We start from the raw sequence: 65,298 nt of genomic DNA, 5'->3' as shown, positions 1-65,298 counted from the left end.
AAGAACATTAAGCATTAAAAATATTATTTTCTATTAATAACATATATATATATATATATATATATATATATATATATATATATATATCTTATTTACATCAATAACATATATATTTGTGAATTTATGATTTTTTTAATTAGTATAAAGATCTCCATAGTTGGGTATTCTAAGTCCTTTAAACCACTTAATACTTCAAAGTAACTCCAAAAATCAGGGTCATGCTGACAAACAAACTCTAACCCGTTGTAACCTAATTTCATTAAGTCATTAACTTCACACCCATACAAGCAGAGCCGACCATCTTCAAGTGCAGTATGTGCTGCAGCACCTGGCCACAAATTTTGTGAGCCCATTTTTATTAATTACAAAATCAAAGATTTTACACATTTTTTTTCAAAAACAGGTGTAAAATCATAATTTTTCCTTCGAAATATTAGGATTTACTCATCTGTCTCTTTTGTTGTTTTTCCAACAATAATAACTTAAAAATAAACTTAAATAGGTTATGCAAGATCATATTATACTCTCTCTAGTCCTCATTATAAGAGAAAGTTCTTTTTTTTTAGATTTATTCAATAATTAATGTATTTAGTCCATATATAGACCAAATACATTAATCATTCTATAAATTTGAAATGTAAACTTCCTCTTATAATAAAGACCAAAGGGAGTACCATGTAAAATGTCACTATTGCACAACTAACATTTTTTCTCATAATTTAACAAAAAGTACCTAGTTAATTAGTTATTTTTTAGTAACTAAATCGTAACACTTATTAGTTAAGGAAGAAAAAAAAAACCTTTTTTTTTAATCTTTATACATACTTTATGATATTTACGCGCTTTAGAAATTCTATCTTTTTAAACTAAAAAAATCTAAAAAAACATGTCAATCTATATCATAATTAAATTAGGTCAAAAATAAAAAGTTTTTTCACCTAATTGAAAAAATATCATTCCATTAAAAATCATGACATTAGAAAACTAAATTTTCATATCTTAAACTATAATAGTACTTCTTTTATTGTTTTATGTGTGTTAACAACTAATTGACCATTTACAAGTCTCTCCGCAGTCAAATGAAATATTTGCAATTATTTTCAATGAACTAAATAAAATTAGTGAGATACTAGTGCGTTGCACTACTATTGGTGTAGTACACACATTTTATTTTTAAAATGTAATAAAAATTTAAATAAGAGACAAATTGTTTTATTGAAGTAATATATTATTTATGAAAGAAAGACATGTATTTTTAAAATAAATTAAAAATTATTTTTCCAAAATTGTTTAATATTTGTGGGTTCGCACGCATATTAGTGTGGTAGCACAATTATTTTTAAAATTTAATAAGAGAATGTAAAAAATAATATTTGATTTACTAAAAGAGTTTATTATTTTTTAGAAAATACATATTTTAATTTAAGTATAGATCATAAATATAATTTTTCCGCATATAAAAATATTTCGATGAACTGTATATTTCTAATATTATATTTATTTTAACATTATTTAGAAAAATGTTTGACTAAAAAAACTTGTTCTCGTTTAAAAAAGAACATTAAGATTCACCCATTAAAAATATTATTTTCCATTAACAACACATAGGAGTGAAATGATTATATCAATAATATATAGATCATGTTTCCATGTATTATCTTAAAAAATATTGTATCTTACATTAAATCTAATTTTATATAAAAATTAGCAACATATTTTTTTCGTGTTTGGATTCATACATTATATTAAATATTTTTTTAATTGTTCAAAAAATATAATAAGTTGTCCGTACGCATAGATTTTGATCTGGATACTCGTACATTCACACGGGTACGGGTGTGTTACCTGTGTGTTCACATGGATCTTAATTTGAATACACGTGCGTTCACACGAGTACCGATGTGTTATACGTGTATTCGCATGAGTAATGGTGTGTTACGCACATTTATTTCTCAAATGTAATAAGAATGAAAAGAAATAAAAGCAAAACTGCGTAATCAAAAGAATTTATTATTTTTAAAAATATTTAAATCATAAACATATATTTATTATCTTTAATTTAAAAATGTTTTAAATTAATTAATAAAAACATGTTTTTTTCTTGTATTTGAATATTGAAATTAATTTATAGGAAATATATTTTTCTTATATTTGGGTAAGTCGCAAAACGGGCGGTAGTCCGCTGGGCCGACCCGCGCACCCGCCACAAAATGGCGGGTTGAATTAGGATTTTGGATCCGTCGTCCACCAAAGTTCGCCCCGGTCAAAACCTGTTGTCCGCCTAAGTTCGCCCCGCCAAAGTCCGTCTCCCGCTAAAGTCTGCATCACCTATTTGTTAAGTTCATCTCGCCTTTAACCCGCCCTATTTTAGTTAATTCTAGTAATTCAAATTCTTGATAGTTTTATTTTATACATTTATTTGTAAGTATTTGCAGTATTTTTTTTAAGTAAAATTTATTTAAAAGATGATTTATAAAAATTTAAGTGAAAATTTGATTGAACGATAAAAAAAGACTATTATTCTATTAAAAAATAAATAAAAAATAAATAAAAAATAGACGGGCAAGCACGCCATCTTAGCCGGCCAATTGTATATATATATATATATATATATATATATATATATATATATCTTACTTTTAATTAGTACATTTTTTAGTGGATATTAATTGAGAATTTATGATTTTTTAACTAAAAAATATTAATATTTTATTAAAAATATTGTGTCCTAAATTAAAAATTATTTCAAGCTATTTTTCTTTTTTATAAAATTCAATTAGTCATATAAGTACACTGAAGTTAATTTTTAAAAAATAATTTCTATCATAAATTTACATATTATAATGAGAAGTTATGTTATTTTTGTTTAATATCATTAATAATTTTATGATATATTATAGGGTTAAATAGTGTTCACCCCCCTGCCAAATAAGCGAGATTCGGTTTTCCCCCTTATTAAAAAAAAATTTAGCCTTGGCCCCTTAGAAAAGCGAGATTCGATTTTCCCCCTTATTAAAAAAAAATTTAGCCTTGGCCCCTTAGAAAACAAGATTCTGTTTTCAGGAACCCCTATCACCTGTTTGGCTGACTGGGCTTTAGGAATCTTGCTGACGGAGCGCTATTATCCTTGTTTGGCTGCTGTATTTGGAAAGGCGCCATTATCCTTGTTTGGCTGCTGTATTTGGAAAGCTTGAAAAATAGCATATTAATAGTTGCAAAACCTAGGATTCGATCCCAGGTCACTTATGATACAATCCTCCAATCTTACCACTAGGCCATGCTTGTTAAGTTGATTTTAATTGCCAAATAGTTGTATATAATTGCTGCAAGCTTAACATTTAAAAAATACATTTATATACATTCAGTTTTTTTTAACTATTTTGTAATTAAAAACATTTATTAAAATTATTAAATAATACATTTATATAATTATAAAAAAACTGAATAAAACATATAAATAATAATTATTAAAAACGTTTATATAAATTAAATAAACTTTAATAATATAAATATAAAAAAAAGCTATACATATAATAATTTTTTAATAATTATATAAATGTATTATTTAGTAATTAATATAAACATTTTCTTAAATAATTTTAATAAACGATTTTAATTTTTTTTAAAATATATATTAACGTAAATAAAAACGTAAATTTATATATTAACATTTTAATGTTATATATATTTTATAAATTTTTTATAAATATATATATATATATATATATATATATATATATTAACGTAAATAAAAAATTTTAAAATAAAAATATATTAACGTAAATAAAAACGTAAATTTAACATATCTATATATGTTTTAAATTTATTAAAAATTTTAAATATTTTTAATAAAAACTTTAATAAATATATATAGATTTAATAAAAAAAATTATAAATTTTTAACATTTTATAAATATTAACTTTTTAACATTTTACAAATATTTATATTATTTTATAATAACTTAAAAAATCTGTACATAAAAAATATTTAAATAATTATATAAATGTATTATTTAATTATTATAAAATATTTAAATGTATTTTAATTAATATATGCATGTTTTGTTGTTAATTAAAATTATTAAATTTTTATATAAATGTAAATTAAAACGTTTTTTTTAAATATAATTATTAAATAATACATTTATATAATTATTTAAATATAATTATATAAAAAAACGTTAATTAAAAATTTAATTAAATTAAAAAACGTTTTAATTACAGTTTTTTTAATTTATATATTATTGAAAAATTTAATTAAATTAAAAAACATTTTAATTAACATTTTATTTTATATATTATTAAAAACGTTAAAATATTTAAAATACAATATAATTATATAAAAAAACGTTAAAGTATTTTAAATACATTTAAACATAATTATAAAAAAAGTTAATTAAAAACGTTAATTACCTATTTTATAAAAAAAAACGTAAATTAAAATACTTTTAAACATTTTATCATTATATAATTATTAAATAATACAGCTTTTTTAATTTATATATTATTGAAAAAGTTAATTAAAAAACTAATTAATATGTACAGCTTTTTTAATTTACATATTATTGAAAAAGAATGGTGTATTATTAAATAGAACTGGTTTGCCATTATATACAACAAAGTATCCATGGTTTGGTGGTAAGGTTGCAAGTTTGTAACCATAGAGACCTGGGTTCCTGGAAACAGAATCTTGTTTTCTAAGGGGCCAAGGCTAAATTTTTTTGGGGGAAAACCGAATCTCGCTTATTTGGCAGGGGGTGAACACTATTTAACCCTATATTATAATATTTTTATTTATAAGTAATATATTATAATTTTAAAATAAAAAATGAAAAAGTATTAAATAACGTTTTATTACTTTTATTTGAAATATTAGTATAGTGTATAGGTGTCTTCATTTTCTATTCATACATATTTGTCAAATCACATTTAATATTTGTATAATCACTCTATTTATTATCACATTTAATATTTATACAATCACTCTAGTATCATTTAATTTTTAATTTATACTATTTATAATACGTTTCTAGTCCAATGTCTATCACAGTAAAATTGTAGTTTTATAAATTTTTACTGAGGAAAATTAAAGAAAAAATATTAGACTAGTAGTTGTCCTTAAAAAAATAAAATTTTAGTGAAGTAGATATTTTTGAATTCCCATGCATTCGCATAGGTATGGGTGTGCTTCACACATTTCTTTAAATGAAACAAATATTTTTGATTACTCGTGCACATGTACTGGTTACACGCATTTTTTTTTTTAAAATAAAATAAGAATGAAAAACAGAAAGACAAAATTATTTAATCAAGAAAATTTATTATTTTTAAAAGAAAATATTTTTTTTATATTTAGAGCATAAATATAGTTTTTTTCATATATACAAATATTTGGATCAACAATATATTTTTCCCCTATTTAAATATTAAGTTTATTTTGACATTATTTATAAAAATATTTATGCAATTATTTATTTTTTGATAAAATTATTTGTAACTTATTTTCATTTTTAAAAATTTGTTGTATCTACAATAAAAAAAATTGTAACTTATCTTCATTTTTAAAAATAATTGTATCAACGATAAACATAAAATTTTTAGTAACTTATTCCTCCTGTATATAAATATAATTGTAACAATAAACTTGTAACTTATTCTTGTTTATAAAATATTCTTTAAAAATATTTGTAACTTATTCTTGTTTATAAAATATAGTGTATCAATAGTAGACTTTTCTCATTCAGAAAAGTATTTGTAACTTATTCTCGTTCATAAAATCAATTGTACCCAGGGCCGGTCCTTTGAATTTGGGTGCCTTGGGCGAATTAAAAAGTGGTGCCCCTATAATTTTTTAACAATAAATACATAAGGATAAAAGAAATAATTGGATAAAAAACACATTTTCATTTGACATTGTGCAAAAAGAATAGAAATATAGATCTTTCAATCAATGTTTATACTACATCAAAACATAAACCACTATAAAGAGACTTATTATTCCTCTTCTTCTTGATCCCGTCTTTTTTCCTATAAAAAAATGACCAAACCTTTAAAATTATTTGAATATCATCCTCTTAGAGTTTTTTGTTGCAAAATCGTTAATAATTTGTTCATAATCAAGGTTCTTCAAAAATTATTTTCAATTGAAATCAACGCAAGACTATTTAATCTATCTTGTGACATAGTAGACCTCAAATAAGACTTTAATAATTTTAATTTAGAAAAACTTCTTTCAGCAGATGCAAAAGTGATAGATATTGTCAATATTACTCTATAATATATGCGTGCATTAGGAAAACAATTAAAAGTCTTTAAAGAACTCAATATCATATAGCTTGATTTTGATTCAATTGTTAAAACTTCTCTAATAACTTTCAATTCTTCAAACAAAATTTCACCAACAAGATCAAGAGAATCGTCATGTTTTAAACAAGTTTCAAGGTGTTTACAACATGCTTTCAAGTTCCTATCAAATAATGATCTAAGCCTTTCAATACTAAACAAGAATCCAAAAATATTTTCATATGTGCTATACTGCTCAAATCTTCTATCAAGTGAGCCAGTTTTTTGATCTACAATATATAAGAAATAATGATTTCGAAAAGACTCTTCAGTAGACTCAAGATTCAGATGTGTGGGTTGAAATAGATATTCATCATGGTGTTGTTTTCTATTGATTTGACGTTTTTGAATAAACACACATTCAATCTATATTTCATTCTGAATATTTTCAGCACTAGCCTTAGCATTTACAAATCCAGATTTTATATATATTTTCAAATATTTGATCAAACCTTTTACTAGTTATATAGCCACATCAATACACATGTCTTTTTTTTGCAAACTTTTGCTAATTTTATTAACAACAGTTAATAATTCAAGCCAAATAATCATAGCTACTAAAAATTCAAAGTTTCCAATTTCATGAGTTGCTAAATATTTGACTTCACTCTTATTTTAGGGATCATTATCTTGTTCAGCTAGTTGAAGTAGTGTTTCACTCTTAATTTTGCGATCAATAATATAAAATATTTTCTATATCATTGTTTTAATTTTAGTGTCTCAGTTAAACTTTTTAGTTGCTAAAATTATGGATATATTAATTGATTTTATTTTAGAGAAATTAATTGATTTTATTCTACTCTATATTTTATTTATGAGAAATTACATTCTTTTATAAAGTAGTGCCTCTATAATTTTGTTAACTAGTATTTTTTTAAAAAAATATTTTTAGCTAGTATTTTTGTAATAAAAATCTTTTTTTAATATATATAGGGGTAAGAAATTTTTTTTGGTGCCCCTAAAATTATGGGGCCCTGGGCTCCCGCCCCGCGAGCCCGTGCTCAGGGCCAGCTCAGGGCCACCCGTGATTGTACCAACAGTAGACTTTATTTCATTTATAAACATATTTGTAACTTATTCCCGTTTATAAAATTAATTGTATCAATAGTAGACTTTTCTTGTTTATGAAAATATTTGTTACTTATTCTTGTTTATAAAATCAATTGTATCAGCAGTAGATTTTTTCATGTTTATAAAAATATTTGCAACTTATTCTCGTTTATAAAATGAATTGTATAAAAAGTAGACATTTTCCCATTTATAAAAATATTTATAATTTATTTTCGTTTATAAAAATATTTGTAATTTAGTATTTTTCTTGTTAATTAGTATTTTTAGTGATAATAAATAAATAAAATTGATTAAATATGTTGTTAAAATTATAAAGAATAATTTGAATTTTTTAAATATTAGTGAAAATATATTTATCAATTTTTATTTTACCTACGAAAATTTAAATCATTATGAAGTATCTTTTAAATCATTATGAAAATATATTTATCTGAATATTAACTCTATGTTTAAAACAAATATATTTTGGTCATGCCTCAAAATAGAGTTATTTGACATCATAATGAAGTATCTTTAAAAAAAAACAGTTTTCTAAAACTAAATTCTATTATAGATATGATTTGATAAAAATAAAATAAATAAAATATATATTTTTTAATTAAAGCTAAATTGCAAAGAAAAATAGAATGCATAAGCATTGATTATACTTTAGTGCTAATAGTTTAGTTCCACGTAGATGATAAAGAATATAAACAAAATTAAATATTTAAAATGGTTGTGACATTTTAGTTATCATATTCTCAATTAACTAATAAACACGGTAAATCTGTGTATTTATTTTTAGAATACAAAATATATAAATTTATTACGTATAATGCATTTATAAATTCAAAAATAAATGATGAATAAAAGTAAGTGACAAATATTGATTAAAAGGAATATATAGACTACAAAAATTAAAAATTAAAAAAATCATCTTATGGCATAAATTTATTCTATAATTTTATCTTGTAATTATAAAGGAGACAGATTATGTAATACTTTGTTTTCACCTAAACTTGCTTATTGTCTTTTAAACAAAAATTCTAAAAGGATATTTTGGGTTAAAGGATAATGGAGCAAGATTAAGTCTTTGAGTGGATTTAAATTCTACTAATTGGAATTAAGTATAACAAATTGCAAGTTAGTAATTCCTTCTAGGTGGAAGGGGCAAAATGGACATTTCATCTAACTTTTACTTAAGTGGAGTTCTCTAACTTTATCTCACAAAAATTTAGAATTTGGGGAAGCAATAAGGAGCATAGAGAGAACATGTATTGAAGAGGTGGAAAGGAGTTCATCAAACTTATCAAATTTAAGTCCATGTGGTGGATTCTTGAAGAATCAAGGGTAGATCATGGGAGTAAGAGAAGCATTACAACTTGGTTATCTTCTTCTTCTTCTTATCATCATCCTCATCTACATCCAATTCAGATTTTGATATTGAGGTAAGAACTGGGCGAAAATTGGGTAAGAATTGGGAAAAAATGCATGAGATTGGGGTTAGAATTAGAATGATCTATTGCATGCTTGATTAATCCATGAATTGTGTTTTGTGATGTTAAATTACACGTTTCTACTGTTAAGAATGGTCATGCCTTGTTTCGGAAAATTTAGATAATGAATAGGATGTGTTAGAACTGATTTGATGCAGGAAATGTAGCATTTTTTACTCTGGTTCAGTGTGCAATCAATTGGAGGGGAGATGCAATCGATTGCTCAGTGTGGAAAAATGTGTTATTTTTCTTCTATTTAGTGGTGCAATCGATTGGAGGAATGGTGCAATCGATTTCTCTTTGTGAAAATGGCTTCTTCTTTTTTTTGCTTCAGGTGCAATCGATTGGAGGCCTGTGCAAATCGATTTACACCTAAATGTTCGTGAAAAATTAGTATGTGTAATGCTTTATTAGCCCTTTGGTCCATGTATAAATCCCCCTTTGTGTTAGGCAATATAAATTAAGTGGAAATATGGTTAAAGTTGGTGAAACTAACAATATGGACTAAGAGACGAGGAGGTTTTATAACTTGGAAAATCAATTTATTAATCATTCTAAGGGCCTTTGTGTCCAAGTGTTCCTTCAACTAGGTTGTAGCCATCATAGAATGAATGGTGATGGAAATAAAAGCTTGAGAAGCTAGCCACGTGCACTAAAAGACGTTGAGATCTTATATCTTGGAGTAATCTTATGTTGCTTCATTAATTAAATATGTACTAATAGGCGAGGAGGTCTCATAACTTGGTGTAATCTCGAGTATCTCGATTAATAAAATATGACCTTGGTAAGGTAAGCCTTAGGATGCCTAAGCAAGAGTAAAGACTGGAAGTTGGCCCGCTATTTCCCTTTCCCTAAAGTTGTTATTTCTGAAGTTCTATAATCTAATGGTATAGTAAGTGTGAGACGAGGGGTTAGAGAACAGGCAAGAGGATAGTAACTGCTCACTGATCCTTGTTGATTCGAGATAGTGAGGCAAGTTACGTATACGTTGGCTATTTCTTGCGGATTAATTTCCAAGAATTCCCCTTTGCACATATATTGTAGGTTATTTCTCGAGCATAAGTCTCGGGAATGGATAGTGCTCTGTAGTTCAGGAGTTATTCTTCAAGGATGAACTCCCGGAGATGTGTGTCACTACCTTTTACTTTGTTGTTTTCCTTACGGGTGAGAGTCTATGTGAGACTCGGTGTTGAAGATGTATAGCAGCAAGCAACAAAATATATGAAAGTATTACTCCGGGAATTATCGTGTCCACAGAGAATGGTTGGTTAGAATGTCATTCAACGGTTTCTATGTTTTCGAGCTTGGGTTTAAATGGTTTGAAAGTAAAAGTAGAAAATAAAACATATGAACAGAAAATAAATACATTCTTAGAAAATAAATAACTTATCATGCATGCAAATATACTCACTCGTCACAAACTTAAACTTATCAACCAGTTATAATAAACCTACAATACTCATCAATTTTATCACATATTAACCATAAAACCCATTGTATCATCTCGGAGGCGATCTCTCCACCAAGCTCAACAACACAGAAGACAGTCGTGTTACTCGTGTCGACGATCTCTCAGCACAACACAACCAACACATAGGCATTAAGCACAGATATCCAAGTGAATGTCAGCTCTAAATCTATCTCTAGAGTCTAGAAACTAATAGACAATCATCCTAGATAAGGATTCGAGTAGTACATATCTATAACAACCCCAAACCCAAGCACATAGCAAAAATCTAAAATAACAATCGACAAAGAATTGTAAAGCAGATTAAATATAACGCCATGGGCGACAAATATACATGAGTCAAAGTAAGTACATAAACAAAACCCAACTAATAGAGAATACACAAAGAAGAAGAGAAATGAACCGAATATCTCTCAGTTTGTCAGCTCCGGTCGACGATCAATCTACCTCCAATCATCCAAATGCAAACTCTAAGTTGTTTTCTAAGCTAATCTACCCTAAAAATGGAATTGATGGAGTTGGAACACAAAACTCCCAAAACCATAACCTAAGAAATGTCTCAAATGAGAAAGAAATAGGCAAAATTTATGCAGGCGCGTTAAGCGAGCTCGCCTTTATTGACAAAATATCTAGTACAGTAAAGAGACCTCGCTTAGCGAGCTAACCGTGCTAAGCGAGCTCATAAAGTCAATTCTGACTTTGTTATTGTAACTCCTAGCGCGCTACAACTTGACTTAGCGGGCTTCTGCAAAATTTTCTCCTTATTGCTCAAAAACCGCGCATTTGAAGTCGTGCCTTCGACACTTTATTACTCGAGGCTCCGATATGCATCAATACCTATAAAACGAATGAAAACCTATCAAATGTTACATAAAACGAATCAAAACTCAAGTATATGAATATTTACACAAAAGTTGGGATTTTATTATAAAAACGGAAAGAATAGAATTGATAAGTTCCACAAATATATACTCAAAATAACGATATTTTGGCACTTATCAAACTCTCCCCAACTTGAAACGTTTTTTGTCCTCAAATAATGTCAAACAACTCAAAGAATCAAAAGTAATAAACCAAAGAATCGAGAATCAACAAGTTTCAAAAAATAAAAACAAATGTATGGCTCAACACAAAAACGTATAAACAAAGTAATACTTACCACTATCCTACAACGGCAACATGTAAAAGAAAAAAATCCTAAGTACAAATATCACACTAAACATTCTAAAACAATACAAGCTCACATCATGAATCCCACCTAGCCAAAATTCATCGAGGGATGAAAAACACACAAAAGTGAGGGACTTTCACACTCATTCAACAATCTTGCAAACAAAAGACTAAATTATGCATTAATCCAAAAATCATATTGAAAATACAAAAGCAAGAATCACAAAGGCTTTCAAGGTTGTAATGTAGCTTGGTTATCAAACAAGTGATAATTCCTAAGGCTAATCGAAACAAAAACTTGCCTAAACCTAAGGGAGTGATCAATCCACAAAGTTTCAAGCAACACAATCTCAATCAAACTTCTTTTTTATCGCAAGTTGTCATACAAATCATAGTACTTATTTGCACAACTATTTGAACTCTTTTTATTTTTCTTTTTCAAAACTTTTTCAATTTTTTTCCTTTCTTTTTCTTTTCTTCCTTTTTCACATTTTTTTCTTTTCTTTTCAACCTCATAGCAACAACCAAATAAGTTGAAAACATTTTTTCTCCCCAACTTGAATTCAACCAACATCAAAGTGTGAATACTCCCTACTTTCTAAGGCAAGGTAAAAATTCAAACCAAAAATCATGGTTGAGGGTTCAAGAGAACAAAGATCAAAATCTATGCAAAAAAGAAAACTAAACACTCATAGACGAGCATCAAGTTCAAAAGCAAAATGGAGATTGACAAAAATCTTAAAGGGGTTAACAAATGATCACACACTCACAAGGTGAACTGGCTATTTGGTTATGGTGGTCGTGCTCAAAATGAAACAAAATGCATTGATCATTTTCATGCTTTCATATAATCAACACAAATAACAGATTAAACATAATAAAATTCAGTTAAAACAAAGATTGTGGCCTCCAGCATATATGAACAATGAAAAGTTTCCTCATACTTGAGATTTGGGAACTAAAGTGATTCAATCAAAAACAAGTAATGCAAAAGAATGAATGGCATGATAATTGTACAAATGAAAAGTTCTTAAACATGTTATGCTATAGAAAACGATAAATGAGTATCTTGAATGACACAACTTTAAAAATATCATTACCATACATCCGCAAGTTGAAACACTCAAACTTAAAAATTCACCCAAAAAATTTCTCAAGTTATCGGAACAAAATTTACGACAAACAACAACAAAAGAATTAAAAAATAAATACTAGTATCTACTACAAAATAACATTAGTGAAAGTGGGATAAGAACCTAGCCCGCCCCGCGAAGGTGGCGGGCGGCGGGCTTGCCCGCCTATTTTTTTCTTTTCTTTTTTTTTTTTATAATTTTTTTAATAGATTAATAGACTTTTTTTACATTTCAATTAGATTTTTCATATAGTTTTTAGAACCATTTTTTATAAAGCATCTTTTAAAAAAATTTATTTTAAGAAACTGCATATATTCACAAATAAATGTATAAACTAAAACCATTAAGAATTGAAATTACTAGAATTAACTAAAAAATAGTGGATTTTGGCGGAGCGGCAGGCTTTGGTGGAGCGGCAGGTTTTGGCGGAGCGGGCAGCAAGTTTTAGTGGGGCCAACTTTGGCGGGTGGCGGGCCTAAAATCCCAACTCAACCCGTCACTTTTTGGCGGGTGCGCGGGCCGGCCCGGCGGACCACGACCTGTTTTGCCACCCTTAATTTTAGACGCATATTGGTAGGATATTACAAATTATGGGCTCGTCTATTTTGCCTTTTTTTGAAAATGATTTTTATAGTGTTACATAATTTTGTGTAAAAAAATTATAGAAAGAAATTTTTTATAAAATTTGGTTTGAATAGTTATTCTTAAAATGAGATTTTAGGTATTTCATCTATTTTTGAAAAAAAAATTGGATATCAAAATTTCAAAAAATCACTTAATTTTGAAGCTATTTCAAATAAATTTTCATAAAAAATATTTTGAAATACAACTTTTTTAAAAAAAAAAAAATTGTGATTTTGACTAGGTTTTGGTCTTCAATAATATATATTTATGTTATAGGATGTCAAAATAAGTGTTTTATTTAAAAAAAACGAATATAAAAAAATTGTAATATTTTGAAAAACGGTTTTGTAAGATCTTTTTAAAAAATATAAAAAAGTAAATCTATTTTTTTTAAGCTGAAATAAACAGATCATAATAGGAGTAGTGTACAACTGAAACAAACAAATCCATAGGTCTAGTGTACAGCTAAATAAAATAAAAATAGATTCAAGATATGCATAGAATAAAAAATATAAAAGTATATAACTAAATGTTAATTGTTCAGTCTGATATAAGAAGAAATGATGATGAATAGTATATAGCTAAATGTTAATTGTTCAATCTGATATAACTATTCAGCTAAATGTTAATTGTTCAATCTAAAAACTAACTACATCAGTAACTACGCAAATCTAAAAAAATACACTAACAAATATGGAATATTATTAAGAAATTTTATTAGATATACAGGTAGTGTGTTAACTTTGAATATTATGAAAATACACATATTTTATTTAAATTTTTTGTATGTATCAATTAAAAATGTTTGTTTCAATTATTATTTAAATCATGAATATATGAGTTTTATTAATTATTTCAAATATTTAAGTTTGAAAATAGGATCAAACCATTACTAATAATTTTTTGTCCTAAAATTTATAGTTTGAGTTATTATAAAAAAAATCAAACTTTAATAAGACGGATGAATATTTTACAATAACAATAATTTAATAAATATAATAACTCCATTAATATTTTAAACGCACATAAAAAGTAAATCATTAGAAATAATGGTCATGTCATTTCACATTATATTTTGTAAAAAATTGAACAAAGATGTTAAATTTTTACTCATATTTTTGGTCCATAAATTTTTTTTTAAAACAATTAGTTTTAAATTTTATAAGAATTAATCACATTTATTTCTATAATGATATTTTTTCATAATGCAAAGCGCACAAATACCAAAATGTGATATTAGTTTGAATGATTGATTGGACAAATACTCTACTTAAAAGTTTAACCTTTATCTTGTTTTTAAAATTGAACATTTAAACTATATTTTTAATCTCTTTTATTTTTGTGAATGAACTTTAATTAAATATGTATAATTAATAGTATTACACCTATACTATTGTAAACTTTAACTTAAACCATCACTCTTTAGGTCAACTATCTAAGCATTGCTATTGGATCATCTCCATAAGCGTGTTTGTCTTGCGTTTTCCTGCATCAATTCAAAAACACCCAAAATTAATTATTATCTATTTTTTGAAACTAGCAACATTTGTTATTGATTTTTTTGAAACTTGCAACATTTGTTATTAATTTTTTGAAACTTGCAACTTCAATTGCAGACTAATTCAATAATAAAATACAAAAATTAAATGATTGGAGTTTGATACAACAATGTGGAATTCTCAAGAAAGTCACATTTGCAATATATGACATTTTTTAGAAACTACCTAGTTATATCTCTACTGAAACTAATTGAATTACCTCACCAACAACAGTAAAGAAAGTTCCAACTGGAAGTAGTTGTTCAATTCTCTTAACTCCAAGCATCTGAAAATATAGTTTAAATTATGTCAGTTTGTAACTTAAGTATATGAGTGCATAAAAATGAATGAAAAATATAAAATCTCATTAAAAAAGCCAATTACAATTCCTTCTACTCCACCTTATGTTAGTTTATAAAACATATGTTGTTCCTTTACCTCAAACAAATTCAACCAATTCACTAGTTCTGATCTTGAAATCAGCTATAACTTAACAAACATGAATTGTACAAAATTGGAACCATTAACACGAGTTATTTTCTAAATAGAAGAAAGCAAATATTAAATAACAGAAAAATATGGACAAAAACTAACTTTTACGTTCTTTCCCTTCACATTTGTGTTGAATCTAAAACCTCTAATTCTCCTGCTCTTGCGGTAGAATGTAAAGGTGAGGCTACACATAATACAATTCACCAAAACAAATAAATCCCTTTTGTTCTACCTAACTTCAATTAGTTTCTCAAAATCAAAATCTTCTTTTTCTTCATTCTATCCACAACACATACACAAAATCAACATCTTCCTTAACAAATAAATGTAATCAAAATTAATACCAAAAAAGAAATGATCAAAAGAAATGTTACCACATTAATTCAACTTTAGCTCTGATGAAAAAAAGGATCAAAGTTAAAAATAAAAATGAAACCACGTGAACAAAATAAATATTTTTTATTGCATTTTCTTTATCCTTGAGTTAAGAATGGATGATGTAAATAATAGGTTAAAGTTTCCATTTTTAGTTGGTTGAAGAAACAAAAGCTGAAACATAGACCATTTATTTAACATACACAAAAGAAAATGTGGAAAAGGTTGAATCTTTATGTCAAAAAACACTATAACTGACATTCAAAACGTCTTATTTGATACGGACATGAAAAGTGTAAAAGATTAGATTTTTATCTAAAAAAAGACCGTAAACGACATTGAAAACGATAAGCAAGAGATATGAAGTTAAAATGCTCACCCTTTGATGTCGTTGTTGACAAACAATGTGTTAAACCACTTGAATAATTTGTTAAACCACTTGAATAACCTAAAAAACAAATAAAAAAAACATCAATCCTTCAAATATTTCAGATCTTCTTTTATTTCACAAATCTGGAAAATATCATCGTTTTTCATAGATCTAAAAAACATCACTGATTTTGCAGATCTGAAACATTACTAATCTAAAATTTAAAGTAAGAATAAAATCTAAAATCTTATATGAACAAAAGATTGAGGTGTTCAAAATGATTCAGAAACAATAAATAAAGGAAACTAAAGTTTCACTTTTTAACAAGTTCATATTTTCATGCCTTTCATGTTCGTCTACTAGGAATCTAGGGTTGCATACTCTTCGATGTCTTTTCTTTGTTCATGTGTATGGTTCAGTGTCCGTCTTTGCTGCAAATGAAGGATACTAGTAGGGCCGACCATCTTCAAGTGTAGTATGTGCTGCAGCACCAAACCTCAAATTTTGGGAGCCAAACTTTTAAATTACAAAAGCAAAGATTTTCCAATAATAATAACTTAAAAATAAACATAATAGGTCATGCAAGATTACATTATACTCTCTATGGTCCTTATTATAAGATAAAGTTCACTTTTTAGATTCATTCAATAATTAATGTATCTAGTCCATATATAGATCAAATACATTAATCATTCTATAAATTTAAAAAGTGAACTTCTTCTTATAATAAAGACCAAAGGGAGTAGGAATGTCAATGGGCAGGGTACTATAGTACTCGTCCCCATATCCGCAGTTTAAAAAAATTCTCGTACCCGAGCCCAAACTCGCGTGGGTATCAATATTCATACTTGTACCCAATGCCCATACCCGTACCCATTTACCCGTATTTATAGTAAAATTAAATCATTTAATTATAAAATATCATATAATTTAAGTATTTTTAACAATATTAAAAAAATTATACATGTTATTATTGAGTTAAGAAACAAATAAACACTTTTATTAAAAAGTGTAATGATTTAATAGCGATATTTTTTTAAAAAAAATAGAAACATGCATTTTTTATATAATAATATAAATGACATTATAGAAATACGTAGTGTGGGTATAGGACATAGTGGGTAGTAAAGTACCCGTGCCCGCACTCATATCACATATTTTAATGGGTAATTACTCGTGTATGTGTCTGTACCCATTTTTGCGGGTTTTATCTTATCTGGTGCGTGTATTTTTGTGGATATCTATCGGGGAAGGGCCAAATTGCCGTCCCTAGGAAGTACCATCTAAATTGTCACTATTGCACAACATTTTTTCTCATAATTTAACAAAAATTGCCCACTTAATTAATTGTTTTTGAGGAACTAAATCGTAAGCTTTAGAAATTCTTTCTTTTAAAACAAAAAAAAAAAGTCTAAAAAAAACATGTCAATCTATATCACAAAAAATTATGTTAAAAATAAAAAGGTTTTTTAATCAATTAATAAAAAAATAAAAATCATGTCATTAGAAAACTAGTAGTACTTCTTTTATTGTTTTATGTGTGTTATAGTAACTAGTTGACCATTTAGAAGTCTCTCTCCAATCTGATGAAAGATTTACTACTACTATTATTTTCCACAAAAGGAAAAATAATTGCAAAGTTGAAGCCACACGCATGTACCAAACTTAGTGTAAACTCTACTCCACCAGATGGAACCTACGAGAAACAAACAAACAAACAGGTGCCAAATACATTCCGTCTCTTTCTCGTACGTCCAAATTTACAGACCACTTTTATTAAGGAAAAAAAAAATCACATGAAGCGGTTTGGTAGTGTAGTACAATATATATCTTTTTGAAACACGTGTGTAGTACAAAAAATAACAAACCTTATTATTTTTTTATTATTATTTTCCTTTTTACAATTTTGCAGTACGACAAACCCAACCACTTTTACTAAATGTACGACATTACAACGCAGAGTGCACCTCTGTGCTGTTTGTTTTTCCAATGTACTTGTCTTTTTCTTTTGCGATGTACTGCAAATATCTTCATTTCATCGTGTAATCGCACTTTTCAAATTGATTCATATATAGTGTCTGGTGGGTTTTTGAGATTCTTATCTCACTCACCTTCTTCATCAATCAATCTCTTCTCTTGTCTTCATTGCTGCAAAGGTACGTACGATGATGTTTTAATTCCTGTTAGGATTCAAAAATTCATGATCTTTGATTTTTTTATTTTTTTTCAACCTACATTATGTTTGATGAAATGATTCTTTCGTTAGAGATTTGATGATTTGATACTTTACTTTCTTTGAAGATTGATACATTTATAAGGAGTAAAGGATTTGAGTATATTCCAATGGGAAATGTGAGCAATGAAGAACAAGAACTCAGAGAGATTGAGAATTTGGAGAGAGAGGACGTAGAGAAAGCTGGAGTTGATTTAGAAGATGTAAGTGGAATAGCACCATGGAGACAGCAGATTACAGTTAGAGGACTGATCACTAGCATCTTTATTGGCTTGATTTATAGTGTCATTGTGTTGAAACTGAATCTCACTACTGGTTTAGTCCCTAATCTTAATGTTTCGGTTGCGCTTCTTGGTTTTGTGTTCATTAAATTTTGGACTAAGATTCTTGAGAAAGCGAATATTGTTTCAACGCCTTTCACTAGACAGGAGAATACCATTATTCAGACTTGTGCTGTTGCATGCTACAGTGCATCTTATGGAGGTCATTATTCGTACTCGTTACTCCCGATTGATTAAACCTTCACTAGTAGTTTTTCTAAATTTTACTTGTTTATGTGTAGGTGGTTTCGGGTCTTACCTTTTGGGTTTGAATCGGAAGACGTATGAGCGAGTCGGAGGCGCTAGTACACCAGGGAATACTTCAGACACCAAGGAGCCTGGAATTGGATGGATGACTGGCTTTCTCTTTGTTACTTACTTTGTTGGGCTAACAGTATTGATTCCTTTTCGAAAGGTATTGCTTATGAATGAATCCGGATTTTTTGTTGTTGAACATTGTTGTCAAATAGCAGCTATAGCGGCTCTATAATGCTATATTAAGGTAGAGTAACTTGAATGTTGTTTGCTATGTTTATTTAACAGATGATGATAATCGATGCTAAATTACCCTATCCAACTGGAACTGCAACGGGTGTTCTTATTAATGGGTTCCATACTCCTAAAGGAAATGTCATGGCAAAGTATGATTATAAAATCAATTATGGTACTTGTTGTCTATATTTGTAATTTCAAGACGAGAGCACATATTAAACTAGTTTGGCATTTTTCACAGGAAGCAGGTTAAGGGTTTCATGCGGTTCTTTTCATTCAGTTTGCTTTGGTCTTTCTTCCAATGGTTCTATGCTGGTGGAGACCATTGCGGATTCGCTCAGTTTCCTACTTTCGGGTTGAAAGCATGGAAAAACACGTGCGTGCTTTTACTTAAACTACTACGATATGACTCTCTTTTTAGTTTTATGCATCAGAAGAATGAAACATTTGTCAATTGTAATTCATTTGAATGTTTGATTATTTTGCAGATTTTACTTTGATTTCAGCATGACCTATGTTGGAACAGGAATGATTTGTTCACATCTTGTCAATTTATCATTGCTTTTCGGAGCTGTGGTTTCATGGGGCATTATGTGGCCACTGATCAGAGTACTAAAAGGAAATTGGTTCCCGGAAAGTTTACCAGAAAGTAGCATGAAGAGTCTTAATGGTTATAAGGTCTTGAATGAACAACAAATGAAGGGAACTTTATTAGAGTTCATTTCAATTTGCGTTTTTTTTTTTTCTTTTCATTTTAGGCCTTAACTTTCTTTTTATTTTCATGGTGCAGGTTTTTATTTCCATTGCATTAATCCTTGGTGATGGACTCTACAATTTTATCAAAATTATATATTTTAGTGCCTTAAATTTTCAAGCATGCATGAAAAGGAGGAATCGCAGAACAGGTAAATAAACAGCCTTTTGTCACTTCTGCAGTTCATGGGTTTACGTGATTTTCAAGTATAGGCAGTGTTGTCACGTATAGGCCATGGCGGATTGTGGTGACAGACTTTTCACAACAGTCGTGGCCAGCTCATGAAAGATGGCAGTGTTATGTTGTTCTTATGGAGAATTTTGGGTTTTCTAATATTTATTTTTTTAACTGCAGCTTCAGTGACAGATGATGACCAGAACAAAACTCCAGACGATCTTACACGCGATGAATTTTTTATAAAAGAAAGTGTTCCAATATGGTTAGCATGTGTAGGCTATGTGGTACTCACCGTAATCTCCATCAATGTTATCCCTTTAATATTCCATCAAGTGAAGTGGTACTTTGTGGTGGTAGCTTATCTCCTAGCACCGATTCTTGGCTTTTGCAATGCTTATGGTTCTGGCCTAACCGACATGAACATGGCTTATAATTATGGAAAAGTAGCACTTTTCATTCTTGCAGCCTTAGGAGGGAAAAGTGACGGTGTCGTTGCTGGACTTGTAGCATGTGGACTAATAAAATCACTTGCTTCAACTTCATCCGATTTAATGCAAGACATGAAGACTGGTCATTTGACTTTAACTTCGCCAAGATCAATGCTTGTAACACAAGCAATTGGTACAGGAATAGGTTGTGTTTTTGCACCACTTGTATTCTTTCTTTTCTACAATTCTTTTGATGTTGGAAATCCTGAAGGTGAATACAAATCACCATATGCTATCATCTATAGAAACATGGCAATTCTTGGCGTTGAAGGCTTTTCAGCACTACCAAACCATTGTTTGGAATTCTGCTATGGGTTTTTTGCATTTGCTGTGTTGGTTAACTTCGTAAGAGATTGGAACCCTAAAAATATTGGAAAATGGGTCCCACTTCCTATGGCAATGGCTGTGCCTTTTGTTGTTGGTGCTTACTTTGCAGTTGACATGTGTGTTGGGAGTTTAGTAGTGTTTGTTTGGAGCAAGATGAAAAGTAAGGAAGCAGCTTTGATGGTTCCAGCTGTTGCTTCTGGTTTGATTTGTGGAGATGGGATATGGGTTCTTCCGTCTGCTGTTCTTGCTTGGTTTAAGGTTCGACCACCAATTTGTATGAGTTTCGCGGCAAATAACTAGAAGACGTTTTCTTGTAGATCTTTAGAGGAAATTTGTGTAGTAAGATTTTGTTAGTTCTTAGTTCATAAAGATCCATTTTTTTCTTTTTTGAGGAGTAGTTCATAAAGGTCTTAGTCAAAGGAGAATGTAGATCTTACCTGAAAGGCTTAGGGACAATAAGTGCGAAAATACAGACACTTGAGATTGCATTGGTGTAAATAGTTGTTTTCCTTGAGGCAATTTTATATAAACTTCTTTTTTACAAAAGGAATTTTATTGAACAATAAGAATTATTCCCATTACTATATTTATAAGATTTAACAATCGTATACTTGAAATTCGTTCTTTATAATACCACTCGAGTAGAAATCTCATTGTCGGCTCCATTTAGTACAAATTTTTATAGACAAATAAGTAGTACAACATTCCTTACAGAATTGTAGTACATTTACATCACTTTGTAAAGGTTCAAAATTTTGACATTATCTGTAAAGCTATTCCTATAAACAGCCTACCATGTCTTCTATGCGGCACAGAGAGTAACAGCATTGAGCCATACTTCTTCACCATAAAAAAATAGGATTATGGGAAGAGAAATAGAGAGATAGAGATTGATCTAGTTAAATGCTATCTCCTGAAGGACTTGAAGTGTCTTTTGATGAACCTGCAAGCAAAAGAAAGGAACAAAAGGTACAGATCATGTAGAAGATTTATATGGCGGTTTATTTAGTTGATGAAAATCCAAAAGAAAAATACAGAGAAAACATGAAAATTTTAAAGCCTGTACACAATAGAAATATATATTTATGATAGAAAGGATGGCACATGTCTTTCCAATGGACTAATGTGCCCGCGCAGAGGACACGATTTTGGAAATAGAAATAATAACGGATTAGGTGAAGTGGGAAAGAACTTACCCATTCCAGATGTTGTGCAGTGATACCAGAGTCAGTTCCGGCGTATATACCAGACAAGACCTGACATGACAAAAATAGAATATTAACTGGAAGTGCAAACACAGGCAAAAGAAGATCATTCAAATCGTAGTAATAATCAGATTGAATATCAAGAAATGAGCATAGAAAAAAGTTATCAAATTATAACAGTTTGGATTCCCAATACAGAGTGATATTTTCAATTGAACCAAACATTTTACCATTTCATGGAATTCTAAGGTTACATTGCTTCAAAGACAACCATTCAACATAAAAAATATGACATAGAATTACCTTAGAGACTGTTTCGAGAAACATGCCTGGGCGTACCGGATGTGGCCTCCGTCCTGTCACACTTGCCTGGATATCATGAAAAACAAATTAAATATGTTGTTGACTACAACTTGAACTGAATGCACGTGAAACACATTCACGTGTTAAATAATACACAGACATCCAATTTAACTCACCCTTCCAGCTATTCCTGTTGAAACCCTATCATCTTCATCGTTGTTGCCAGAATTGTCTGCACCTTCATCTTTTCCTAGCATCACATTTCTTATCATATCAAGAACAACTTTACCAGGTTTTAAAGCCACCAATTTGGTTAAGAAATTCACCTGCAACGCGAACAGTTTTATGTTTTAACGATGCCAAAAGCAAATTTTCGACAGTGAATAACCATAATGTTTACTTTTAGATCTCTACATATCTAGTGAAAATTTCCAACCCCTTTTAACACAGACAGTAAAATTGTGTGAAACTAAATATAATATGGAAATGTCACGTCAATGCACCTCAGACTGAGGTAGAGTAGAAAATCCACGATCATTTCTTTCATCTAAAATCCCCCCTCCCATCATATCACGAGCTTCTTCTCTAATCAAAACAAGCCTTGCAAGCAGTTTTCGATCAGGCACAACAGGACGAGTTTCCATTGTCTGCAAACATTAAAATTCAACACCAAACAATTAGCCAAAAAGTGTCTATAATTCATGTGGTTTCCTTACTCAAGACTTCAAATAGAAGCAACACAAAATTTTAGAAAGCTTCTGGTAGAATGAACAAGAAAAGAAAGACATTTCTCTTTAAGACATGGAAAAAAAATTTCAAAGAAAAAGAAATAGATAGGAAACAAAAAGTATAAAATATAAGACAATTTAAAGATTAAATAATTGAATGAAGAACCTAGTAACTCATATAATACTTGAAGTTTCTATCAATACCTCCAATAAATCATCAGCTTGGTTCGCTATGTCATTTAGATTTGCCCCAGGGATATGAATCTTCAAGTCATTCTCGCCTTTAAATGAACCGCCACCAGCTGCCACTCGGCGTAACAATTCATATCTGCTTTCCTTTTTAGGAGTTCTACATAGAAGACCAATTACTTGAACCTAAAAGATGAAGGGTGAAACGCACATTAGTATACAACTCGGAACCGATCAGAAAAGTGTTTAAGAAGTGACTCAAAGAAGTTCCTTACCTGGGGTGGGCACTTTTTAGTAAGATGTGATAACACTGTCTCTTTGATAACTTCCAACAGTGACTTGCGCTGCATGAAAACATATTCACATTTAATTCACAGACACAACTTTATGACAGTTTGTTTGCTCAACAAAATATAAATTATGTTTCAATGTATAACTGAACAAGTTTTAAAGTTTAGTTTGAAAATAAGACCTTATCATCCTGGTCCTGCTCCGCGAGCTGGATCATGTAATCAAGGGCCATCATGAAATCAGATTCCATTTGATCAACTCTCTTACCAATAACTCCTTGCGCAGCTATCTCCACTGCTACTTTTTCAGAATCTTCATCCATATCCATATCTTCCAACTGAAGTAATATCAATAATTCTAAGTCGTTTTCATAAGCTAGGAGCTTATAAAAATAAGCTGAAAACAGATTATGAACTTAAAAAAACAAATGAAAATTGAAATAACAGAAATCACTGCTAACCCTAAGAAAAAACTTACGAGGGTAATCATTTCCTGAAGAACGGAGATAACTTGATCTCCTCCTTTAAGAAGCGCTTCTCGTTGGGCAGATGTATCTGTATCTTCCGGATTTTCCTTTTCGTTTCGGTTAGTAAGTTCATCGAGTGGGAATCCACCGCCAACTTCGTAACTCGTATCGCTTAACGCGATTAATCGATTATTTTTAAGTTTTAGCTTCTGCTTCGGATGTAGATGGTGTTGGTGAGTGGAAGTTGAGTTTGGGAAATATGAAGGAAAAATGTTAGGGTAATAAGTTTGTGTGGGAAGCGGGAACAAGAGTGAAGTGCCAAGCATTTTTGTGTTTTGAGATAGAGTGATATGGTGATTTTGAATGTTTGTATAGCTAACAGTTGGGGTTTTATCTGGGTTTTAGCTACACGAATGAGACTGAGAAGAGTTGAACGATACTGGATATGAAGATGACATCAATTACTTCAAAACCGTTGTTGTGCGTTTCTATTTATAAAATATAAACACAACACTACCAGCGAGCCGTCTTAGCTCAGCTGGTAGAGCGCACGGCTTTTAACCGTGTGGTCGTGGGTTCGATTCCCACAGACGGCGTCTTCTTCTTTTTTTCTAAATCAAAATAATTGCATATTAATCTCCATTACTTCATATTAATCTCCACTCTAATAACTACCATGCATAATGACATTAATCATTTTCTTTGAAAGCTTAATCTCCATCGGAACTCTCCAACTTAACCTTCAATTGAGCATGTCATAAGTTTTAGAAAGATCTAACTTACTAAGTACTTTTTCCTACCACTTATGTTATTCATATTGTACACCATTCTCTATGTCAACAAAATATTTTCATGATACTTCTCCCCGGCACAAATCCAAAAACACTAACAAAGAAATGCAATTCATTAACCTCTTAATAATCACTTTATTAACTTTTTTTTTTAAATTGTATACCGGTATTCATTCACAAATTCCGATTAGGATTTTGACAAATATCATTTTGATTCACCGTGGATAAATTACTAGAGTTTTCCTCAATCATCCGGACAAACTCACAGACTGTTCGCACAATATTTCACATTTCTGGAAGAAATAACCACCCGCCAGAGATTCTTATTCGAAAAAACAAAAACTTTTGTAGTGATATTTTTATATTTATTTTCGGTTGTTCGATGTGTATATATTTAACAGGAGTCGTATTAGCCCTCCCTGAGTTTAATTCGTGTGCTCTTTTGGTTTGTTGTAATTCTCCAAACACCTCATGAGAAGAAGATGAAAATGAAAGGAAAAGAAAATAACCAGGTGATATCCTTGAAGCTCCCAAAAATAAATCACCAATATGAAAACAAAATAGTTGTTAGACTTAGAATACCCTTTAGATTTACTAAGAGTGCATCAAGAAATTTGGTTCTATTACAAGAAATAAACTATTATTTTGGCACACAAAATTATGCTTTTGACTACAGAATGTTTAGAGCACAAAACCAGGGTAAACCAAAAATCAAATAACCAAGACTTTCATACTCGCTGAGCTAAAACAACTTACACTGCCACTATCAGACATAACATCAATTAGTAATATAACTTCCAACTTTGAGTTTGTCTGCAGCTAACACGTATGAGACAGGAACCAATCGCTTTGATGGATCCTGTGAGATTTCTCCCTCGATTTTAGCAGCACCCTCGTCACTAGATTGATCATCCTTACTTTCAATCTCAATTATTTTATGCTTGTTCATACCAGCGTACACTATTTTTCTGACTTCTTTTCGGGCTTCCCTTTCGGCTAATCTCAAATCTTTAAAGTCCTGTTCAAACTTCTCTTCATCCTCTGGTGAAAAGAATACAACCTCCTTCGTTCCAAGTTCTTCATACAACTTCTCAATCTTCGCTTTCCACAAGAGGCCTATTTCTGTGTCCATCTTCTGATAAGGAGTCCTCAGCAAGTATTCATCAATTCCACCTGCCTTGTCTATGCAACGAAGGGCGTGAGTGGTGACTTTCACACGAATGTGACGATCTAGAATATAACTGAAGAGCCTTTTGTCCTGGACATTAGGTTTCCAAGTTCTCCTTGTCCTATCAAACATCAAAGAAACTAGTATTCTTATTATCAAACATCAAAGACTAATGAATTGAGAAGACCAATTCTATAACAGTTATAGTAGATATAAAGTATAAACCACAAAAAAATGAGGTCAATAGTAAAGTTTTGAACTCAATCAGGATTACAGGAGTCCAAGAAATTGACAGTTTAAGCAAGTGAAACATCGAAAGTAGATTATTCAAAATGCTTTAGATTCCAGTCATTCAATAAGTGAAGAGACAGACTAGCAAATGAACTGTAACTGTTCAATAATCCTACCTAGAGGGACAGAAAATGGTATTGTTTATTCTTTGCCTTGTGGATGATCAGTTCCTTGACACTTTTAATTTTTAATTTGGAACCTTAATCTTATACTGTTTGAGATGAATTGAGTTGTGTAACAAAACATCAAACTGAAATTTCAATAAAATTTGATCATATGAATATAAAAATGTCATTGACTTGGAATGTATTTCAACATTTGCATTCTGAAACAAATAAAGATTACTATTAAGTGAATCACTCAAATATGAACAATTACTAGAACAGAACTGGGGTCAAGAGCAATATTTATATAAATGGAAAAATGCCAATGTTATTTGCCAATCAAATTAATTAAGAATCATGGTTCATCTCTTATAATAGTTCGAAAAGATGTCTACGAAGAGACATGTACAAACTATGCAGAATATATTTAGTATAACACCAGTTAATACAAGCAATCAGCAAGTAAAAAAATCATGAAGACCGCCCATGAAAACAAGAGATGATAAAGAAAAAGCCTTGAAAACAAGCTAAGTATTTTTACAACTTACAAGCAATAAAATCTGCAAGTGATATCAATGACTTGACCATAGTATTCTTAATAACGACATGTAACAGTTCTGTGTTCCACATTCCCGAATCATAGACATCTTATGATTGACATGATGCTTATCACGACAATGTAACTAAGCTACCAAGATGAACAATATTTTCCTAGTGGCTACATACAATTGGGACACATTCTAGTGTTTCAAGGGAAACTTTGATTGGCTCTCGAAGCTTGGAACAATCTGTAATGTTCAAGTTCAAAGGATTTGTCAAGAAGAAAATCTTCCTTTTGGGAAAAAGTCATTAACCAGAAACACACAGATCTTCACGGCTCTCTTTGTTGCTCTTTACAAAAATCTTTCCTTGTTAGAAAGAAAAGGGATTGAAAGAGATAGACATTGGAAAACTCCGTTTGCAGTAATCCTTTAGCTATGGTTGTTTTCTATTCTACGTAATTAGGATGCCTTATACCCTTAATTCATTAATCTTTTGTTCCCTATGTAGCACCGAGTGCTTATACATAGCACCGAGCACTTATACAACACTGACACTTCAGATTAAAGATGTGTCTAGTGTACAACACCACTATATTTGCTTACATTCAATTATTCCATTTTATGAAATTATTACCGGTATCAGTGTCATTTTTGAGTGTGCGCTAGTACTTCATATGCACCAACACTATTTCTCAAGTTACGACCAGTGTGTATGTATTTTATATCCGAGTCTATGATTCATAACTTCATCCCTTTACATTAAGCTCTAAGCTATTCTTTTGTCCAGAATTTGTAAATCCATATAAAACCGTCGTAGCACCGACACATTTGAAAAAATGTGTGTCAATGTCAGTGTCCGAATCCAACACCGTCATTTGTGATTATGTTTAATTGGATACCAGTTTCAAATTATTATCGGTGTCAACGGATCAGTGTCGTGTTTCCGGTGTCTGCGCTTCGTACCCTAGTCCCTAGAAGCTAAAGTATGAAAAATTCTAACCTAGTTAACAATTAAAAGCAACAAACACAAAAACAAAAATGGATCAAAGAAATGAATACAAACCTGTTACCACCATCTTCACTAACACTATTACCAAACTGAATGTGTTTCCCAGCAAATAGACCACGCTTAGCGCGATTCATGACAACTTTGCTTCGAGGAAGACATTTCTCCAAAGATTGCTTCACTCGTGGAGTCATATTCTTCTCTCCGACTTTCTTCAGAACTTTCTTCATCATCTCTTTGCCTCTAAACGCCATTTTCCTTATCAATTCACAAAAACAAAACAAATTTTTTAAAAAAAAAATGGCAATGAAGGGAAAATAAATAGGAATTTGTTGTCAATCGCGGTGCGGTGCGGAGATCTGCGGCTGAAAATTGAGTTTGGTATTGAAAAAGTGAAGAAGAAAACCTGAACGTGTTTAACACTGTTACTGGAGGCCGATGAGCAACTGCTTATGTTTCCGGGGAGTTGAGTTGTTGAGTGCTTAGAAGAGGACAGTGGGCTGCGGCAGCGGCTGATTATGTTTTTCCGATGGAGCAGGTTTTAGTTTTTATTGGTTAGTTTTATTTTTAATTTTAATTGTTAAAATGTCGTATTAAAAAGTGATAATATGTACAATTTTCTTATAAAAATAAATAGGCTTAAATAATGGGTGGATGTATATAATTATATATTATAGTCATCATTGGCTATGTTTGGGAGTTTGGAGAGAAAGGGAGGGGAGGGCTTTGAAAAATAAGAAGAATTTGGTGAAAAGGATAAAAAGAGTTTGGGTAGGAGGGTTTTTGAGGGTTTGAGTTTATTCATAACACTAAAAACCCCCCATAAAATGGGGAACTCAAAAATTGTATTGAAGGAGGGTTTTGAAGGGCTTACATAAATTTTTCAAATATCTTTTTGGTTGTTATAGTATTCTGAAAATTAAAAATTTAGTAATGATAATGACTCTTTTATCATTCTAAACAAAATCATTTTTTCAAAAAATGTCAAATATTTTTCTATATTTTTTTAAAATTTCATTTTTGGAAACCTTCTCCTCCCCTCCCATCCAAACTCCCAAACATAGCCTTAAGGATGACTAAATAGCTTATAAATTTAATAACAATTTATAGAGTTAAATATACGACCGCCCTTTTTTTTTTTAATTTCCCTCTTATAAAATAAAGATTTTGTTTTCTGTAGTCCATATCCCTTGTTTGGCTGACTGGGTGTTTGGAATCTTCATACATGGCATATTGGACCTGCTGACTGTATGTTAAATTGTTAATGATCAAAGCCCTTATCCCTTGTTTGGCTGACTGGGCGTTTGGATCACACAAATAGAAACCAAACATCCAACTACTGGACCAACTCTTTTCATTTGTAATAATATTGCTCCAGAAACAATAATTAGAACAAAAATTCTGGAAACAGAACAAAACAAATATCACAAAACAAATCACCGAATTAACTACTCTTGTGCAAAATCACGAAACCTGCAAAATCACCATACACTGGAACAACCTTCAATGAACCAGTAAGCTGAGTGGTAGCTATTGGAGTATAATGTTATTAACTGCACACAAAAAAAGGAAGAAGAAGAATGGAGCATAGAGTATAGAACATTCTTAACAGTAATAATGGTTCAAATCAAAGCTTGAGAAAAATTCAATTGGACACAAAAAATCTAAGAGAAAAACCTAAATAAATATGTTTCATCTCTCTCTCTCAAGTTCTCGCCGGGGAAAAAAAGAAAAAAAACAAGAATCCACGAATCCAACCGTCGTACCAAGCCCTTGAACAGCCCGTAACCACCACACGAAACATCACCATCAGAACCAAGCGCCCTTCTTTTTCATAAATTTTATTGATATCAGTTTGTTTGCCATGCTTCACTGAGTAATAACCCCCATGTTATTTGTTTGAATTGGTTCATATACACCATTTAATTTGACATTTAAGCTTTAGGGTTTGAGAACAAATTTTAAAATTAAATAGGATTGTGGAGGTTTCAACGAATTTGAGGATTAGAGTTATGTTGAGGTTGAAAAACTGAGTTGAATCATGTCTTCAGTTTGCATTTTTTGTTGATTTTCTATGTTTGCGAAATGGCCATGGTAAAAAAGGTAGAACGGAGAAGACGATAGAGAGGATGTTGGGTTCCAAAGATAGATCAGTGCAAAAAGAAAAAAATAAAACTTAAGAAAAAAACAAATTAGAATAATCAACTTATAAAAGAATTTTCAATACAAGTATTAACACACGAAAATAGCTAGCCCAGTGGTTGGGTGCTTGACATCAATGCAAATACTCCTGGGTTCAAATCCCATAGGTTTGAAGTCAAACCTAAACTCGCCCTAATGGCAGGGGCAGTCATATATTTAACCCTAATTTAAATATCTTTCGTAATAGTCTTTTCATCACGAGTTTATAATTTATTTTATTAACTTATAGTTTTTTTCATATATTATTTCAAATCGCGTTTTATCTTATAGCTTACCATTTTTTCTTTCTTTTATATCTTTTTTTTTTAAACTCGCTTTTATCCTTTATAATTTATTATAATTTAAAATAAAATGATTATGTATTAAATATCTTTTAAGTTATTTTATATTTACTAGTTAGTTGAACCAATAATTTTATCAAATACACTTCAATCAGCTTATCAACTATCAGTCTCAACCATTAGTTATAAGCTATCAGTCATCAACCATCATCCATGAACTATAACCTATCAACTAACCGCTATTTTTACCAAACAGACGCTAAATTAAAAAATGAAATGATTTTGTAATTTGAACTTCTTCTTTCTATTCTCTAATCCATATCTGTCTTATTCCTCTACACTTTTATCCATGGCTACCTCTTTAGTTGGTAACTTTACTCTGTTCCAAATTCTCAGTTGGTAACTTTACTCCATTTCATTTAATTATGTTATTGTTTTTTATGATGGGAGATGGATTTGCATGCTTCATCATCTAATAAAATTGGTGGTGGATTTTTGTTGAAGAGTGACAGTCTTTGGTCTTGATAGAAGAGTGAAAAATCTTTTTTAAGCAAAGAATAATAGCATGTGTGATCATTGTCTTTCAAACAAGCAATCTGGACATCATAAAGAAAAGGGAAAACAGGGAATAATTTTGGATTTGAAAAAATTCTGAATTTGAAGAAAGGTTAGAAATGAAGATATGAACACAAATCCATAATTTTGATTTACCATTGACATGTGGCACCAAATTGTATAATTCACGTGTAATAATAAATGTCATAATAAAAATTAAAAAACAAAAGTCAAGTCAGTAACATTAACAGAACTTTGACGTCAGAGACCAACGCCTTAAGTCAAATAAATATTACGATTTTTTGTTGATTCAATAGTATTTTCATCATTTTCATAAAAGAAATTGTGTTTTCATTATATATATTGTATTAATTTTATAAGAGGAAACTGTTGGAGTTTGTTAGTCTTTTGGATATGTTAGTGGTGCAGCCTCTTTGGATGAGGTTGCAAAGGGGCGTTAGAAGTGTTTGATAGACGTTTTTTGTTGATCAGGTATTGTTCTGGGAAAGGTCGTCAGGTTGCCTTTGGTAAGTTTGGAATATTCTTTATTATTCATCATTGGCATTCTTTTATTGTGTTTGTCCTGGAATAACGATAGTGTTTTTGTGCAGACATGATGGAAGACGACGTAAGGGTCTGAGTTTTAAGGTGGGAAATACAACCGCCTAGTCCGGCCGCAAATCTTCTTCCTCTTCCAGGACCGCAAATGAATTTCAAATTTCGCCCTGACCCTTCTCCTAATCGTCTCAATTCTCCCTTCGGTGATGAGTGGGCATTTTTCACCGGCCTCTCCTGGCGGTCCTTACGGGGAGTAATTATATTGTTTAACTCGTTCGGCTAAGCTGACATCTGTTGCTTTGTCAATGGCTAGATCCCGTTGTTGGGAAGCTCTTTGGTCCGAGCGAGTGCATGAGAAGAGAGTCCGGCTGGAGAGGAGTGTAACAAGTTTGACAACCCAATGGGATACCTATTTAAGGGAGCTATAGAAAACTCATGCCTTTCTACAGGAGGTACGTAAAGTTTTAGCTCCTTCCAATCTTCCTGACACTATTTATAGTCAGGCGGGTCATTTGTCGAGGATGTTGTGTTAATTCTCTATGTTATGATTGGCATTATGTTTGGTAAAACTAACTTATGGGAATATGTTGAACAAAGATGTTCTATTCACTTCAACTAAATAATACATGTCGAGAAAGATATCCTATGCAGATTTCATTCGACATCGCGTCTGTTATGATTACAATTGGATTTGTTTAAGTCGGTTTATGTACCGGTGCAGAATATTTTGAAATATTAATGCAATCCTATGTGGTGCTTAATTTAAGGGATAAGAGATTGTCTCTGATTCAAGATATTTGAGTAGTTATTAAATATGGAGAATATTTAGGAATCTAATGATTGGAGTCCTATCTTCATGGAGAAGATTTTGGAAGATTTTCTCGAGTGCCCTACGGTGATTTGAAGCCCAAATCCAGTCCAAAAGATTGTTACAAATACCAAACATCAAACCTATTATTTTATGTGAACTTACATTGTAATTTGTGTTAGGGCTTGTGCAGTCTTGTCTATTGTGAACCTCTCTAATATCATCTTGATAGAAGAGTTTGGTGTTTTCATCGAGTTGTAATTTATGTGCTCATTCATAAGCTTTTAAGCATTGAATGATTGTGTTTTGGAAGTGTGTCTTCTAATATTTGTAATTGATCATCACGATTGCGATTGAGGGGGATTGAGGAGGGCCTCATGCCTAGGTGAGTCTTAGGTAGAAGTTAGCACAAGTAGTGATTAAGTGAGAAGTCAGTAAACTAAAGGTTGTTTACGTGTGAATCGAAGGTTGTTTGCATAGTACTTTGAGTTGATACTATCATAGTGATTTTATCCTTGGCTTTGTGGCCCCCATAATAGGTATTGTCGATACCGAACTGGGTGAACAATTACTTGTATTCTTTAAAGTTTCTACACTACACTTTTATATACCTTGGCATTATGTGTTTTTTATAGATCATTATCTCGACATTTCTTAGGACATCTGAGATCTAAACACCAGAATTTCATGTTGGAGGAAAAAACTCAAGCTCTTGAATCTACTCAGGGAGAGTTGGAGTTCTTACGTGGATAATATATTTCTTTGGCTCAACAGCTAAAAGAATATATTTTTGTGAACCTTTGGGAGGTTCAGGTGTTATTTGAAAATGCATTACAACAAGTGGAGCATTTTCATCACCCGTTGGCTATTTCATGATAGCAAATCCAGCTAGATCAAGTTGTTCAAGATGGTCATATTGTTTTTATCCTTGATTAGGGTCCATGTGCTCATCCTCCCCCATTCTTTGTACTACGACTATGTTGTTAGTCGATTCTTCATTATCCTTATTTAAATTTCCTTTGTTCTGCTTAAGATATAATCTTACTTAGTAATATTGTGGCATGCTCACATACCTGTGATTTATAAAACTTTTATGCCATCACAATTTTCATAGAAAAACATTAAATGGTACCTACACTTGCATGGTTCCAAATGTTTTATTTTTTGGGTAGTATTACCTTGGATTTTCAACACAAGTATAGAAAAAGGCATAAAGGTCAGAAGTTTAAGAGTTTAGGTTTAAACGCTTATGTTTTGGTCGAAAAGGTCTCAGTCGACCTGGGAGTTTAGTTCATTTAATTGACTTTGTTGAATGGCCAGATGAAGCAACTATGACTTTGGTCGAATTCTTCTCACTTGGAAAACTAAGGTCATGTAGTTTTAAAGACTTAGTAAAATTTTGGAGTTTCGTGTCATCTGAAGCATAGTCGAGGCAAGTTAAAGTGGATAAGAGCAAGCAGCTATTCAAACACACGTGGAAGCTTGCATGACGAAATTCGCATGAGGTTTGAAACGTGGCCGATTTTTCTTAGTCGACCATTGTAGATGGTTATTTTAGGATTTCTATATAAATAGAATTTGTTTTCAGTTTTAGATGTCCGCATTTGTTACATTTCTATAGAAACCCAAGTATCCGTGTCAAAGTGAGAAAAGAGTGTTTTCTGGAGAGAGAAAAAATGCTAAGAACACTCTCTTTTCAACACTCTCTCAAACACTCACTCTCTTATTGGTTGAAACATGTGTGGGTCCTACCATTTTATGTGGGACCTATTTTCAAAGTGAGGGACCCACACATATTTCAACCAATAAAAGAGTGAGTGTTGGAGAGAGTGTTGAAAAGAGAGTGTTGCTAGCACTCCTCTTTCTGGAGAATGTATGTATGTGTGCCATTTATGAATTTCAAACAATTTTATTTCATTTTAATATAAATCTCTCCTTTCAAGTTTTTTCTTTTCAACTATTTTTACTTATTTACTTTGCAATTTCTTTTAATTTCTTTGTTTAGTTCAAAGATTCTGGCATTTGTTGAATCCTTCAATAGCTTAACATCCACATTACTACAAATTAACACAAAAACTTGTTAAGACTTTAGTACTATGTCCTAGGATTTCCTAATTGATTATGCAAGTAACCTTTAATAAGAAACTAGCGGTGGTTTACTAAAAATCAGGGTCAACAAAGTTACATACTCCGGTGGGATATTGTGCTAGTCTTTTCGCAGTTTATAAGTGTTTGAGTCAAAATTGTTCTCCTTGAAATTTAGTCTTTGGTTTATGAATTTAAGGAGTGGTAGAGGTCTTCCAATAATGACGCGTCCACCTACCAATAATTCACAAAGTAATCCCCAAAGTAGTGGAGAACCACCAATTGCATCAACAACCAAAGAAACGATTATTTGGATCCCTATGGGGGCAACTGTTCCATTAACATCACAAACGCCGACAAAGGCGATACCACCGAAACAAAATGTAAACCCTTCTCGGGTATTAAGTTCTCCAAGACCAATTTTTGGTGAACCCAGGATACTATTTTTTCCAGCTTTTCAATGTTAACAAATAATAGAGCGTACCTATATGGTATGCCTTTATCGGTTATGGCAAGCCTTCAAACCAATGTGTCGAAATATGTAGACAACGGAATGGCGACTACGCCACTTTTTTCCCATCATGCTTCAGCATCGATCACAAACAATTTGGGTCGAATGATGCCTCTATTTAGAGGGACAAGTTACATCCCTCAAATGACACCATCATTGAATACGACGTCTATGATGTGTATTAGGCAACAAATGGATGAAAGAAACCATGAAGTTGTGATTGCTTTAACACAACAAATTAGGACGATTTTCAATCACCTGATTAATAACACTAACTAGAGTTATGAAATGCTCGAAAACCAGATGGCTCAAATAACCGATTTCTTCGGAACCCCACAGCCTCAAGTGAGGCCAACACCTCAAATTTCAAATCTTAAGCCTGTTTAATATATAGGTTAAAATAACCCAAGAGTGATATTCGTAAACAAAAATCAAGACGCCGACCAAGTTCTTAGAAACGCCCAACAAAATAATTATGGGGGCCACAACAACATAGAAAACATGGTTGAACAAATCTTAGTTCAAAATGGTCTGAACACAAGTCTTCATAGACCCAATTTCATATCTCCTCTGTCGGAATATGTTCGACAGACCGAATTACCCAGGGGTTGGAAAGTTCCAAAATTTACTAAGTTTGATGGCGACATAAATGAGTCTACAATCGAAAATGTCTCTATGTACCAGACTGAGGCTGGCGACATAGCCAATAATAAGAATTTAAAGATGAAATATTTTCTCAAACCATATTTCCAAGGCCATTATGTAATGGTTAAAACCGGATATCCCATTTAAGTTTTGAAGAAGTCAGACATTGTAAAGAGAATAGTATCAAGGCCAGTTGATCTATGTGATTAAAATATCTAATACATACTTAGAGGAATTATTAAATCGCAAATGTTATCCAACTTCTTAGCAAAATTTAGTTCGCTAGTGAACAAGAAAGCCCTTATATATGGATACTATAACTGGATGACGCGTCAAACCTGAAAGAAAATGGCGCTAGAATAAATTAAGAGGGTTAAAATAAAATCCTCATAGATAAGTCATTGAGACTTAAGTTTAAATCCAAAAACAACAAAGTTGAGTATGAATTCCTCATTGCCAACATGAATCTCACCATATAAATGGGTACTTTGAGACTCACACTTGATTGTGAATCATGTTTTTAGAGAGTATCAGGCGAAGGAATCCCAAGTAATCAAGTATCTCACAAAGGTATGTGAATTATTTTAACATTTTAAAGCCTTTGAGATAATGTATATGCCCAAGGAATAAAATTTTCGAGCATATCTCCTCTCAAAGCTCACAAGTACCAAGAAATCAAGACATAATTGGAATTTCATACAAGAAACTTTAGCCGCCCCCAATATTGAGACAGAATAAATCAACGCCAATGGAGTCGCTAAATCCACAAGTTGGATGGTGCTTATAATGCGTTATCTGACGACAAACAAGCTCCCTTTTAACGAGTTTGAGGAAAATAAAATTTGAAAGCATGCAGAAAAATACACCATGGTGTCTCGGAAGATCTGTAATATGGAAAGGGCCTCCCCATGCTAAGATGTTTAAGAGAGAACAAGATCACCTTGGTCTTCACAGAGGTCCACCAAGGAACATGTGACCATCAAATTGGCAAGCGAACTCTTGCCCACAAACTATTGATGGCAGACTTTATTGGCCCACCATGATGAACGACCTAATTTGTTACAAAATGTGACATGTTTTAGAGAAATTTCAACCTACACCACACGCCAACTGAAACTATTCACTTCGTCACATTGCAATTGCCATTTTATCAGTGGGCCATAGACATATTAGGTCATTTCCCACTAACATCGGGGTAATCGAAGTTCATAATTATTAGTGTAGACTACTTCACAAATTGGATAGAGGATTTGGTCATATCCAGTATCACATTAGAAGGGCTTAGCCCGTCCATTAGCAACAAACTATATGCAGGTTTAGCTTACCAATAGTCATCATCTCAGGCAATGAAAGACAATTTTCCAGCTCAACCATGGTGGATTTCTGCCATATATCACTTAGGAGTGCAAATGAAGTTCATCTTGGTCGTTCATTTGCAAGAGAAAAAGAAAGATAAATAGAAAAATAAAGTGATATTATGTGGGAAAAATAAAAAGCTAGACGACGCCAAAGTTCTATGGATCAAACATCTCTATGTGGTATTATGGTCTTATCCCACCATTCCCCACTCAATTATTAGGGAGACTTTATTTACAATGATATATGATGTCTATGCTATGTTATCGATCGAAATTAACACGCCCACATGGAGGCATGCTCAATTAAACAAAGAGGAAAACAAGAAAGGACCTAGATATGCAAGAACTGATTCCCCCACATGGTTGATTTTTTTTTCAATATCAAGGATATGGTAGAACTGACCCCCCCACATGGTAGGGGTTTTTTTCAATGAGGCACCATGTCTTAAGAATTGTCGAAATGATAAGGTTGGATGTACTAAACATTTTAGAACTTCAATGAAGTATCCTTACTGCTCGCGAGGTTATTGAATGTTGGAACTTCAATGAAGTATCATTGCATCTCACGATGCTAATGAATGCGAGAACTTCAATGAAGTATCATATCCAGCCACTAGACTATTGAATGTTGGAATTTTAATTACTTGCCATCCACGAGGTTATTGAATTCTCAAACTTCATTGAAGTATCCTTGCCGCCCACAAGGCTATTGAATGTTATAACATCAGTTAAGTATCATTGCCGTCCGCGAGACAATTGAATGCTGAAACTTTGATGAAGTATCATTTCCACCCGCGATGATATTGAATGCTTGAACTTCAATGAATTATCCTTTCCACCCACGAGGCTATTGAATGCCAAAACTTCAATGAAATATCCTTGCCACCATAAGGCTATTGAATGTTGGAACTTCAATAATGTATCTTTGCAGCCCATGAGGCTATTGAATACTTGAACTTAAATGGCGTATCTTTTTTGCCCAAAAGGCTATTGAATGCTTGAACTTCAATGACGTATCCTTTATGCAAACTAGGATATTGAATGTTAGAACTTCAATGAAGTATCTTTGTCATCCAATGAGGCATATCGCTACGGGAACTCCACTAAAGGATCCTCGCCAAGGGAAACTCTAAGCAACACTTCAGAGACTTGCCCTGAAGAATGTTTGAGGGACTTTTCTCAAACAATAAATTCATGCAGCCAACACAATATAAACTTCTACATAATGGATAAACTACGAAGAAATTCAAATATCCTAAAGGGAATTACCATGAAGTATGGATATTTTTGTTAATAAACCTTGGAGAGCGTAAAAGGCCTACAAAAGGCAATAATACAAATCGTTAAAAAGTAAACCAAAAACACCAAAGGGCTCGCATAGTTTTGATTCCTTATCCTTTTGAAATCACCCCAAGATTACTTGAGGGATTCATCCCAAGCTTACTTGAGGGACTCACCCTATGTTTTGCTTGTGGGACTCGCAAAATATTTTAAATAGTAAATACATTTGGGATAAATCACTTCACCCTTTTCAAGGCTTCGTGCTTGAGGAATCATGGATTGGGATAATTTTTCCGAACCCTAATAGGGGTATCCCATGAGAAAGCAACAAAGAATGAAATACCTTAACGTCGAGCGAGTTTCTGCATAAAGGCAATAGTCACCGAATTAGACCTGTAGGTTTCCCAATTGGGTTCTGTCGCCCGAGGTGAACCGCCCGATAGAACATGGGTGAAAACTCGCGATTCACACTACCTATCACACGTGGCTACGAGGTGGTTGAGGAATAATGGTCTAAGGTCATTCAAGGAGGAAAACTACTATTTCCACGATGGAAGGAGAATCTGCCCCTTTGTTCCATGCTTTAAAGGTTAGTGAAACCGCTCTTAACTCTTCAACCTAAGGCCAACAAGCTCATACATGTACCCCGATTTGAGAATGAGTTATGAAAACAAAATTCTCTCAGAAACACACATAAGAGCTCTCCACAACCCTTACGTGGATGGGTTCTCAACAAACCACAATCATAAAACCTCAGACAATCTTATGTAACAAGGAGTTGTCCGTCATTTTACTTAGGAAATACATATTTCAAACTCAAATTACTTTGATCCTTCACACATATTCGTACTCGAAATTGATGTATATATTTTTATTGATGTTTATAATAAAACACCAACTAAATGGTCACATCGATGTTTATAATGTTAATTATGCAATAAAAGAACAACTTTTTTTTTTTTTAAATTTAAAATAAAAGGACTAATTCCAGTGAGATAAAATAAAAGACTAAAACTAATTAACCAATCATTTTTGTGATAAATAATATAGATTGATCATTTAAATCATTCAACATAATTTGTTAATAACATTTAATTATTTGGATACTTGTTCATATATGATAATAATAAATAATATTAAAACATTCCAATCAAAATATATAAAATAACATTTTAAAGCATAACAGTATAGTAAAATATATTAGATCCTATTAAATGTTTGTATACAATAAAACTCTAAAATTAATATGAGATATTTTCTTTTATTTTTATTTTTTTGAATTTTTTTTTGTAACATTGTTAGACTACAATACATATAATTCTTAGATTCTTTCCTAATTTAATTTTTTCAAACTCTATTCATCTCTCAATCAAATTCCAATAACAACACTCTCTATTTCCCTAAAAACTAGGGTCTATTAAAAAAAATGTAAAACCTAAAAAAAAAAAAACTCCAAAGTTTGAATAAATTTGAAGAAAAAAACATCATTTTCATTGTCTTGTGTTGTGAGAAAACAATAAAAGGAAACATTTTTAAAGCGCGCCCACTATATTCCTTTATCCGCAACTATTCAATTTTTCAATTTTAAATTTTCAATTTTAAAATTTGAAATTTCTCTCTCTCTTTTCTATTCATCACTCTCTTTTACTCTAGAGATCTTCACTTCACAAAACCCTAATTCACCAAAATTCAACTTTTCTCTCTCCCTCTTCCCCCAAATTCAATCCCAACACCTTCATGTATGGATGACGAATGCAATTCACTTGAAAAATCGATTCTGACCGTCCAATCTGCTTCAAAGGTTCGTTCTTTCTACGCCTCTTGTGTTATTAACTTATTATTAATCTGAAATTCTGAATCATTTTTCTACTTCTTTGTGCTTTAGATTATGAGTGAGAAACGAGTTAACACCAATCCGGGTGATAAGCACGAGCCCCCTCGAAAACGAGTCAAAATGAGAGATCTTGAATCCCTTGTTCATTCCACAGGTAATTTTGTTATTGGATTGGATTTTGAATTTGAATTTACATGCACTTGTTTGAATAATTCAATCTTGTGTTGTTTGTTTTTTGAAATTTTATCTCAGTTACAAGAAAATCTATTTGAATTATTAGTATGGATTTTTTTTATGGGAATTGTTATGTTATTGTTGTATGTGTTTTTGATATTCTTTTGGGTTTTGTTTTGTGTTAATGGCGCAGAGAAGGCAATGGGGAAAGAAAACATTGTTCAATCGTCGTTTGACAATGTTGAGATGTCACAAACCACAAAGGTGCCTATGACAGTGGATATGGATGTGTCAAAAGAAGAGCAAGATGGAAGGAGTATATTGGGTAGCCCGAGGCTTTTGGATCTTAACAATGAAGTTTGTGGTTCCAAATATTCTTCTTTGTGTTCGAATAAAATTGGTGGTTTTGGTGAGAAGCTCGGTAAGGATAAGGAGTTGTTGTCTGAGAAGCACGAGAAACAGGAAAGAGAGCAGCGTGGTAATATTATGAACACGAAAGGAGTTAATGTGGATCTCAATGCAGAAGATGATACTAGCTCTGTGAATGTGGAGCGGGTGAGTTCGCATAAAGAACATGGTCAATTTAAGTCAAAGGATTTGTCTCAGAGTGAGAGCAGTACTGGACCTCCGAAGGAGAAAGATCCAATGAAAATATGGACAGAGATGAAGCGAAATGGTTTTATTTCATCTGCTCATGGGGGTATTCCGGTGCCGAAGAAACGCGGGAGGAAAAGTAAGAATGAAATTCTTGAGCAAAAAATGGAGCTCGCCAAGAGAGAACAAATTAATAGGTTTACAAAAATTGCAGCTCCAAGTGGACTACTGAATGATTTAAACCCTGGAATTATTAATCATGTAAGAAATAGGAAACAGGTCCATTCAATTATCGAGGCTCTTGTAACTGAAAAACATGAAAACAGGAGCAAGCAAGAAGCAAATCGAATGAGTGGAGGTATAGACATGGCCAAGAGAGACCTAGAGTGTTCGAACGAAGATGGGACCTTTCATGGATCTGCAGGTGGTAGACAAGCACGGAAGAGTCAAGTGACAAAGAATGATTCCTCGTGGATTTTGGAGGATAAAGGTTGTGATCATGACACATACAGTGTAGAGAAAGCTGGCCTTAAAGATTGTATAACAAATGCAGGTCATGTCACAGAAGATGATATTTTATCGCTAAAATTGTCATCTTCAATGAAGGCATCAGTGAGTTCCACCAGTTTGTCGAATGAAGAATCATCAAATGTTACTGCAGTTTCATCACTTTCTCTAAAAGGCTCGTAATCATCTTCCTCTTGCTATGCTAGTGATTAAAGCACTTAATGTAATAATGCATAATAAATGGAAGGGATTGGTTCTGTCATGTTATTGGGTTTGAAAGCTAGGGAAGAATTGATAATTTGTAAAATTAATATAGGCATTAGGCTAGTCTAGATGTCATGTAATGGGTACTACTCTGCAATGTCTTCACAATATCTGTATCCCTGTTTCAGCTTGTCAAATATGTAAACTGGGCTATAAAAGAAAAATTTGCATTGGTTGATATAGAACCTTATTGAGCCTTTACTGATACAGATGCTTCTATGTTTTTCAGCTGCTACTGTTGCTTCTCAATGGTTGGAGCTTCTGCATCAAGACATCAAAGGGCGTCTTTCGAGTAAGGCCATATTTATTCATTTCTTTTAATTAGTTTTGGATGTTGAATATGGTTACATTTGGTTTTTATAATTTTTTCTACATTTACAGCTCTGCGTCGCAGTCGGAGGAGAGTTCGATCTGTAATCACTACTGAGTTGCCTTTCCTTATGTCGAAGGAATTTGCAGATAACCAAAGTTATGATCCTTGTGGTATGAACATTCCGGCAGGAGTCCCCACTAGTAAAATAGCAGAGTTGCATCAGGCAAGATGGACTGCTTTGTTTGATCATATGGATGAAGCACTTTCAGAAGAGGAAAAACAACTTGTGAGTATTTTGTTATGGTCTTAATAATTGTTTATTTAGATTTCATAGAACTATCTCTTTCCTTTGGTAAGGGTGGATACTAGAGGTGTCCATGGTCAAATTAGATACCTAGTAAGATTCCAAGTTACTTGTCTCATTACAGTTGTTTATGATATAGACTTACCAAGAACAAATTTGGCCTCCTTTCTCTTGGTCTAAATCTGATCGGGACTTGTCTGGTTCATAATTTCAGGAAAGTTGGTTGAATCAAATAAAAGACAAGCAATTGCTATGTGATCAGGGCCTGCAACATGTAAACTGGAGCAAGGCTTGTAGTTTACAACAGTCGGCAACTTCAGAAAATCACTCCAGGTAAATTTCCAATTGCCTGATATAAGATTACATATTATTGATGTAATGATGTTGGCACTGTTGGTTAAATTTGAAATTTTCAAACTAAAACAATTGCATAAACTAGATAATGATAATCACTTAATTTGAACTCTTCAGTATTCTGATTTTAGGAGATTCAAATTTGCTTGAATTAAGCCATTTAACTCTTAGATGGTCGTATATTTACAAAAAGTGACTTGCAAATTGTGAAAGTATTATGTTTTAAAGGAATAAGAAGAAAGTGGGATCACTTAGCAGTCTTAACTGGTAAGAGATGTTAGACTGATGTATAGAAGTCTCATGAAATTTATTTTAACCAATCAGTTCAATATTTGAGGGGTTTTAGAGCAGATTGATCTGTCACATTAAATGATGCAAGTTTGTATTCTTTAGGTCTGTGAGTTTGACAAGTGATCCAGCAATATTGAAGGGATAACAAGACATACACATGATTTTCATTGATTTACAAGTAGACATATGATGAGGAGTGTACATGAGAGGTTTTGTTGAAAGCCTTGGAAATGAAAGGTGTTCAAATTGCTTTGCAGACCATATTACGTGATGAGGCCGTAATATTGAGGTTGCGGCAGTGTCTGCACCCACATTAGGCTGTAATATTGAAGTTGCAGTAGTGTCTACACCCTCATTAGGCCGTAATATTGAGGTTGCACTTGCAGCAGTGTTTGCACCCCCATTAGGCCGCAAATGCACTGTTATTCTCACATACTCACCGTAAAAACCACATTGTAACACTGCAGTGTAGTGGCCACAATAGCCACATCAAGCCGCAACAGATTATGCATTGCTCACAGAAATTATTTTCAAACCTCCTTTTCCTTGATAATTTACCTTTATGGTGAATTTTGAACGGATTAGAGATTTTTATATGATGGAGAGTTGATATTAGAGATTTTCATACAATTTGGGCATGCATAGAATATTCTTCCAATATATAAACTGCTATTTCTGCTGTGCAATGCCTCAGTGACAATTTTGGCTAATTATATAATCGATAACTTGCAGATCATCACAAGTAGACAACTCGGAGAAAGAGTTAGCTGTTAATGCAGCAGCAGCTTCCATATACTCAACATGCAATTTTCTTCTGTCAGAGTTAAGTTGCATTTGACATTGAGTCTAACGATGTTGTTGTTGTTGTTGTTGTTATTGTTGTCAATTGCTGATCGCGGAAAATAACAGTTTGTTCACATTTTGCAATGCTACAACGCTATAGCGCTTTTATAGCCACTATTTGGAAGCAATTTGTACTAAATAGTGTATTGCAGAACAATGATGATTTGTTTAGATTCTGCATTGCTATAGCGCGATAATGCCTGCTATAGCCGCTATTTTACAACACTAGTCATATGTTCACCTGATTATGTTGGATGTCTTTTTTTATTTTCTTTTCTCAATGAGTTGAGATTGCTTTAGCAATTGCCATTGGTATGTAAAACAAGTTTTGATACTTGTTGTGGTTGTAATTCTAGAGGTCGAATTAGTTTATTCTTCACTTTCTTTTGTCGAACTATTTCTTTAGAAAATGTTTACATTTTCTAAAGAAAACCTATCAATAAAATTGCAAAATAAACCAATATAATTGGATTCTTTCTAATGAGAGATATTTTTAGCATTTACTTCTATTTTGCCAAATTGGAGAAAAAATGGAACAAATGTGTTGAGATTTGTAAAACTGAACAAGAGATAATTTAAGAGTGTGTTTGAATGAACTAGAAAATATATTGTTGAGAGAGTTTATATTGATTTGGACAAAAATTCACTATTTAGATAAAATATATGAAAAATTGTTAAATTAAGAGAAATCTATAAAGTATTTTGTCAGTTAAATTTTATGATTTTGAAATGATATTAAAAATTAAAGAATTTTGATTTTCTTTCGTAATTTATAAAATTTGAATGTCAAATTGTTTAATGTTATTACCTCAAATTGTTAGAGATTTGTAAAGTTAAACGAGAGATAGTTTAAGAGTGTGTTTGAATGAAGTATTTTAACTAGAGAATATAATGTTTTGAGAGAATTTATAATGATTTGGACAAAATTCACTATTTAGATAAAAATATGAAAATTTGTAAAATTAAGAGAAATTTATAAAGTATTTTGTCAGTTAAATTTTATGATTTTGAAATGATACCAAAAATCAAAGAATTTTGAATTTCGTTATATTTTAAAAAATTTGAATGTCAAATTGTTTAATGTTATTACTTCAAATTTTGTAAGTTGGTTATTATATTTTTCAAACTTTAAAAATTGTTGTTAAGGGTCGGCCATATATTTCTCAATCTGACTACCTCGAGATGGACCACTGATGGGACACAATTTATCTATCGGCTGTCTGATCGTACTTCTAAAATCTTTTCCTGACTACTGGGCTATCATGTACCCCGCTGCAGGAGATTTACGCCTCAAGCACATCTAATGGTTCTCTAGATTCTATGACTGAAAGATAACAAAGTCAATATTCCTCTCCTATGTATATATAAAGAATGAAATTATTTTAGGTAATAGGTTTCAAACACAAATGGAATACGATATACTCTTTCACATAGTGACTTAAGCGTCAGAGTGCTAATCTTGTAGGTACACCCACCACATAAGAAGCTTTACTCCGCCACAGCTTCCGCATCTCACTCTATTTCTGATTTTAAAACAAAATAATCACGCCGTCTACGGAAAAAGATTTACAGTTCCCGCATTTTTGTCAAGAACAACTTGTTTTCGACTTCAAAATAGATCTATATCATAAACTACTAGAGCGTAAACGGTAACGTCTAAAAAGATGATTGAAAAAATTGATTTTGCTTCAAATATGGTCTTTCACGTATCATCATCGATCGACGCATTCTGAAACATCAGTTCGTCCGGTGATTCACCGTTCCCCGATTGTTTCTTACTAGACGCCGACTGAAGAGTTCAACAAGCTGATTGATCGAATTTAGGATTCCTAGATAGAGAAAAGATTGACAAAATGAGAAACTCTGAACTACTGTTAGTCATCGCAGTCGTTATCATCGATCAAGCCTTAACAATACTTCTAATGGACGACGGAAGCTCTTGGAGTATCCTTTATGAAGACGTATTTGAATGACTAAGTATTAAGCAGACATATATGAATCCGTTCAGTGTGGGAGATCTGTTAGCCTCTACCAATTATGTTGCTCGTCCTTGCGGAGCGATAGACCTAGAACTATCGATTAGAGAAGGAACACGTCGGAGAAAAGTGATCCTGATGGTTTTCATAGTACAATGCAGAAGCGCCTTCAAAGGCATTCTAGGAAAATGCTTCTTAGCGAAATTGGACGCAATTGCTTCCACCGTTCACTTGAAGGTAGCTTATCATGACAAAGAAGGAGCATCGATCACGATCGATGAATATTTACAGGCAACAAAAAATAACAAGAGAATAATCTGTGAGAAAATCCTAGTATCAGAGTCGAGAGGCGGGGATGGATTCAACCTGGATTCGCGTGAAGATGAAGTCAACCTCCCCTGGACAGTGAGTTAGAGTCCATGCAACTAGGAGAAAATCCAGCCAGGTCAGTTAAGATCGGGTTTGGGTTCTTCACAATTTCTTTGCAAGAAATGACTGATATCGATCCTTAAGTGGCTTGACATCGATTGAACCTGGACGCTGGTTCCCGAAATGTATCCCAATGACAGAGAAAGCAATCCCCTAAAGAGGCTGGGGCTAGTGAAAACATAATGAGAGGCCTATTAGATGCCAAGTTTATTTCAGAAGTAAAGTATACCAAATGATATTTAACCTGGTTCTAGTCAAGAAGGCCTCAAGCAAATGGAGGTGTGTGTCGACTACACCGACCTCAATCAAGCATGTCTAAAAGGTTCATATCCGCTCTCGAACATCAACCAACTGATCAATAATTTAGCTGGCTATCAGCTACAATCCTGCATGGATACATACTTCAGATACAACGAAATACCAATGTTTGGACCCGACCGGGTCAAAACCTCGTTTAGGACCAAACAAGGCAATTACCAGTATAATGTCATGCCATTCACACTGAAAAACACCAGACCAACCTACCAAAGAATGAAGAACAAAATCTTTTGAGAATAAATAGGATAAACTATGTAACTGTATGATAGTAAAATCTAGCATGGACACACTTTAGGCTCAACATCTCCAACAGATATTTTAAAGGGTCTGAGAATACAACATTAGCTTCGAAAAATTCACTTTCACCGTAAGGGCCGACAAGTCTGGGTTTTTATTTGACTGAATGAAGGATTGAGGCTAATCCTGATAAATGCAAATCAATCATCTAAATGAAGGTACCGACCTTGAAGAAGGATATACAAAAACTAAATGGGATGTTGACTGCCTTGAACTAGTTCATCTCCAGATTCGCTCAACAAGTGCTACCTTTTTACAAGTTGCTAGGGAAACAAAGATAATTTGAATGGTATATCGAATGCAACAATGCATGCGAGTCCCTGAAAAGGATCCTAGCTATGCCACCGATACTCACCCGATGCATTCAAAGAGGCAGTGAGTGCCGTCCCCATAAGAGAAATTGATGTCGCACAAAGTCCGATACATTTTGTATGAAAGGCCCTAGTTGAAGCACACACCCGGTGTAAAAAAATTGAGAAATTCGCCCTAGTTGTGGTAGTGGAATCCCAAAAACTCAGAAGATATTTCCTAGTACACTCTATAGTTGTTCTAACAAATTTACCCTTGAGGCAGGTGCTTTACCGACCAAATTTGGTTGGGAGATTGACGAAACGGGCTGTTGAGTTGTCAGAGTTTGAAATCTCTTTTGAAGCGAGGAAGGCACTAAAAGCTCTACTATTCACCGACTTCCTAGCAGAAATGACCACATTATCATCGACACCGAACCGCACCTGGGGTGGTTTTCACATATGGATCATCTAATAGGTGCTAAAGCGAGGCATGAGTTGTTTTGGAAAATAATTGTGGGCTCGTAATAGATGTCTCATCGAGATTTGAACTCCCAAATACCAACAATCAAACAAAATACTATTTGATAAAGACATGAATAACGTTAGCCGAAGAAGTCAGAGTAGAATGCCTCAAGCTACAGGCGGATTCCCAGTTAGTGGTTTCTTAAATTAGGGGTGATGCTCAAGCGAAGGACCCTTTGTTACAAAAATAACTTAATCTGGCTACTGAAAAGTTGGAAAATTTTAAGGAGTATTAAATTGCATACGTTCTCCGCGAAGAAACCACCATCTCTAATGTTCTATCCCGACTAGCCAACACACAAAGTTCTGAAATCAATCACCCTTTCATCCAAGAGACTAAGACAGTTTCAAGTATAAATCCATAAGGGAAAGTCGTAATTTCCATAAGCGCACCAATCTCTCATTCTTGGATCACTCATATTAAAGAGTATATTGAACATAAGAATATATCTCCAGATCTGTCAGAATCCACACTCATAAAGAAACGGGCCCTATGGTATAAGATAGTCGAGGAGACCCTATACAAGAGAGGCCTTTCGAACCCCTATTAAAATTTCTAGGAATGGCAAAGGCTAATTATGTCCTCCTAGAAGTACACGAAGGAATAGCCGAGCAACATGTAACATCCTTCTAAAAACCCAACGAAATAACAATTTATTTTAAATAAATATTCACTAGCAGGGTGTCACACTTCATAAAAACATCACAATTAATCCTGCTCCGTAACATGGGTTACATGAAACTTCATATTAAATCAAACATGCACATTTAAGACATTAACACTTCATTAAAGCTATTTTAGAAACAATGCATCGGGTTCACCTTCATAATTATCAAGTCAATTTGAGTATTAAACTCTGACATCAATAATAACAACGTTAATGAATAACATCCACCTCTTAGAAATTCTCAACACTTATTCATGATATACTTCAAAATAAATAGCATAATTCAATTAAGAAAAATATGCGTTAACCCCAATTCAGTGTTACATGATCAGAGCAGAATATCCACTACATTAAAACGCATAAACCAAATACTAAATACTCAAAATCTATCTTCGAAGCTCTGACACACTACTCCTGAACATCTGCATGATGTCGTATAAAGCATCATTCCAATAGAAGGGTGATTAATCAATTTCATTACAAAAGATATAAGGAAAATGTTAGTAGCAACATAATTATCATCATATCACCTATATTATTTATACACAATTCATACTCACACCTACACATCATTCATAGCACATATACATATTTCGTCATAAAACTAACTCATATAATTCCCACGGTCTTCAAATATCATCACATCACATCTCATCGACACAAACCACATACTAATTTCATCAATCAAACATCAAACACCACATTAATTCATAATTTCATCAACCAAATTATACAATGTAACATAAAATGTTAATGCACAACTGACTCAATGCATGCGGTACTAAACTCTTTGATGAACACTTGGTCATCACCATCCAAAGATCCCCATCATAGGATCGATTCTCTCTTGGAACCGGAGCAAATCATAAACGCTCACAATCCACACAATGGGATTGAGGCTCTTCATAAGTAGAACACCTTCCAAAATAGAAAACCAACATCCAAATATTCTATGAATGCATGATGCAAGACAACTTCATAATATAATTGTGACCACAACTAATCAATTTGCATCATCATTCATATAATCAACATAAACTCATCTTCACATAACATGTATACATATTAATACGCACGCCATTAATCATCATCACAAACAACATCTATCACATCATGTAAATTTCATAATCACCATAATAATTCCACAACAACATCATATTCATCATTATAAATAGAACATCCATAATTACCAATCATACAAGACATTTACATACATTTCACAAAATGACATAACTCAACACATACAAAACACCCGTCCATGCTTTAAATCATTAGAAATATGGCACATAAATATTTTTAAGTTAAATTACATTAAACTAGCTTTCCAAAAATTCGAACGACAAATCAATCAGACACTCAAAGCTCAAGATATGAATTTTTAAAGTTTTCATAAAATGTAAACACCGACATCATACACTGACACTACAAAACCTCATTACACACTAACTAAATTTATTTCCAAAAACATGAAATCATTTTAACAAGAAAGTACACTGTATTAGCTTTCCCCAGGTTCGAACGACGCGTCAAACAGACACCAAAAACTCAAGTTGTGAATTTTCAAAGTTTTTAAAATAATTATGTCGGATACAGTTGTAACGGGTTACCCAAAAATACCCAAAAACTGGTATCCGAGTGCCACCAGAACAGTAGTAGCTTTTCTGAATTTTCAAAATATGAATACTACTTTTCTAACACCCAAACAATCCCAATTCTCATACACAATACACAAATCAGATTTTAAGTTTCTATTCCTAATTACATACCACATTAGCAACATTCTAATTCACCAAAACACAATTAAACATATGAATTCACACAATTAATCATATTCATTTATATCACATAAACATACAATTCATCATTATCAGTTGCACCCAACATCATCACCAAAATAGAATTTCCTTCTACAATTAACAAAACCCATCAATCAATCCAAAGAGAACTAAAGTCTTAAATATACATTAACACGATATCAATAATAATAAACCCGATCACCCATCCTTACCTGGTTATTTCCTAACAGATGATTTCTTCCTTCTCGTTCTATGTTGTTCTATTCTCTTTTCCTCTTTGTGCCCTAGCTTCTTCTTCATGTTCTCTCAACTCCACAATCGTACAAACTGACTCTAATTCTTTTTCTTTCCTTTGTTTTTACCCCTTGGACCCTTTTCATCTGTTATTCCTCTTATGCCCTCACTTACTCCCTTCATTATTACCACTATGCCCTTATCATCTTTACACACCAAATAATTCTATTTAATTATTATAATTCAAATTAATTCGAATAAATTATTATTAATTAATCTAAATACTATAAACTCAATTATTTAAATCTAAATAATTCTAATCATCACATTAATCCACTACTTCCCCACAACATACCCTACACATATCATTAGACGTCACCTAAATTCACCAATAATTCACAAATAATCAATTAAACAATTTAATCTAAATTTTGGGATGTTACAACTCTCTCCCACTTAAATAATTTTTGTCCTAAAAAATTATCTGAGGTAAACAGAGTTGGGTACGACTCTCTCATCTGGTCCTCACGCTCCCAAGTCAAACTTCCACCAGCTGGTCCACCCCATAGTACCTTCACCAAGATAATCTCTTTACTCCATAATTGTTTCATTTCCCGACCTTCTATCTGCATAGGTGATACTTCAATCGTCAGATTATCTCTCACCTGAACATTATCCATTTGGATCACATGCGAAGGATCCAAACCTCCTCAACTGAGATACAAAAAACACTTCATGAAGATTCACAAGCGACGACGGTAAGTTAATCCGACAGGCCACCTAACCTATTTTCTCTGAAATCTGGTATGGACCAAAAAATACGGAGTGAGCCTTCACACCTTTAAAGCTCTACCAACATCTGTTACTGGAGTAACTCTAAAAAACACCTGATCTCCTCTTATCATGATAACTCTTCTGAAAACTCTGAGAAGCTTCCATCTTCTCTCGAATCATCTTAATATTTTCAGTTGTTTCTTGCACAATCTCAGGTCCCACACTGCATTCTCGCCTAATTCATACCAAAATAATGGAGTCCTACACCTCCTACCTTACAATGCCTCATATGATGTCATTCAAATACTAGAATGAAAATGATTATTATAGGTAAACTCAATCAATTACAAGTGGATGTCCCAAGCACCCCCTGTTCCAACACACAAATCCTCAGCAAATCTTCCAGACACTTGATAATCCTCTCAGTTTGACAGTCCATCTCTAGATGATAAGCATAACTCAATCTCAATTTAGTACCCAAAGTACCTTGAAAACTTTTCCAAAACCTCGACGTATACCTCAAATCTCTATTCGATAAAATAATCGACACTATACCATGTAATCTCACAATCCCCTCAATATACATCTCAGCTAACTTCTGCATGGAATGATTGTCTTTAGTAGTCTTTGGCAAACCCGACACACAATCCATAAAAATGTTATCCCATTTCCACTCAGGAGTATGCAACGATTGTAACATTTCTAAAGGATTCTGATGTTCAATCTTTGATTTCTGAAAAATCAAACGAGCATAAACAAATTCAGCAACTTCCCTTTTCATACTGGGCCACCAAAACAGTTTTTCAAGTCCCGATACATCTTTCTAGCACCAGAATGAATACTTAAACCACTTTGATGTCCTTCCTCAAGAACACTCTTTTTAAGTTCTTACATGTCTGAAACACACACTTTATTTCCGAACCTCATAACACCATTCTCATCAATTCGGAACTCACATCCGTTACCTTGGTAAATTAGCAACAACAAGTCTACCAAACTCGGATCATGTTTCTGAACTTCTCTGATTTCTTCAAGGATACCACTAGTCAACTTCAACATACCCAACTTCATACTATTAGGAGTCTCTTCGCATATTAAGCTCATATCTCGTATTTACTTAATCAATTCGAACTCGCGCACCATAAGCATCGACATATGTAAAGACTTTCTACTCAGAGCATCTAATACAACATTTGCTTTACCAGAATGGTAACTCAAATCAAAATAATAATCCTTCAACAACTCAAGCCATACCCTCTTCCTCATATTCTATTCCTTTTGATCAAACAAGTACTTCAGACTCTTGTGATTACTAAACCCTTAGAATTTTGAACCAAACAGATAATGTCTCCAAATTTTTAATACAAAACCAGTGCCGCCAATTCCAAATCATGTGTAGGATAATTCCTTTCACGCACCTTCAGTTGTTTGGATGCATAAGCTACAACCTGACAATTCTGCATCAGCACGCAACCAAGTACCGTCTTAGAAGCTTCACAATAAACCACCAACAATTCACTTGGATTATTCAAAACTAATACTAGAGAAGTTCTCAACTTCTTCAGTTCAACAAAACTTTCTTCACACGCAATATCCCGCACATAAACTTGACCTTTTCGAGTCAACTGAGTCAAACGCAATACCAACTTAGAAAAACCCTCAATAAACTTGCGATAATAACCGGCCAAACCAAGAAAATTTCATATCTCAGTAGCAGACTTCAGGGTCTTCCACTGTAACACAACATCAATCTTTGAAGGGTCTACAACAATTTTACCACATGGCCTAGGAAACTCACTTCCTTTAACCAAAACTAACACTTCGACCATTTTGCATACAACTTCTTCTTTTTCAACACTTGCAACACAATTCTCAAATGCTTAACATGTTCTTCTTCTGATATGGAATAGATCAGAATATCATCAATGAAGACCACCACAAACGTATCCAGCTACAAATGAAAATTTCGATTCATATATTCCATGAAAACACCTGGTGCATTAGATACACCGAACGACATCAGAGTGTACTCATAGTGACCATATCTTATTCTAAAAGTCGTCTTCAGAATATTAACTAGTTTAACACGTAATTCATGATAACCCGACCTTAAGTAAATCTCGATAAATACATGAGCACCTACAAAGTGATCCATCAAATCATCAATCCTCGAAAGTGGATACTTATTCTTAATAGTCACTTTATTCAACTGTCTCTAGTCCATGCATAATCTCATAATATCATCTTTCATCTTAACCAACAACACATGAGCACCCTACGGAGAAACACGCGATCGAACATATTTCTTCTCAAGCAATTCTTCCAATTGTTTCTTCAATTCACCCAACTCTGAAGCTGACATCCTATAAGGAGCCATCAACACTATACTTGTGTCTGGTACCAAATACAAGATCAATAACAACTCCACCTTTCATCCAACATCACCACGTGACAATTAAATCAATTCCATGTATTGGAACCACATTTAAAATAAGGTTCATTACGTTAGCTTTCTAACATTTCAAACGAAACTCGAATTGGACGTTCGTAACTCAAATTATAAAACTTTGAAGTTCTGTTGATTTTCATCCCAGTGTACCCAGGTATCCAAATAACAATACCCAGTTACATGCAGAGCAGCAGTACTTTTCTATTGCTTTTTAACACGAAAATCACTCTTCTTATCATCTCAAATGAAGTTTAACGAATATATGTTATCATGACATTATCCATTTATTTCTATACACAACTGAGGGCCATTAAAATAAAGAAAATACGATTCTTTTAATTTAAATATAAAAATCAAACAATTTGCAAGTAAAAAGAAAGTAAACATTCAAAATAAATTCGTAGATCTAAATTGTCTACAAGCTATATTTATTTGTCTCATAATGATAATAGTTATCATATATATAGTTGACAACTGTTTTGAACACAAGATATAATCCTTATTGAATACAGTCATAAATTTAAATAAGAAAATCAATCAATTATTTCTTATGCAATAGAAATAAGACTTTTCTTATACATTACTATTTGACAACTAAAGAACATCCTGTTAATGCCAAGCTTTTGTATTGTACGGGTATTTAAATCACATCTGGCTAGTTCTTCATCTTCTAATGCAAGTAATATATCGCAATTTTTTCCTACTCCAATAGGACGTCCAATATAAGGCAGTGGTCCAACAATGAAGAGTTTGTTCCATGATTCTTTCACACCAATTTCACCAAGAACTGATACGTGAAAATTATTCTCCCATGCATAATAAGATATCAAAGAAACCGATTCATTCAACAATAATAAATAAGTACTGACGGATTCAACATTATTAATCTCATCATCCACGATAGAAGGCGCCGGTGTTAGAAAGAACACTTTATTACCCAAATCAAACGATACCAAATATAAGCTATCAATATCTCTTTCATTTCCGCCCAACCAATGACACACTCCATTCACGTACACTTGCTCTAGAACACCAGGACAACTCAGATAAGGATTTGTCATATCCAAATCAAGTTTCTCCCAAAAATTACTTTTAAGGCTATACATCTCCCATGAAGGGTCATATACCACCTTTGACAAGGCCTTATTTAAATGAGGATTTAAATAATAATTATGATCTACATAGAACTCTGCAAATCGAATCACATTATAGTCGTCTCTAACATAATCATAACCAAATCCATGAAGTTGATCCACAATGCTTACATAAGGTGGTACATGGTTGGAAGGAATGACTTTGAATTCTTGAATAGCTGGGTTCCATAATACAATTTTCGAACTAATGCATTCGGCATAGAGACAAATAATGCCATTAATTCCAGAACCCAAAATATTAATATCACAATCATCCTCTTGAATTGGAGGCGGCCAATCAATTTTGACCTTATTGTCAAACCCCTCATCAGGAAATAAATACAACAAAGAATGATTTTCAAAATCTAGCAAAGTCTGCTTTAAGAGTAGACATGTGTCATCATAAAATGAATTATTAGAGATGAAACTTTTGCGATACATGTCCATAAAATAAGTGTTTTTAAATAAGATGGCCCATGATGTGTGTACACATTTAAATCGATTCAAAGACTTCATAGGCAACTTTAACATAATAGAGAAGACCAAATCATTAGGTATATAATTTCTAACCTTCTCATTTGAAAGAACCATTGCTTCATAACCCTTCTCAAATACGACACTCACTCGAAATGAGGTTTGCTTGCAATAACATGAAACATGGGGTTGATAAGATCAATACAATATAAAAAGAAAAAGAAAACCACTAGACTTTCAAGTATTAAAATTGTTTCTATTTTGTTCGAAACAAATTCTAGTTTTGATTGATAAAAATAAAATATTTAATATTTATATAGTTTAATATATCATAAATAAATTGACGTATCAAATGTATTAGAGTATTTTAAAATTATTTATAGGTTTAATACCTATTTTTGCCCCTACGATATTAGTTATTTTTGAAAAATTCCTTGTTAAAAAATGTAATTCCCTCCTTTCCATTTTAAAATTTCACCAAATTCAATGACGCGATACTGTCATTTGGATTTTTTTAAACAATTTTATTTTTGATATTGTCACGTGGTTGTGGATTTTTTATTTTTATTTTTAATACCTTTAAATTGATATATTTATTAAAACTAAAAAAATTGAAATCGCATGTTGGGATAATATATCAAGTGTGAGTAAGTGGAGAAATAGTCCCTCATTGGATAGGAATGTGGAGACTTAAGAATATATAAGTGGGAGAACCCACTCACCTATCACCTTAAGATTTTAGGTGGACAAGTGAAGCGTCTCTCCCAAAGGTGCTTGTTCCTCAACTTTGTATCAATGCTCCCTACTATAACTCCCCCAACATGGTATCATGAGCCTTTGGTTCGAAAAAGGGACCGACTAACTTGTATCGAAATGTCCAAGAAGAGGTATCGTTGCCCAAGAAGAGGTAACAACAATACAAGTGTGAGGGGGAGCATTGTGGACTCACACTTGAGGGGGAGTGTTGGAATAATATAGCAAGTGTGAGTAAGTGGGGAAATAGTCCCACATTGGATAGGAATGTGGAGACTTAAGCATATATAAGTGGGAGAACCCACTCATCTATCACCTTAAAGTTTTAGGTGGACAAGTGGTGTGTCTCTCATAAAGATGCTTGTTCCTCAACTTTATATCAATGCTCCCTACTATAACTCCCCCCAACATCCCAAAGCAAAACTTTATTCTGGTAAGGATTCAAACCATGGAAACTAGGCGTCTAGGAGAAATACAATACCAAAAGAACTACAGTTCTTTTGATTATTTATTCACCATGTCATATATTTATTAATATATTAAGTGTTCCAGATAATAATAATTAAATTTTAGAGATCTCAAATGAGGGAACACAATGAAACCTATTAAAATGGCAATCTACTGCATAATCTTCATCTAGTATGTCGAGCTTGCCAATATTTTTTACTTTGACAAACAACTTTCGAGAAGGGAAATTAAGCTTAAATACGAAGAGCAGATGCAACAACATCGAAAGCCATAACATTAATATTTTTAAAATATTCATCAATGTTATCTAAGTCAGGCCTCATGGCAGCAATCAAAGTTGTCTAAAAGCCATTTTCCTATGTGGCGGCGAGTCGTTCTTCACTTTAAGCTTATGTGGATCAACTGTTTTGAGGTCGGGTTACCATCAGGTTAAAGTGAAAGATGAGGACATGCAGAAGACGGCTTTCAGAACACGTTATGGACATTATGAGTATTCCGTGATGCCCTTCGGCGTTACGAATGCACCTGGAGTATTTATGGAGTACATGAATCGTATTTTTCATGAGTATCTGGATCATTTTGTGGTGGTGCTCATTGATGATATTTTAATTTACTCTAAATCAGAATCAGATCATGCTTAGCATTTGAAGCTGATATTGCAAGTCTTGAAAGAGAAGAAGTTGTATGTTAAGTTATCCAAGTGTGATTTCTGGCTGAAGGAAGTTAGTTTTCTGGGGCATGTCATTTATGGTGATGGCATTGCCGTGGATCCGTTTAAAGTTGATGCCGTGTTGAGATGGGATACTCCTAAGTCGGCTACCAAGGTTCGAAGCTTTTTGGGATTAGCCGGTTATTATAGAAGGTTCATTGAAGGTCTCTAAGTTAGACCTTCTGTTGACTAAGTTGGCTTGTAAGGGTAAGGCTTTCGTGTGGGATGTTTCTTGTGAAGATAGTTTTACCGAGTTGAAGAAAAGGTTGACGTCGGCACCAATTTTGATACTGCCTAATCCGGAAGAATCGTTTGTGGTCTATTGTGATGCTTCTAAGATGGGTTTAGGAGGTGTGCTCATGCAAAATGGTAAAGTTGTTGCTTATGCATCGAGACAGTTGAGAGTTCATGAGAAGAACTATCCTACGCATGATTTGGAACTTGCTGCTGTAGTATTCGTGTTGAAGATTTGGAGACATTATCTTTACGGTTCTAGATTTGAAGTCTTTAGCGACCATAAGAGCTTAAAGTATTTGTTTGATTAGAAGGAATTGAATATGAGACAACGAAGGTGGTTAGAGTTATTGAAGGACTATGACTTTGGCCTGAATTATCATCCAGGAAAAGCTAATGTTGTTGCCGATGCCTTGAGTCGCAAGACTTTTCATATGTCGGCAATGATGGTTAAGGAGTTAGAATTAATTGAGCAATTTCGAGATATGAGTTTGGTATGTGAAGTGACCCCTACGAGTGTTCGATTGGGTATGTTGAAGATTAACAATGATTTTCTGGATAGTGTCAGAGAGGCCCAGAAGTTGGATGTGAAATTGGTTGATTCAATGATTGGAGTCGATCAAGCTGAGAATGGTGATTTCAAGTTAGATGCGCATGGTGTGTTGAGGTTCCGTGATCGGATTTGTATACCTGATGATGTGGATTTGAAAAGATCTATTCTTGAGGAAGTTCATAGGAGTAATCTGAGTATTCATCTCGGAGCTACGAAGATGTACCAAGATTTGAAGAATTTGTTTTGGTGGCCTGGAATGAAGCGTGACATAGCTCAGTTTGTGTACGCATGTTTGACTTGTCAGAAGTCGAAAGTTGAACATCAGAAGCCTGCTGGATTAATGCAACCGTTGGAAGTTCCTGAATGGAAATGGGATAGTATTTCCATGGATTTTGTGACAAGTTTGCCGAATACCATGAGAGGACATGATTAGATTTGGGCGATCATTGAGAGGCTTACAAAGTCGGCTTATTTCATACCTATTAACATCACTTATCCAGTTTCGAAGTTAGCAGGAATTTATGTCCGTGTGATTGTGAAGTTGCATGGTGTTCCTTTGTGTATTGTTTCGGATAGAGATCCAAGGTTCACATCAGATTTTTGGAAGAGTTTGCAAGAGGCGTTGGGTTCTAAGTTGAGGTTGAGTTCGGCATATCATCCCCAGACAGATGGTTAAACGGAAAGAACAATTCAATCTTTGGAGGATTTGTTGAGATCTTGTGTTCTTGAGCAGGGAGGTACGTGGGATACTTATCTTCCATTGATAGAGTTCACGTACAACAATAGTTATCATTCGAGTATCGGTATGGCACCGTTTGAAGCGTTGTATGGTCGGAGGTGTAGGACTCCGTTGTGTTGGCATGAATCGGGTGAGAGTGTAGTACTTGTACCTGAGATTGTTCGAGAAACTACCGAGAAGGTTAAGTTGATCCGTGAGAAGATGAAGACTTCGCAAAGTAGGCAGAAGAGTTACCATGACAAGAGGAGGAAAGATTTAGAATTCCAAGCTGGTGATCACGTATTCTTGAGAGTTACGCCGGTTACCGGAGTGGGGAGAGCCTTGAAGTTGAAGAAGCTCACTCCTTGTTTTATTGGACCGTATCAGATTTTAGAGAAGGTTGGTAATGTGGCGTATAGGGTGGCTTTACCGCCTAATCTTTCGAATTTGCATGATGTGTTTCACGTGTCGCAACTTCGGAAGTATATTCCTGATCCTTCGCATGTAATTCATATGGATGATGTACAAGTGCGGGATAATCTCACGGTGGAGACTATGCCGATAAGAATTGAGGATCGTGAAACGAAGGCGCTTAGGGGAAAAGAGATTGCTTTGGTGAAGGTGGTTTGGTCGGGAACTACCGGTGAAAGTATGACGTGGGAATTGGAGAGCAAGATGCGCGAGTCGTATCCTGAGTTATTCGATTGAGGTAATTTTCGAGGACGAAAATATTCTAAGTGGGGGAGAGTTGTAACGACCGTTTTTCTTTAATTCTTTATTTATGTGATTTATGTGAATTAATTGTGAACTATGTGTTAATTATATACTTAATTGATTTTATGTTGTTTTATTTGGGAATTATTAGTATATAATATAAGATAGTAAGTGTTGTTGATTATTGGGCCTAAGTTGGTATTAGTAAGTGAGGGGTGTTAGTTAGAGCCCATTAGTAATTTAAGATAGTAAGGGTTTAACTAAAACAAGGGTTTTAGAGGAAATAGAAATTAGAAGTTCATTTGGGGTTTTTGGTGAAAGAAGAGAAGAGAGGAGAGAAGAGGAGAATCTCAAGGTTGAAGATAGAGTTGGCTTCAATCCAAAACCTAAGGTAAGGGTGGGATTCTTTCATGCTAAAGCGATGTATGATGATGTTTCGGGTGGGGTTTTGATTATATGTTGTTATCCATGATTATGTAGAAATTGAATAGAGATTGTTAGAGTTTATATTAGACTTCTATGAAATTGTGAATCTAAGCATGATTGAAGATGTTATGATGTTAGAAGACCCATAATAGGTGTTATAATTGTGTCTATAACATGTATTCTATTGATATTCGTGATGCTTGGTGTTTTCCAACTTGATTGGGTTGAGTTTAGGGGTTTTTGGATGGGTTTCGTATGCTGTTTTCTGTGTTTGGGGTTTTTTGAAAATCGTCAGTTCGCGCCGCGAACTTCTTGGCAGAAACTTGGAAAAACTGGATTCACTCAGTTCGCGCCGCGAACCCTTGTTAACGCTGCGAACTGCTTGGCAGAAAGTTAGGAATTTTTGATTCGCTCAGTTCGCGCCGCGAACCTTGTTGGCGCCGCGAACCTTGTTGGCGCCGCGAACCTTGTTGGCGCCGCGAACCCTGTTTTGCAGAACTTTTCCTTAACTTTGAAATGATGTAACTTTTGAACCGTAACTCCTTTTTAAGTGCCGTTTGAACCTACACGAAGCTATAATTGAGACCTTTCTAATGAATATGATTTAGGAATGCTTATAAACCTTTTTGAATCCTTCTTTAAATGTATTTGTTTGATGTTATGATTTGTGTGGTGAAGTGGTATGTTGTTGTATGATGATGCAACGTAGCGACGTGATTGGGAAGTGGTGAATTACTATAAAAGTAATGATGTTTAGTCGGTATTTGTGATATATTTGTGAATATCTTGTTTGTATGGATGTTGCATTTAGTGAGTCACATCCATTGCATAAAGAGACGGTGGCCTTAATGGTAAAAAGCGACAGTGGCCTTAATTGCAATTAGCGACGGTGTGCCCAATGGAAAATCTTGAGACGTGGGAGTTTTACTCCAAATGGTACCACATGCATTTGCATAAGTCGAGTCACATGTGAGTTGCATTCGAGTTTTATTTGATTATGATGGGGTGACTTGATGATGGGATGTTTGTTGTGATTGTGTGGAATCTTACTTACGAATTGTATATATTGTCATAGTTAAATTGATGACATTGTTGCCGTTTCTTAAGTTGATTATGTGATGTGAAATAGTTGTATTGAGTATTGTGATGAGAGGTGGTGACCAATGTATGATCTTTTCTCTTACTTTGAATATTATCATACGTTTCTTTATAATGAATGATATCTCACCCCTTATGTTTGAATGTTACCCTCCGTTGGTAACGTGCAGGTAACGACGTGGAGTAGCCGTGTACCTTATAGCTCGAGTCGGTGTGTCAATGCTCTGAAACGTAGCACTCGGGGGGGATGTTTGCGATACTTGCTCGTGTCTTGTTTTATGTTGATTATCTTTTCTTGAACTTTGATGTTATGTCTTGTGGAGACGTTTTGGACCTATTGTGCCATGTTGACAAGAATGTAAGATTTGGATATCGTGTTGTTATTTGGATTCCGCTGCAATATGAGGAAGTTGTTTGGATTTAAATGTTCGATGAATTATGAGTTCCCTCCGATATAAGTGTTATGTATCCATGTACTTCGAGCATGAATTGTAGCTTTGTTTAAGTCGAATATGTGATGCCTCAAATTAGTTGCTTGTTTCGATGTTTTATACTCTGTTTGCTCTTATTAATTGAGGGGTAGATTTGGGGTGTTACAGAAGTCTCTTGCTTGTTGCTTGAGAATTTGTAGTCTTTTTTTTTGTTGCTTGAGCATTTGAAGTTTCTTGCTTGTTTATTGAGCATCTGAAGTCTCCGGCTTGTGTGCTGGAGCATTAAAGTCTCTTACTTTTATGTTTGAACATTTGGAACTCTCTTGCTTGTGTGTTTGAGCATTTGTAATCATATTTGGTTATAGTGCAAGGGGAATATACTACTCCTGATTTATGGGATAAAGCGGGATATACTATATGTGTTCTTCTTCTTTATTGGACTATGGCTCACATTATAACCTTGGGTTTAGAATCTGGTTAGAGATTTTAAAGAAAAAAGAAGAAAAAGTTAACACAATTCAATCCCCTTCTTATGTTTTTCTCACCTTCAGTTGGCATCAGATCACAATCTGTGCTTTAACACTTAACAATGGTACATAAAAAATCACGAGAAAAACATGTCTGGTGTTGATCTTGAATCTGATGTTAACTCCAATTATTTTAATTTTAACCATGATTATAGTGCTTCTAAGCAGGGCTGTCCCAAACAATTTGGAGGCCCTGTTCTATTTTAAAATTAGGCCTTCAATAGATGAAAACACAACAAATTAAAAAAAAAACACATTTCCTTTGAATTGTTAATAAATTAAATATATAAAGAAAAAATTACATAAAAATATTGTGTTCAAATTTAACTTTCGATTAGTTTTTCACATTTCTCTCCTCTTGCAGATAGCAAAGTTTAGTTTTTCGCATTTCTCTATATAATAAATTAATTATATAGAAATAACAATAATCACATACTATTATATAATATTTCATCATAAAAATAAAAATATTAATAATAGATTAATTAATCATACAATAAATCTTTAATTATTTAATTACAATATTTGTTAAAGTATCATTATTTAAAACAAAATTGGAAGAAATTGAAAGAATATAAAATTCAAAAGATCTTGTAGGCTGGATAGAATTAAAAAATTTACTTCAATAATCTATATCTATATTATATAATATTTATGGGTTAAGGGTTAATATAAATTTCAAACCACGTGTTAGGGTAATCTATATCTGTACCATTTTTTTAGTTTAATAGAAAATATACATAACCAATGTGTTGTTGCTGCAAAAGCATATTCTCCACAGTTTGGCTGCTTTACATAACTAGATTATATTATTTAATGTGATATTTAATTGATCCCATCTTCCAAATTAGAGGCCCCTACAATTTGGAGGCCCTGTGCGGCGACACTTCCTTCACGCCCACAGGGCCGACCCTGCTTCTAAGAGGAATAACTATATTGCTAGATCTCTAATTTTTAGTGGAGATTCTTATCATTTTGAATGGTGGAAGAACAAGATGTACATTCATATCGTAGGTATTGATGATGAGTTATGGGATTCTCTTGAAAATGACGTTAATATTAAAGTAAAGGGACTAGGTATGGTGGTTGACAGAAAGAGTCTCACACCTACTCAAAAAAAGATATACTAAAAACATCATAGAGTGGAAAGAGTTCTGGTAGATGCCTTACCTCACTTTGAATACATCAAAATCATTGAAAAATATACTGCTCAAAACATTTTTAAATCTCTTTGTGCTACCTACGAAGGTAATCAACAAGTTAAAGAGGCAAAGGAAACCTTTTAGTCTAACAATATGAACTGTTCATAATGAAGGAAGATGAAAACATTGAAAACATGTTTTCAAGTTCTCGTTTCTGGACTTCAAGTTCAGAACAAGAGTTATATAACTGATGATTATGTTAAGAAGATTCTTAGGAGTCTTCCTGCCAAATATAGACCAAAAGTGACTTCTATCTAAGCAACCCAAGGCTTGAAAATAATAAGTCTTGAAACTATGATAAGCAATCTACAAAGTCATGAGATGGAGCAGATTGGAGATGAACCTGTCAAGAAGTCAAAGTCTCTTGCTTTGAATTCTATTGACCATGTTGTCAAATCTTCTTAAAATTGGAAATCTGAAGAACCTACTCATGAAGGAGGTTCTGAAGAAGATGAAAAATTACATTCATAATCAAGAGATTTCAGTATATGGCTAATAAGAAGAAAAAAAGATTCTCAAGCAGAGGCAATGACTTCAGAGGGTCAAGCTCTAGAGTCAACAAAGATTACCAAAAGGGATGCTACGATTGTAAGAAGCATAGTCACTTTATAAATGATTGTCCAGACCTGCAAAAAGACCAGCCAAATAAAGGAAGATTTTAGGAGAACAACTTCAAGAACACAATAAAAAAGAGTTTCATGGCAACATGGATGAACTTTATAAAGAAGGAGAATTTGACAAAGATGAAGAAGAGGCAAGTCTGGATCTGATGGCTTTAATATCTTCAGTCAAAAAATCTAACTCAGGCTCTGGTTTAGATTCTGAGAAAGAAGATGAGGTATTTTTTAAACTTTCTTCTGATTTAATTACTTTAATTCAAGACCTCATGGAACACTATCAAGAGAAGTCCAGTCGCATTTAAATTTTGAAAAAACATTTTGAAAAAAAAAACTAATGAATTAAAATCTCTTCAAAATTAATATGATGATTTAGAAAGAAGTCAAACTGAAGATGTGTCTGATAAGCCCCTAAGTGAGTATGAAATGGCTCTTCAGGATATGCTCATTTTTGGATTTAACAAGATAAAACTTGTATCCATGATTTATAGTGTAAGTAGGAGCAAAGGAGAAGGCCTTGGTTATTCTCAAAAACCTGTCCATCAATGATGTGTTACTTTTTTTCCAATAGAATATTAATGTTAATATTTTTCGTTATAAAAACTCAATATTTGTTCTTATGACTGATTAATCCAAAAGACTAATCCCACTGTTTATTAACGAATGGCTGAATTGAAGCCAGAACTATGGGCATGCCCAACACAAAATTTTAGCATCGACCAAATTCAAACGAAAAACTTTGAGAAGAGAACAATCTCAAGTCCCATACTTTCACTAATAGACTTACCCATGAGAGTAGGGATGGGAATAGGTCAGACCGACTTACAGGGGCCTATAGCCAAGCCTACTTAAGGCCAAACCTGGCCTAATTAATAAAAATTTCAGGCTTTGACTTTTATAAAGCCTATTTATTTAAATAGGACAAGTTTAGGCTATTAAAAAAGCCTATGAAGCCTTATAGGCTGACCTATATTTTTATATATATATATATTAAAAATAGTCTAAATAGGCTGGCATATATATATATATATATATATATATATATATATATATATATATATATATATATATATATATATATATATATATATATATATATATATAAATAGAAAAAATTCTAAACAGGCAGGCCTATATATGTATATATCAGAATAAATGTAAATAGGCCGACCTATATATACATATATAGGCTGATCTATAAGTAGGGATGGGAATAGGCCAGGCCGACCTATAGCCTAGCCTACTTAAGACCATGTCAAACCTGGCCTATTTAATAAAAAGGTCATGCTTAGGCTTTTTTAAAAGTCTATTTATTTAAATAGGTCAGACTTAGGCTATTAAAAAAGCCTATGAAACCTTATAGACCGACCTATATTTTCATATATATTAAAAATAGTCTAAATAGACTGACCTATATATGCATATATATTAGAAAAAAGAGTAAATAGGTTGATCTATATATGCATATATATTAGAATAAATACTAAATAGGTGGACCTATATATGCATATATAGCCTGACCTATAAGTCTTCTTAAGGAATATGGATTAATCGAAAAACTTAATGAGAAACAGACTTTTAAATAGGTTTTTAGGCCATGCCTGACATTTAAAAAGGCCTGGTCAGGCCGAAAAAAAGAGCCTATAGTAGGCCATAGTCTAGGCTCAGGCCTTCTAAAGCCTAGCCTATTTCCACCCTATCTATAAGGCTTCTTACGTAATATGGATTAATTGAAAAACTTAATGAGAAACAGGCACTTAAATAGGCTTTCAGTTCATGCCAGGCATATAAAA

At 32.8% G+C, this 65,298-nt stretch overlaps 5 protein-coding genes and 1 non-coding gene across 6 annotated transcripts; 3 read left to right on the top strand and 3 right to left on the bottom strand.

The window, feature by feature from the left end:
• Window positions 1–18,028: 18,028 nt before the first annotated feature.
• On the top strand, window positions 18,029–21,395 carry LOC131596121 (metal-nicotianamine transporter YSL3-like). Its single transcript, XM_058868692.1, has 8 exons — window positions 18,029–18,214; window positions 18,360–18,774; window positions 18,854–19,026; window positions 19,155–19,252; window positions 19,345–19,479; window positions 19,592–19,781; window positions 19,894–20,008; window positions 20,212–21,395. Exons 2-8 carry the CDS (start codon window positions 18,402–18,404, stop codon window positions 21,147–21,149), a joined length of 2,022 nt encoding a protein of 673 aa, XP_058724675.1. The 5' UTR covers window positions 18,029–18,214; window positions 18,360–18,401; the 3' UTR covers window positions 21,150–21,395.
• Window positions 21,396–21,457: 62 nt separating this feature from the next.
• On the bottom strand, window positions 21,458–24,465 carry LOC131596123 (protein PEP-RELATED DEVELOPMENT ARRESTED 1, chloroplastic). Its single transcript, XM_058868694.1, has 9 exons — window positions 24,043–24,465; window positions 23,747–23,902; window positions 23,550–23,618; window positions 23,290–23,460; window positions 22,861–23,004; window positions 22,534–22,683; window positions 22,358–22,423; window positions 22,046–22,105; window positions 21,458–21,792 (listed from the first exon to the last, which is right to left on the bottom strand). The coding sequence occupies exons 1-9, from the start codon at window positions 24,355–24,357 to the stop codon at window positions 21,745–21,747; spliced, it is 1,179 nt and encodes a 392-aa protein (XP_058724677.1). The 5' UTR covers window positions 24,358–24,465; the 3' UTR covers window positions 21,458–21,744.
• Window positions 24,466–24,554: 89 nt separating this feature from the next.
• Window positions 24,555–24,627, top strand: TRNAK-UUU (transfer RNA lysine (anticodon UUU)). The gene has a single exon. It is a non-coding gene; the product is annotated as a tRNA-Lys (tRNA).
• A 745-nt stretch (window positions 24,628–25,372) lies between these two features.
• Window positions 25,373–28,504, bottom strand: LOC131596118 (large ribosomal subunit protein bL28m). Its single transcript, XM_058868690.1, has 3 exons — window positions 28,340–28,504; window positions 27,991–28,191; window positions 25,373–26,111 (listed from the first exon to the last, which is right to left on the bottom strand). The coding sequence occupies exons 2-3, from the start codon at window positions 28,185–28,187 to the stop codon at window positions 25,601–25,603; spliced, it is 708 nt and encodes a 235-aa protein (XP_058724673.1). The 5' UTR covers window positions 28,188–28,191; window positions 28,340–28,504; the 3' UTR covers window positions 25,373–25,600.
• Window positions 28,505–39,766: 11,262 nt separating this feature from the next.
• On the top strand, window positions 39,767–44,069 carry LOC131596117 (uncharacterized). The gene is made up of 7 exons (XM_058868689.1): window positions 39,767–40,018; window positions 40,103–40,205; window positions 40,419–41,501; window positions 41,820–41,882; window positions 41,972–42,189; window positions 42,422–42,540; window positions 43,585–44,069. The coding sequence occupies exons 1-7, from the start codon at window positions 39,959–39,961 to the stop codon at window positions 43,688–43,690; spliced, it is 1,752 nt and encodes a 583-aa protein (XP_058724672.1). The 5' UTR covers window positions 39,767–39,958; the 3' UTR covers window positions 43,691–44,069.
• Window positions 44,070–51,339: 7,270 nt separating this feature from the next.
• On the bottom strand, window positions 51,340–55,172 carry LOC131598389 (F-box/kelch-repeat protein At3g23880-like). The gene is made up of 4 exons (XM_058870998.1): window positions 55,152–55,172; window positions 54,033–55,103; window positions 52,418–52,624; window positions 51,340–51,732 (listed from the first exon to the last, which is right to left on the bottom strand). The coding sequence occupies exons 1-4, from the start codon at window positions 55,170–55,172 to the stop codon at window positions 51,340–51,342; spliced, it is 1,692 nt and encodes a 563-aa protein (XP_058726981.1).
• Between the last annotated feature and the right edge of the window lie 10,126 nt (window positions 55,173–65,298).

Source organism: Vicia villosa, linkage group LG4 (assembly GCF_029867415.1).
Source record: "Vicia villosa cultivar HV-30 ecotype Madison, WI linkage group LG4, Vvil1.0, whole genome shotgun sequence".
NCBI lineage: Eukaryota > Viridiplantae > Streptophyta > Magnoliopsida > Fabales > Fabaceae > Vicia > Vicia villosa.
The sequence above is the reverse complement of the archived record's forward strand: the minus strand, read 5'-3'. Positions and strand labels throughout refer to the sequence as shown.

Bases quoted from the DNA above. Each gene is read 5' to 3' on its own strand.
- LOC131596121 (XM_058868692.1), top strand. From the start codon at position 18,402: ATGGGAAATGTGAGCAATGAAGAACAAGAACTCAGAGAGATTGAGAAT. The intron at 19,027-19,154 runs GTATTGCTTATG...TTTATTTAACAG, and splicing joins TATTGATTCCTTTTCGAAAG to ATGATGATAATCGATGCTAA. The intron at 20,009-20,211 runs GTAAATAAACAG...TTTTAACTGCAG, and splicing joins AAGGAGGAATCGCAGAACAG to CTTCAGTGACAGATGATGAC.
- LOC131596123 (XM_058868694.1), bottom strand. From the start codon at position 24,357: ATGCTTGGCACTTCACTCTTGTTCCCGCTTCCCACACAAACTTATTAC. The intron at 23,461-23,549 runs GTAAGGAACTTC...TTCATCTTTTAG, and splicing joins CTAAAAAGTGCCCACCCCAG to GTTCAAGTAATTGGTCTTCT. The intron at 21,793-22,045 runs GTAAGTTCTTTC...TTTTGCTTGCAG, and splicing joins CTGCACAACATCTGGAATGG to GTTCATCAAAAGACACTTCA.
- LOC131596118 (XM_058868690.1), bottom strand. From the start codon at position 28,187: ATGGCGTTTAGAGGCAAAGAGATGATGAAGAAAGTTCTGAAGAAAGTC. The intron at 26,112-27,990 runs GTTTGTATTCAT...GATGTTTGATAG, and splicing joins AGTGAAGATGGTGGTAACAG to GACAAGGAGAACTTGGAAAC.
- LOC131596117 (XM_058868689.1), top strand. From the start codon at position 39,959: ATGGATGACGAATGCAATTCACTTGAAAAATCGATTCTGACCGTCCAA. The intron at 40,019-40,102 runs GTTCGTTCTTTC...TTTGTGCTTTAG, and splicing joins CCGTCCAATCTGCTTCAAAG to ATTATGAGTGAGAAACGAGT. The intron at 41,502-41,819 runs GCTCGTAATCAT...TATGTTTTTCAG, and splicing joins TTCATCACTTTCTCTAAAAG to CTGCTACTGTTGCTTCTCAA.
- LOC131598389 (XM_058870998.1), bottom strand. From the start codon at position 55,172: ATGGTTCTTTCAAATGAGAAG. The intron at 55,104-55,151 runs GTTAGAAATTAT...ATTATGTTAAAG, and splicing joins TGGTTCTTTCAAATGAGAAG to TTGCCTATGAAGTCTTTGAA. The intron at 51,733-52,417 runs GTGCGTGAAAGG...TTGATTTTTCAG, and splicing joins ATGCATCCAAACAACTGAAG to AAATCAAAGATTGAACATCA.